Genomic DNA, 72089 nt, shown 5'->3' with positions numbered 1-72089 from the left:
AGCACAAAGCGAGTCTTTGAGACTCAAGTTTTAATGTGGATCTCGAGTTTCAAAAACTCGAGATGTTAGTTTCCTTTATTCTCTCAAACGTTGCCTGACTTACTACATAGATGCCCCTCACACCACTAATCTGCACATTCCCCCATTAGGGATGTTATCCAAAAATGGATGGTTAAGTGCATGGGGACAGAGGAGTCTGTGCAAATTAAGGAGGATAGGTGGCTGCCTAGACGTGCCAATTGTTCAGTCATCTCGCCCCTTCCACTACTGGATCTTGATACGAAAGTTAGCTCCCTAATTGATCAAGACAAAGTGGTGTGGAAAACTGAGGTTGTGCAGCAACTATTTTTGCCACATGAATCTGATATTATTTTGGGTATTCCTTTGAGCATTTGACGCACTGTTGATTGTATTATTTGGGCACACACGCCGTCTGGTATGTTCACTACTAGTAGTGCCTATAAAATGTTAGTTTCCTGTGATTCATCTTCTAATGCAGGTAGCTCAAACCCAGAAGCTTAGAAAAAATTTTGGAAGGGCATTTGGCAGCTTTGGGTACCCAACAAAATAAAACATTTTGTGTGGAGAATATGCAACAACACTCTGCCAACTATGGTGAACCTACATCGGCGTCACATCGTCCCAAACATGAGTTGTGCACTGTGTAATGATCTTCCTGAAGATACTCTTCATGCGGTTTAGTCTTGTCGGGTCATTTCGGGAGGGTGGTCTACTCTGGAATGTTTCCACCAATCGATGCCGTCACAACCTAGTTCTTTCAATGAATTTCTTTCTAGATTTATGTTTTGCCAAGAGGAGTTTAGAGCAAAGATATTGGTTACCATTGTGTGGTTTCTTTGGAATAGGCGTAATGCAATCCTTTTTGGCCTTCCTGCCCTTCTTGTGTCTAGCATCTGCAGTAAAGCAGGGAGTTTTCTGCAAGAGTTTCTTCAAGCTCAAACGGAGGAGCCTGTTCCACCCCGTCCACCTCCAATGCAGCAGTGGCGTCCTCCTGAACCTTATTGCTATAAGGTAAACTTTGATGCAGCGGTGTTTCGTGTTTCAAGTTTGGTAGGCATAGGTGTCATTATCCGTAACGATGGATGGGAGGCTGTGGGCGCTCTATCCTTGTCCATCCTTATGGCCCAATTCGTGGCGGAATTAGAAGCCTTAGCTTGTTTGAAGGTTGTTCAATTTGCTCTAGAGATTGGCCTCACTTGAGTTTTGTTTGAAGGAGACTCTGCAGTCATCATAAATGCTCTTCTTCAAGGTTCAGGTGAGATGGCTAGTTTTGGCAACATCTTAGATGATATTAGGTTGCAATCTGTGGTTTTTCAGATTGTAGAATTCGTTCATATTAGTTGTACCTGTAATTCTATTGCTAATGCTCTCGCTAAGAAATTTAAGTCAGATGTTGGGGGTCCAGGTTTGGCTGAATGACTTGCCAACTAATATTGCCCCTTCAGTGTTGCGAGATGTTCATTAAGTTTGTTTTGAAATAAATTGTCCAGGCATGTGATCTGGCTTCTCAAAAAAAAAAAATCTTGTCTTTAAATATCATTTTATGGTTTATTTTAATTGAGATGATCAATATAACGTTTAGTTTATCTTTATGATGTCATTTGAAGGAGGTGAATATTGAAATGACTTGAGAATAGCCATAGCATCTTAAGCCGTAATGATAATCATATCAAGTTAATTTTTATTATACTTCATTAAGAATAAAGACATCTAAATTGTAATTAATTCGTGAAAAACAAAAACTTGGCGCCATTGGGAGGTTATTATTTTTATGATTTAATTGGAATAAGACGGTGAATTAAGCATTAAGAATATAATTTTCCTAGCCTAAAGGTATGAAAAATTTTATTCTTATTATTTATATTTACTAGTCTTATTAATAAAGTATTTTAGTAAATTCATGTGTGATGCACCTCTATCCATAGGAAGGTTAGAATTTACTACTAAATCGACATTGGTTGATTTAGAATTAAGGTTTATATTTCATAGCATTAAAGTTTATTTTTTCTTGGTTATTGTAGCAATTCCTACTACTTATATACCTCATTCTTCATGAATTCCAATGTTATTGGTAACGACTATAATGACAGGAAAGAAAGTGTCATATTTTCATTAGGATTCATGGATCTTGATTTGGCGCTCTGTGTGGATGAACCACCCGTTCCCATGGAATCAAGTGCACCAAATGATAAACTTGACTATGAACGGTGGGAGTGATCTAATCGCTTAAGTTTAATGTTCATAAAATCCCATATGAATAAAAACATTAGGGGTTCTATCCCTGAGTGTAATAAGGTTAAGGATTTTATGAAAGCCATTGAAGAACAGTTCATAAGATCCGATAAGGCTTTGTCAAGCATCTTGATGAGAAGGTTTTCAAGTTAAACTTTTGACTATTCTAAGAATGTGCGTGAGCACATTATGGAAATGTGGGGCATGGTTGCTCAACTTAAGTCCCTAGACGTTGAGATATTTAAGTCATTTCTTGTCCATTTCATACTGAATTCTCTCCCCTCTAAATTTGGTCCTTTCAAAATATTTTATAACACTTAAAATAAATAAATGGTCAGTAAATGAACTTTTAACTATGTGTGTTCAAGAGGATGAGAGATTAAAACATGAGAAAGTTGAAAGTGCTACTTTGGCCACTAATGTTAAAGGACATGCTACGAAGGGCAAGAATGCCTTGCAAGTGAAGAAAAATAACGTAAAAAATAATGATAATAAAAACAAAACTAAGTGTTTTTTCTACAAGAAAGAAGGGCATATGAAGAAAGACTGCCTAAAGTACAAGAAATGGCTCGAAAAGAAAGGAAATCTCATATCATTAGTGTGCCATGAATCTTTTTTCTTGAAGCTCCAAATAATACATGGTGGGTTGACTTTAGCTCCACAATTCACATTGTCAACTCCATGCAGGGTTTTTTGAATCTAAGGAAGCCGAAAGGAAATGAACAATGCATCTATTCAGGAAATTGGATTTGTTCAAAAGTTGAGGGAGTTGGCACTTTTCATTTGATTTTAAAAACTAGATATGTATTAGATTTGAATAAAATTTTCTATGTACCTTCATTTTCCAAAAACTTAATTTCCATTTCCAAACTTGTTTTTGTTGGTTATGGATTCTTATTTGATAACTCAATTTTAAGTATTTTTAAAAATAAAGTTCATGTTGGTGGTGGAACCTTAGCTGAAAATTTATTTAAAATTGATACTGACACCAATTTTAAATGCAATTATTTAAATATGCATGTTAATATTGGTATAAAGCAGAGCTTGGTTAATAAGAATTTCTCTATGCTATGGCATAGGAGATTGGGACATATCTCCATAGAAAGAATTGAAAGATTGGTGAAAGAGGGAGTTTTAAAAACTCTTGACTTTACTGATTTTGGTACTTGTGTGGACTGCATTAAGGGTAAGCAGACCAATAAAACCACAAAGGGTGCCAAGAGGAGCTCTAAAATTCTTGAAATCATACATACTGATATATGTGGACCATTTGCTACTCCTTGCCTAAATGGTCAGAGATATTTTATCTCATTCATTGTAAACCATACAAGATATATGTATCTCTATCTTCTATATAATAAGGGTGAGGCACTAGATGCTTTCAAAACCTATAAGGTAGAAGTAAAGAAACAAAGAGAAAATAAAATTAAAATAATTAGATCAAATAGAGATGAGGACTATTATGGCAGGTACACGGAAAAGGGACAAATGCCAGGTCCATTTGCTAAGTTCCTTGAGGAAGAGGGCATCATTGCTCAATACACAATGCCAAGTAAACCACAACAAAATGGTATTTCTGAAAGGAGGAATTGTACGCTAATGGATATGGTAAGGAGTATGATCAGTAACTTTGATCTTCATTTATCCTTATGGAGTAAAGCCTTAAAATTGCTGTGTATATCTTAAACAGGGTTCAAAACAACCTTTTGAATTATAGCATGGATGGAAACCTAGTTTAAATCATTTGTACATATGGGGTTGTTTAGTTATAGTAAGGATTTATTATCCACATATAAAGAAACTAGACCTAAGGACAACTAGCGGATATTTTCTTAGCTATGCAGTAAACTTCAAAGGGTTTAGGTTTTATTGTCCTTCTCACAATCCAAGAATAGTTGAGGCTAAAAATGCTAAATTTCTTTCTGACTTCGAGCTTAGTGGGAGTGTTTTTCCTATAATGATAGAATTTGAGGAGGCAAAAGATTCTATTGGACTACCTTTAAATGATATCCTTGAGGAGCAACCAACCCATCAAGAACAAGCTTATATTAAACCAACTATTGGAATTCTAAAAATACAAGATAAGAAGAATGTGTAAGAAGATCCTCAAGAATGAGGAAACCAACAATTTCTAATGATTATATCATATATCTTCAATAATCTGATTTTAATATCAGGCCTAAAGATGATCTAACTTCGTAATCTCAAGCCATGAGTGATGGTAACTGTTGGAAAAACACATGAAAAATACAGTTTTGTATCTCATACAAAAATACACAGTGGAATATAAACAGATCTACTTCATTCATGTGAGACAGCATGCAACACTGATTTTTAGAAACAAAGAACAAGAAGGCGTACCTTGATGTAGCAAAATTCAAAACAAATGAAGATTGAACTTGGGAAGACTTTCAATCTTCACTTCAATTCCACAATTTTCCCAAAATGCGTGGTCTCTCAATCAGTTCTATATGTATTTGTTCAAAAAACTAACCAAGTGACTTGAGAAAAACTTTGAATATTTCTCTTTTTAATCATACGTCTTTTTTCTATACTTGACAGTTACTTTATTTAATAACTCTTATTAAATAAATAACTGATTATCTAATTAAGTTAGCCTTTTGAGCCAGCCTAATTGGGCTTTAGTGTATGGCTTGGAGTGGGACCAAAAGGGACAAATAAAGTTCTAGCTCTAATGGACTTTGGACTCATTTGTCAACTCTTGACAAGCTCAAAGTTACCATTAATTATATTTAATATCATTATATAAATATAATTGCACTCTAAGCCTTATTAATAAATTATATCCCAAGACTTTATTAAATATTTAACCCGTTCATGAAAATATTCATAGTAATACAAAGTCATAATACATGACTGTCACTTTGAAGATTACTATATCTTAATCTTTGAGTATCTGCTTTAATCCTTTAAGTTATTCATATATATTTTATGAAATCTAATTTTATAAAATATAAATTTTAGTAACTCTTTACTAAAGTGGTTAGGCTTAACACTCTGAATAACCAAACTCATTAAACTTATATTAAGGGAATATTTTATATTTCTACAAAGAAACTATGAATTCCATCTTGAAAATATGTGTTTCTTCAACATTACATGTGTTTACCCAACATACTGAGGTTTTGACTGTTTGTCTATATCTCACTCCTGATATATTAAAGTAACCTACATTTTATAATCGGGTTTACTATTCCCTCAGGATTGAGAGTTTATGTAAATGAAAGTCATGAGATTTATTATTCATTTGACAGTTGTTAATAGAATAATAAATCTCACAGTGGTTCAGTTCAATATGTCTTATACACTTAAAATATATTAACATATCAACTAAATGTCTTCACTTCCATGATTAAGACAAATCATCTTAATTGACATGTTATAGTCTTCGCAAATGAAATGCCAAATTTCATCACCGACTACGAACTAAGATTTTGAGTTTACAAAAAACTTGTGATTTATATCTTCAGTGACTAAATCACATACTATGCATCTCAAGGACTATATGATAATATTTAAATATTCATACTACCATTATTTTAAATAATAATAAAACAAGTTTATTACATAGAACATAATGTCATACATAGCATACAAAAGGATTTTAGGGCAGTAATTCTAACAATAACTCCACACTTTGGTATGATGCCATGAAGGAAGAGATGGAGTCTATGGCGAAAAATCAAGTTTGGGATCTCGTTGAGTTGCCAAAGAAAGCAATAGCTATTGGCGACAAATGGGTTTATAAAACCAAAAGAAATGCTTCTGGTAATATTGAACGATCTAAAACTAGACTTGTAGCCAAGGGTTTCACTCAAAAAGAAGGCATTGATTACCATGAAACCTTCTCTTTGGTTTCAAAGAAGGATTCATTTAGAATAACCATGGCTTTAGTACCTCATTTTGATTTAAAGTTACATCAAATGGATGTGAAAATGACATTCTTGAATAGGGATCTAAAGGAGGTAGTATACATGGTCCAACCTTAAGGAGTTTATGATGATAGAGATAGTCATTTGTTTTGCAAGTTAAAGAGGCTAAAGCAGGCCTCACAACAATGGTATATAAAGTTTCACTATGTTATCGCATCATATGGATTTGTTGAGAACATTGTTGATCAAAGTATATACCTTAAGATCAGTGGGAGCAAATACATTTTCCTAGTCCTATATGTGGATGTCACAAAGAGTGTTATGACTGTTAAAAAAGTATTGAAGAGATTCGGAATGAAAGATTGTACACCTACAGTAGCACCATTATGAAAGGAGACAAATTTAGTAAGAATCAATGTCCTCAAAATAAATTAGTGTGAGAGTGAATGAAGAACATACCGTATGCATTTGCGATAAGTAGCTTGATGTATGCACAGGTCTGCACAAGGCCTGATATCGGTTTTATAGTGGGGTTATTAGGTTGATATCAAAGTAACCCTGGTTTGGATCATTGGAAAGCTACAAAAAAGGTTATGAGGTACTTGCAAGGTACCAAAGATTACAAGTTGACTTACAGACATACTGATCAATTGAAGGTGATTGGTTATTTAGATTTAGATTTTGTTAGGTGTGTAGATACAAGAAAGTCTTCTTCAGGATATATTTCCATTCTTTCTGGAGGAGCTATACCTTGGAGAAGTACTAAGCAAACACTAGTTGCTTCGTCTACCATGAAGGCATAATTTGTTGCATGCTATGAAGCTACAACATAGGCATATGGTTAAGAAATTTTATCATAGGTCTCAAGATTGTAGATTCTATATTGAGACCCCTAAAGATTTTTTTGTGACAATTTGGCTACAGTTTTTATTCTCTAAAGAATAATAAAAGTGGAAGCCAAAGTAAGCATATCAATATAAAGTACCTCAAGGTTAGAGAGAATGTTAAGAAACAAAAGGTGTCCATTGAACATGTTAGTATTAAGCTAATGATTGCTGATCCCATGAGTAAAGGTTTGCCAACCAAACCATTTAAAGACCACGTGGAACATATGGGACTTAATAGCTGTTAGAAACTGAAAAGAATATGGAAGGACACCTAAAGTGGGCATGTCCCTCTATATACCTCAGGATAATTGTAACATCCAGGAGTTATGGAGTAATGATTTGAATCATTACTCTATCCCACTAAGTTTACTATCTCACTCAATATTAATGGAGTGGTGTGTATATAAATACCAAGAGTGGTACCCATTGGAAGGTGAACGAATTCTACATTTCTCATAGTGTTTACAAAGAGTAGTAAGGCTCTTAGGTTGTGGGTAATGTTTGCATCACTTTAGTAGTGTGCAATACTGTCGAGAAAAGTTTTTGGTTCGTAGGTTATACAAACTAGAATTTAGAACGTGTTTGAATGGCTGGTTTGCGTGGAGGCTAGCTCTAGACAGCGTATAACAATCTCAAAACTCCTATGTGATCGTCGGTTTAGGCCAAGAGAGGTATGCCGAAAAACCGATTGTTTATATTCTGCTGCAAAGTCTCTACTTCTTACATTGGTATCAGAGCGTTTATAGGTTGTTCTCGATGTCATAGGCATATATGATTAATTCTTAATGCGTTTTATGCTTCCGAGATATGCTATGAAAATCTATGCACCTCACATGGCCTTCAATGGCAAGTTTTGATTCTGAGCATTTCGTGCCTTGAAATTAATATATGTTGTTTATATTACATGTATTAATATCTACCTTAAGTTTCGTAGCAAATATCTAAGTGTGCCATGAGATATAGTTTAACAAAACTTAGAAAACTGAAACTTTAAGGACAAAACTGCTCTTATATGATTTCTATTTGTACAATATGATTTCATATTATGAATCTTCATGTTATAAGCTTTAAATCGGTATATAGTACGTCAAAAATGGATTTGAAATGAAAAAGATATAAGCACTTGAAGTTTTTGTTTTAAACCCGTTTTTGCTAAAGAATTTTTGAAGGCTAGAGGTTGAAGACAACCAATTCCAGCAAATCCCACTCTCTCTAGCACAACGTATAGCGCGTGTCAGCCTACATGAATGTGTGTTTATTACAAAGCATCTAAAAATAAGATGGTGGGGCCATAAATTTTCTTGTGGCTTAAAAGTTTTAGTTATTTGTTTTGGAATTGCCTTTAAACCTGTAGCATGACATGTGAATGGTCTTTCTAATTTAAATATCGTGAAGATTCATTATTTTTAGATTTAAAGTTCTGCTACAATTTACTAATGATGATGCGCCCTTTATTGGTGGTGTACATATATTTTAAGAAATGTTTAATGATATGGAATTGATGTTTTTCTTTTTTAATTATTTAATTCTGTTATTATTTCTTAGTGAAATATGGTATTAAAAATATTTACACAACGTTAAATATTATAACACAACAAAGCAATAATTATTTCATAGTGAAATAATGACATGCTTATATGATTTGTTCTCATGAGTTTAAATTGTGATAGCATGTTTGGCTTAATCATTAATTGATAAAATTGGTGATTTTTTTTTTCAATACATATTTTTGTAAATATGAAATATAGAATAGTGGGAATATGGTTGAGTTGTGTTATCTCCCATACATAATTTTGCACGAATAGATTAAAATCAAGCTTAGTGATAAATACTAGTGGTGCAAGAGATGATTAAGAAGCTTAGCGAATTTTTGATCTTGCGATGTGTGTTGATTATCTAAGTTTATTTTAGATCGAACATCAAATTTTTTTGAAATGTGTATGTAATGTCCCATTTGTAAAATTTTGAAGTGAAATGGCTTCCAAAGGTATAGTTGCTGACCTCAATAATGGAGAGAAACTAGATGGTGAAAGTTACAATATTTGGCATCGCAAAATCTAGTATGTGTTGAACGAACAAGAAGTCCTGGAGACTTTGACTCATTCGTTGAGTAAACCCGATGAGGGAAGCACTGAGCAACACCAACGTGATCTTGCTACCTATGAAAGTTGGGATCCGGATCCTCTCCATTTCCCTTTGAAATGGAGAGTGTCCAGTTCACGGACAGGATTTTTTTGAAAACTATCAAGGGTCAAAATACTGTCATGTCAATTAAAACGTAAACACACACTTAACTGTGGTTAAACACTTAAACTGGAGGGTTGTTTAACTCAACTGGACAAAAGCTACTAGAAAACAAAAAAAACCTTTTAGGGGGGAAAAGTGAAAACTTGTCCGTGCACAAAACAGAGGCTCTGTAACCACATCTCTGTTAACTCAACCGGACAAAAGCAACTGGAAAAAAAAAAAAAAAAAAAAAACCTTTTAGGAGGGAAAAGTGAAAACCAAACGTGCACAAAACAGAGGTTCAGAGAACAACCACATCTTTGTAACCTCATCTCTGTTTTTTGTAGATTGGTTCAAAAAATAAGTTCAGAGCACATCTTGTTTCTATCTTGCCAAAACAGAGGTATATCAGTTAAACTTGTTTATGCTTATCTTATTTGATGTTTGATCATTTTTCTACATTTATATTGTTGTCTTGGTGAGTTTATATTGTTGTTTTGGTGGCTGGATGCAAGTTAGAGTCTATCTGAGTTTTTTTTTTTTTAACTTTTTGAGATAAAGATTGAATCCTTATAATGGCTGGATAATTCTTGGAGTCCATCTCATTTTTCTGCATTTATATTGTTGTCTTGGTGAGTTTATATTGTTGTTTTGATGGCTGGATGCAAGTTAGAGTCTATCTGAACTTTTATTTTTAATTTTTTGAGATAAAGATTGAATCTTTATAATGGCTGGATGATTCTTGGAGTCCATCTCATTTTTCTACATTTATATTGTTGTCTTGGTGAGTTTATATTGTTGTTTTGATGGCTGGATGCAAGTTAGGGTCTATCTAAACTTTTATTTTTAATCTTTTGAGATAAATATTGAATCTTTATAATGGCTGGATGATTCTTGGAGTATCTTTTTTATGTTTTTGAGATAAAGATTGAATCTTTATTAGTATATGGCATATTTGATTGCCTAGTCTATCCACACTAATGATCCCTGTTCTGCCTGGTCTATTTCCCATTTGATTGCTAACATTCAAGACTTGGCTATGTCTTTTGTTTCTTGCAATTTTAGTTGGATTAGTAGATGTCGTAACTCTACTGCTCATTCAGCAGCCAAATTTTCCCTTGCTTCCAATGACTCTTTCATTTTTACTCTGGCTACTCTTTCATTTTTATGGTCAATTTTTTCTAGGGATAATGATGGGACTACATGTTCCTTCTAATGTGCCCATGGAATCTACCCCATTTAAAGGGATGGAGTTTGAAGCAGATGAGATTGCATATGATTTTTATAATGAATATGGCAGAAAGGCTGGTTTTAGTATTAGAAAAGAGTATGTAAAAAATGTAAAAAGACTGGAGAGGTTACTTCAAGGAGACTTGTGTGCGCGAAGGAGGGAGTTTGAGGCAAAGACAAGAGAGATCAGAATATAAAGAATCCACGAGCAGAAACAAGATGTGGTTGTGAAGCACGTTTGGTTATTATACTTAATCGAGATAGTAAAAAATATGTGGTGAATGAATTTATTGCTGAGCATAACCACTATCTCCGTTTCGCATCAACTGTGCACATGATGCCATCACAACGGAAAGTGGTTGTAACTCATGCTATTGAAATTAATTTGGCACATGAATCGAGATTAAGATTAAAGCAATCTTATGAGCTTCTTAGTAAGCAAGTTGGTGGATATGATAATGTTGGTTTTACCAAGCAAGATCATAAAAACTACTTACGCATTAAGCGACAGAGAGACATAGAGCATGGGGAAGCTGCTAGCTTGGGAAGATATTTCAGTCGTCAGCTTAAAGAAAATCCTTCATATTATTTTGCTACTTAATTGGACTATGAAGAGTTGATTACTAATATCTTTTGGGCCGATGCAAGAATGATCATTGACTATAGCCACTTCGGTGATGTAATAACGTTTGATACAACGTATAGTACAAATAGAGATGCAAGGCCACTTGGAGTATTTTTTGGTCTCAATCACCATAGAGAAACTATTGTATTTGGAGGTGCACTTTTATATGATCAAACAATTGAATCTTTTGTATGGTTATTCGAGACATTCTTAGAAGCAATGTCTGAAAAGAAGCCAATCACTATTTTCACAGATCAAGATGCAGCAATGTCAGCTACAATAAAAGTAGTCATGCCTAAGACATATCATGCATTGTGTAGTTGGCATATGTGGTAGAATGCTGAGAAACACTTGGGTCATTTACTCAAAAATGAGTCTCAATTTAACGATGATTTCTTAGCATGTATCTATAAGTATTATGGTAAAGATGAGTCTTACAGCTTGGAATGAAATGCTGGATAAGTACGATGTTCATGAAAATAAATGACCAATTGGTCTATTTAAATTGAAGGAAAAAGGGGCCCAAGCATATGTTAAGAGAACTTTCATTGCAGGAATGAAGACAACCTAGCTTAGTGAGAGTTTCAATGCTGACTTGAAGGATTGCTTGCGTATGGATCTCAATATAGTAGAGTTTTTCACTCATTTTGAAAGAGTTGTCAATCAAAAACGGGATAAGAAGTTAGAAGCAGAATACAACTCTAGACATTAATTTTCAAGATTGAAGCTCAAAAGCTCTCCTATGCTTAACCAAGTAGCAACAGTGTACACGCCTACATTGTTTGATTTATTTCAGACAGAAGTTGAAGAGGTAATGACACTTTCCATCCTAGAACACAATGTGAGTCAAACACATAGTTATGTGGTTGGAGCTTTCAATGAATATGGAAAATATGAAGTCATGTGGAATCCATTAGATGAGACTTTATGTTGTAGTTGCAGAAAGTTTGAGTCATTTGGTATTTTATGTAGGCATGGTTTGAAAGTTCTTGATGTATTGGATATCAAGTTGATTCCTAATAGATATATCATGAAGAGGTGGAGAAAAGATGCAAAAGATGGAAGCGGAAAAAATTGCACAACACATAACATTAAGCCGGATACTTGACTAGAATATGTAGATCGGTATCGAGATTTATGTCCAAAATATATTCAATTGGTGAATGAGGCATGTGAAATGAAAGAAGGCCATAATATTCTAAGCTTAGCAATTGCAGATTTGAAAAAAAAAAAACTTTGTGACCTTAGGAATTGCAAAGCTAATGTAGAAGAAGATATCATTTGGCTTTCCACTGATTTTGCAGACAAAAAAGATCAATTATATGCTTTGATTACGATTGTACCAAAAGGGATAAAGAAAAGGAATATTTATCGTCATAAAAAACGTAGGACAAAATCATAGATAGAAAAGTTGCCGAAACCAAAGGAAGGCACATCAAAGAAGCAAACAAAGAAAGAAAAGTGTAGGAGGTAATTTCTAAATTATCCTTATTTTCACCATTCTATTTTATTTTTACACATTAATATAGTATACTATTGTTGTTGTTAAACTAGTACAATTTTTACAGGAAATATATGCACATGACATCATGGCACAAAAGAAAACTAAGGATATCTCTTCTGGAAATATTACTAGTTTTACACAACTTTTAATGGTAAAGATATTTACAATTATATATTTTACTTTGATATTAATAATAGTTTAGATGCATGATTTGATAATTCTAATGCTAAGCTTGTGATATGTGTAATGTGTAATTGGTTTTTTTGTAGTCAGCTTCTACAAGTTTTGCATCACATCAAGGAGGCTCATCAACAAGTGCTGCATTATCATCACATTTAGAGAGTATATCAAGTGTTGTAGGCTCCAACGACAAAATTAATGGTGCAAGAGGTCTCCTGACTGAAGGAAGTGTTGCAAATGGAGGTCTATTGACTCAAGAAAGTGTTACAAGTGGATGGAATGAGATGGTTCATAAAGTCAATCCATTTTTCTAGTTTAGGATCATGTTTTATAATCTATGACACATGTTGAGATTAAGTGCTCTTGTTTTGTAATTTTCCTAGTTTAGGACTATAGTTTTGATGGTCCTAAACTTAGTTACATTTGGTCACATTCAAATATTCAAACTTAGTCACATTTGTGACCAAGTGTTCTAGTTTTGTAATTTTCTTACTTTAAGATTAAAGTTATGATGATCCATAAATTATTTTTGTTACCAACGGACAGTGATTTGCATGTCTGATGTATCTCTGCATGGTGTTAATTTCTGCATAATTATTTGTTGCTGCAAAATTTTTTATGTTTTTCAGCATAATTACTGTTTTTGCAGATTGTAATTTCTACATAATTACTGTTTCTGCATAATTATTTGTTTCTGCATAGTTGTTTTCTGCAGAAGGTTTCAGATGTATTAGGAGTGGATCAATTTCCCTCTTTGCTATAGATAGTGTTCAGTTTTTGTCTTGGCATGAGTTGTTTTTATATGTAAGTGTTGTTGTTTTTATATAAATAAGCCAAGCTTTTAGCGTATGTTTCTAAGGCAAGTACCCAATGCCATCAATGAATATAATGTATTTTGCAATAAAGCAATCTAGTTGTCATTGCACTATTTAAAATTTGAATTTGTGAATCAAATTTGAAATCCAAGCGATGTTGCTTCTATGGATTTAACATGTGCAAAGCAGTTTAAGGCCAAAATGCAAATCACTTGGTTTTTGGTTAAATGCAAATCACTTGGTTTTTGGTCAAATGCACATTCATGTGAACTCTATGTACTTGCATTGCAAATTGGTAAGGAAACTAGTTAATCACTTTCTTTTACATTGCTCAGCTAATCTATGTACTTGGGTTGCACCCCTATGAGTTACTTGGCATTGCAATCAAAATTCAATCCAACAGAGTAGACAATAAGAGAATTTAATAAAAAAAATGAACAAATTTTATTAAAATGTACACTTTGATCACATAACAAGAATTCCATTGAAATAAACACTTTCATTATAATAACATGAAACTTCTACAATTGGTGTGCTTATTGCTTGACTATACATTCCACCTCTTGCTTCTTGATTATACATTTCATCCAAAGTCTACAATTTTCAACCTTAGCCTGATCACTTCGACTTGCCTCATGTTAAACAACATGCCCCATCTCTTGGTATGAATGTATGATGCTTCTTTGTTATGTAAGTTCTTTTGGTATCAAAGCTTTGGGATGTATCATAACTCCAAAGGCCCTTCCAAATTACTGATAATTAGGATCAATGAAACCTACAAGCAATATTAACAAATCTCAATCCTTCAAAATTATAGAGAAACTGATAACAGTTCTATCCAAAAAATTATGCAGACTTTCCAAATGGATAACCAAAAGGCCAATACAAGAACCAATCTACAAAAAGAGAGGCACAAAAAACGGTCAGAAAATTCAATTATTCTTCCTATAAGAGCTTTAAAGTTCAAATACCAACCACAAAAGGGTTCTCAACAGTTCAGATTTTTGAAAATCGAAAATTCATTTGCCTCACCCTAAAAGCTAGTGTATATCAGCAGCTAGCAACCAGTAAACAAAAATCTAGCCATATGCTGAATCTTTTCTTTTACAGTTCATCATCAAAATACAATTATGTGCATTCTATTCCTACAAAGGACAATTTACACATGCATCAATACATATTAACTAAAAATTCAAAAAATCAATTAAAACCATAACTGCCAACAGAATCATTCAAATTAGAGATAAGTAGCCAAAACTGCATTCATTGAGAATAAAAAAAATTACACAACCTCAAACTAAGTCTACAAAAATTAAGTCTAAAATTGCACAATACAGATCCAATCTACATACAAGTTTAGAAAATTTAGGTTTACAAGCACAATTCAAATCAAAACGCTATCATTTGCCCAGAATTTCCCAAGCAAATGAAAAATGAACCTTCTCATTAACAAATTTTCAATTTCACAATAATGAATGTGAAATAACTAACTTCCCTGCTCTCACGCGTATGAGTTCGAATGTCCAAATTAGGCACTTGTGGAGACCTAAGGAGAAGCGGCATCGGAAGATGCAACGCTGCTGAGGAAGGAGAGGAATCTGGAACTCTAAATACACACAATCAGCGCCGAGATAAGGAGCAATACAGCGGCGAAAAAGGCAGCGTCGCAAAGGAAGGAGAGGAATCTGAAACTCTAAACGCACACGATCAACGTCGAGATAAAGAGTGATGCAGTGGCGGAAGAGGCAACGCCGCCGAGGATGGAGAGGAATCTAGAACCAAACACACACGATCAACGAGATAAGTAGCGATCAAGAGCCGATCTAGGTCTCGCAATCGGAGAACGACGAGAGATAAACGAGGTAAAGAGGAGAAAGAGAGGACTACGAATATGAAACTGAGAGTTTGAACTTTGAAATTTCAGATGGGCTAGTGAGAGAAAAGAATATGGTGGCACCGACGATGGTGAGGACCGTGGGATGGAGAGAGAAAATACTTAGAGATGAGAGTTTGAACTTTGAAATTTCAAATGGGCTGGCGAGAGAAAAGAATATGCTGAGTTAACCTTGGCTTATCCAGAGTTTGAATTTGTTGAGTTAAGTTTTTAACATTTTAATTGACGTGGCAGTATTTTGATCCTTGATAGTTTTCAAAAAAATCCTGTCCGTGAACTGGACACTCTCCATTTCAAAGGGAAATGGAGAGGATCCAGATCCGGATCCTGAAAATTGGTGCAAGAAAGATTTGTGTGCGTGCTTTACAATGTTAAGCAGCATGCACAATGACTTGATTGGTGAATTTTAGCAATATACAACTGCGCAGGACATGTGGAAAGCTCTAAAGCTAAGATATGGAGCGACATCAGCCACTAGACTACGTGGCTTAACAATGAAATTTGATTCATATAAGATGTGCTTTGAACATACGATGAAGTAGCATCTTAGGGCGATGACTTCCATGATTCGAGAGCTTAAATCAGCTGGAAACAATCTTACTGACAAACAACAAGTCCAAGTAGTGATTTGTTCACTACCAAGTTTCATGGGAGACGATGTGTCAAAACTTAACATGTAATGAGAACATCAAAACATTTGATAATGTGGCTCATCACTTGGAACTTGAAGCTAAGCGCCTTGAAGCAGCCAAGTCAATTAGTTCTATACACATGGCTGAGACTAGCTCGCGTAAGGCATCTAGGCCTAAAAGCAAGCAACCTGATTATGCTTTTAGACAAGAGAGACCTAATGGGCCACCACCTAAGAAGGCTAAGTTTGTCAAGCACAATACTAGAGGAAAGCGTGCAAAGAAGGACAAGTCTAAGTTGACTTGTTATAGTTGCAAAATGAAAGGACATTTTGCTACATCTCACCATGTTTTTGTAACTAGTCATGTCCTTGTCGCTAATTCTGCTCCTATGTGGACTGTAGACTCAGCAACAATAGAACATGTAGTGAGAGATAGAGTGGGATTTATGGAGTACCACCTGATTCCTGTTGGGAGTAGAGACATCAAGGTGGGAAATGGAGCTAGCGTGGACGTACTTGGAATTGGTATCTACAAGCTAGAGTTGCGAGGTGGTCGCACTTTGTTACTCCATGACATATTGTATGCTCCTGAAGTCTGGAGGAACTTACTTTCTGTAGTTACTCTGTTACTCCATGACATATTGCATTTGGGAACAATTTATTATGGCAATGGTTTTATTTCAAATGGGTTTTTAATTTTGGATATTGAATAATATAATAATGATAGTTCAGTTTTTTTGACTTCATCTGATAATGCTTCTAATACTTCAATTATATGGCATGCTAGGCTTGGCCATATAGGGCAAGTAAGGATGACAAGGTTAGCTAGAGAAGGTCTTATGGGCAATCTCGCTAAGGTCACTTTGTCCACATGTGAACATTTTCTAGTGGGAAAGTAAAAAAGAAAACCGTTTGGAAAAACCACAAGGGCATCTTTTCCATTGCAACTAATCTCCTCTAATATATGTGGTCCAATGAATGTAAGGGCAAGGCATGGAGGTTTCTACTTCAATACATTTATAGATGACTATACACGTTACGGTCATGTCTATTTGATTTCTCATAAGTCTGAGGCATTAGATTGCTTTAGATGATACATGAGATTGGTTGAGAATCAATTAGACAAGAGCATTAAGGCTCCCAGAACTGATCTTGGGCGTGAGTATCTATCTGAGCAATTTAAGGAGCTTTGTGATGAAAAGGGAATTGCAAGGCATTTAACAATGCCTAATACACCGCAACAAAATGGTGCAGCGGAAAGGAGAAATCGGACACTGCTAGAGATAGTTAGGTCAATGGTGGCGCAAGAAAACCTACCGATTTCGTATTGGGGGGATGCACTTTTGACTGTAGCCTATATATTTAACTGAGTGCCCTCTAAATCAGTATCTTCCACACCTTATGAACTATGGACCGACAAGAAACCTGATTTGAATAACTTGTGGCCATGTGGTTCAATAGGTTATGTTTATAACACTTCTCATAAATATGGGAAGTTAAGGCCTAGAGGAAAGAAATGTATCTTTATAAGATATTCTGAGCATTCCAAAGGCTATGTGTTGATAGGTGAACAACTAGATGGAAGTGTGACTGAATTGGAGTCACATGATGTTGATTTCATTGAAAGTGAATTCCCTAACAAATGTGATGTTGAAAAGAACTTGACTCTTTATGAAGTGATGGATCAAGAGGGAGGCGCCCCAAGTAGACTAGTAAAGGATAAGGAAGAAATTCCTGAAACTCCTACAGACAGTAGGAGCAACTCACAACTTAATGGGAGCACACCACTAGAAGTTGAGAACCTCAGCCACATAGAAGCAACCGTGGTAATGTTCCTCGTTGTCGTTTTGAGATTGAGGGGGAAGCTTTCATGATTGCTTCACAGAATGATGATGAGCCAAAAACTGTGAAGAGGCTCTTTCATCTTTTGTTAGTGATGAGTGGATGAAAGCAATGAATGATGAAATGGAGTCCATGAGGACTAATCAGGTTTGGGATCTAGTAAACCTACCATTAAGGCGAAAAGCAATTGGGAACAAACGGGTTCTTAAAATCAAACGTAAGGCGGATGGGTTAATAGAAATGTATAAAACTCGATTAGTGGCAAAATGATACACTTAAAAGGAGGGTGTTGACTACGAGGATACATTTTCTCCGGTTGTGAGGTTTGCCTCTGTTCGACTCATTCTGGCCATTGTTGCAAACTTGAATTTGGAATTATACCAAATGGGCGTTAAGACAACTTTTCTCAATGGAGAACTAGATGAAGAAATCTATATGGATCAAACTATTGGCTTTGTGACCAAAGGTCAAGAGCACAAAGTGTGCAAACTTAAGCGATCCATATATGGTTTAAAGTAATCATCTAGACAGTGGTATCTAAGATTTCATCGAGCCGTTCTATTGAATGAGTTAACGATGATTAAAGAAGATCATTATGTCTTCGTAAAACGATCCAAGGGTAGTTTCATTGTTTTGTCATTATATGTTGATGACATATTATTGGCCAGTAATGGCATGGAGATGATTATCGCCATAAAAGGGTGATTGTCCTCTAACTTTGAGATGAAGGACATGGGTGAGACAGATTATATTCTGGGGGTAAAAATCCTCAGGGATCGCTCAAAGAAACTTTTAGGCTTATCATAACAAACCTACATTAAGAAAGTTCTTGAGCATTTCCAAATGCATAATTGCAAACTCATAGATACTCCAGTTGCAAAAAATGATAGCTTAAGTCTGGATATATGTCCTAAGACTGAAGATGAAAAAGAAAAGATGGCTCATGTTCCTTATGCTAATGCACTTGGAAGCTTGATGTATGCAATGATGTGTACTCGGCCTGATATATTTTAAAGCTGCCAAGAGGATATTAAGGTATTTTAAAGGGACAACAGACTATGTCCTTTGTTATCAGGGTTCAAATTTACGTATGATTAACTATAGTGATGCTGATTGGGGTAGTGACCAAGATGAAATCAAATCTACATCTAGATATGCTTTCTTGCTAAATAATGGCGCCATCACTTGGAGTAGCAAGAAACAACCTTGTATAGCATTATCAACTATGGAAGCTATGTACGTAGCATGTTCAACAGTTGTTCAGGAAGCAGTTTAGTTGAGGAGCTTCTTTCAAAATCTTAAGGTTGTCAAGGATGCCTCAGATCCCATTACAGTACATTGTGATAACATGGCAGCACTTGCCTATGCTAAAGACTCTAAGTATCATAGTAAAACCAAACACATCGATATACGATATCACTACATTTGAGACATGGTTGCTCACAATGAAGTGGTTCTAAAACACATTTCTACAAGCCTTATGATTGCTTATCCTCTTACAAAGCCTATAGGAAGGGATGCCTTTCAAGCTCATGTTAGGAGTTTAGGGCTACGTAGAATATGATAATATGTTGTTTTTAGTTACCATTTATTGTATTCTTTTGGGATATTTTTTAATGCATATAATGTTATTCAATTAATAATATATATTTTTACATACACATATACCATATGATAAGTTCTATATGTCGGCAGGCTTAGGTCAGGTTACTCACACGAGCGATCGCCTCTGGCGCTTAAGTAGCTAGTAGAGATGAGACATTGTGTCATTTAATGCTTACGTAGCATATATAGATGGTTGGCACAAATAAATGTAGCCTTAGTTGGAACTAAGATGAGGTCTATAATATATTTATCTTAATTAGACCGTACATGGATAGCCCCTGATCCATGTAGCCTGTGATTAGTTAGATGCGAGACCTTAATTTGATGCCTGAGGTGGCAAGCGAATAAAGGGCTCGAGTTAGGTGCTTGAGTAGCGACTAGACTAAGATTTGTACCGTGTATTGAGTTAAGACATACACTCTTACTTAAGAGAACTCCGACGTAGCATGTATTTCATACTACATGTGCTTGCTTGACCAAAAGTGGAGGTGAAAGAATAAATCCCTGCTTCTTCACCGTGTGAGTCTCATGGATCTTTCATTAAGATCCTACTTATGCCCTTGTTATTTTTTACTATGTCATGAAGCTGAGGTTTTAATGTTTGCTACTTTGGCATGTTACCTATGGCCATGTTGGATTCGGTCTAAAGGGACATTGCTGGGAAAATGATTGGACCAAAGTTAAAGGACATTAGTGCAAAGGGAAAACTATTTTTGTAACAAATCCTTATATTTGTACTCACTGTTGACAGGTTATAGTGCTTATGGTAGTGAAATAATCATGAGTACATCTAGATAGTTATGATGAATCAAGCAGAAGTCTGAGTATTAAACTCAAGAGGGATTAGAAATGCTTGATTTGATGTGTTAATATATGTCTAGGGCATAACGAGACACTTTCGAGATGTTGCTATACTGGTCTTGATATAAGATTTAGTATAGTGCTCCCAAACATGTTTTTCAAGTGTGCTCGGCGGTCGCACAACCTATTTGCCAGTATGAACGCACTAAGAAACACATTGAGAGATGGATAATAAGGCTATACCCACAGTGGATGAGTGAGAGATGTTAGAAACTAAAAAGAATATGGAAGGACATCCAAAGTTGGCATGTCCCTCTGTATACCTTAGGATAACTGTAACATCCAGGAGTTACGGAGTAATGGTTTGAACCGTTACTCTATCCCACTAAGTCCACTATTCCACTCAATATTAATGGAGTGGTGTGTATATAAACACCAATAGTGGTACCCATTGGACGGCGAACAAATTCTGCATTTCTCATAGTGTTTATAGAGTGTAGTGAGGCTCTTAGGTTGTGGATTATGTTTGCATTACTCTAGTAGTGTGCAACACCATCGAGAAACGTTTTTGGTTCGTGGGTTATACAAACTGGAATTCAAAACATGTTTGAATAGCCAGTCTACAGAGAGGCTGGCTCTAGACAGCGTAGAACAATCTCAAAGCTCTTGTGTGATCATTGGTTTAGGCCAAGAGAGGTATGTCAAAAAACCGATTGTTTATATTCCGCTGCAAAGTCTCTATTTCTTACAATAGCTTATTTGATGTTTAATTTTTTTTTTTAGTTATTTTGTATTTAGGACGCATATTTGCTTGTTCTTGGAGAATAAAAGACAATATATATTTTGTGCACATAAAGTATTTATATAAAGTTTATCTAGTCCAAAGGGATAAATAAAGGACAATATATTCGTGGGATGTTTATAGGAGGACCCGAATGGCTAATAGGTAGTTCATCCATAAGGAATTAATGGCCTATAAAGTACTCATGTAAGGATTATATTACATTGTAATACATTGAGGGAAATACTCACTATAATTGAGGGGATTACTGCCATGATTCATGTATCGGATTCTTTATTTGAGTGGGAGCATTTCATAACTAGTGACATGGATAATATCGTGGCTATAGCATAGTGATAATCATTTATTGAGTTATTTAAATTTTATGTGGGCAAAGTGCAAGAATGTAGGATTATATCTCCCTAAAAAGAATTTTATGTGGCCCACATTTGAGTGAAGATGAAACTCATGTCGTAAGTTTCCTATTGTGTGAAAGTTACATGTTAGGTGTAACGTCCTTTAGTAACTCTTAATTGGTATAACTTCTTTGGTTAATAAAACACCATCAAGTTACAATTTTTAAGCTCTTTGATGGATGGAGAGTTATGAAAATCTTCATCTAAAAGGGTTCTTAGTCTAGCCTATAAATATAGCTTGTGTTTCCATCAAAAGTATATGTGTGAGGTAAATGTCATAGACTAGAAGACCTTTTTTTATACACTATCATCATATAGTGAGTCTTATTTTCTCCAAAGACTTAAATAACTACGACTGGAGGTATGTTTATTTTATTCCGCAACTCTAAATTTATTAGGAATGACAACGGGTCGGGTTCGGACTGGGTTTTTGCATACCTAGACCCAATCCGCGGGCTCGAACCCGGCCTGATTATTAATCGGATTTTTTTTGGGGCCCAGACCCGCCCCGTAGGGCCCCATGGGCCACGTTTATCTTCTTGGGCCCAAATTTGGCCCAACCAAATTTTTTTTAAAACCCATTAAGATTTTTTGTCTAGATTCAAGCCATATAATGTGGCCTAAATGCCAAAATTTGGCATTTAGGCCATGTTATATGGCAGTCAAATCAATCCTAATCATAGGTTAATCATAAATCAATAAATCACCTGTTAATTATACATCTATACATCAATAAATCATAACTAAGATTTTAAATCAATAAATCACCTAACTAAGATAACCATTTAATCATTAATCAACAAAATCAAAGCTAAAATCACCAGCTAAACATAAAAATAAAATAAATACAACAAGTCTAAGAAATTAAAAAGGCTAAGAAATTACAAAATGTTTTATCCACCACAAACCAACAAATTAAAAAGGCTAAGAAATTACAAAAGGCTAAAATGGCTTAGAATAATTACAGACCAACAAAATAATCCAACAAGTCTAAGAAATTAAAAATGCTACTAAATTATTACAAAATGTCTAATCCTCCACAACTATGACACAGTTGAAATGTACAAGCTCCAGACATAGTTGAAGAACCTACAACAATGAATTTAAAAATGGAATAAACTTCATCAAATTGTAACTAGCAAATATAAAAATACAATTTTGATTTTATAAATAGAAATTAGACAATTGCTAATCATTGATTTCACTCCATAACTAATTTTGAGCACACATCATTGCCTCTATAGTCTTGGGATGTAGCCTACTACGGTGTGGAATTAAAAGTCTCCTACACTAAAATATTTCTTGCAATCCTTTGTAAAGTAGGATACTTGAGACCATTACTTTTCCACCATCTCGAAATATCAAAATCTTCACTTCTCTTCAACACTCCCTCATCAATGAAATGATCAAATTCCATTCTAGCACTCCTATGTTTCTTTGAACTACTTGAACTATTGTTCACAAACAAATCAAAAGATGACATTGCCCTACTCAACCTAAACTTCATTTGTGCCGTAGGGCTTAAAGTAATTGCAGGAATATGAGAACTTCCTTCATTATCTACAGGGAACTCGTCTAGATCTCCATACTCATCAAGCAAATCATAACAAAGATTCTTAATTTTTTCAATCTCCAAATTAGAATTATCACCATAAATGTTAGGATAATAAAACTCCAATAACTTCATCTTATATCTTGGATCTAAGATAGCAACAATAGCCATAACAACACTAACATTAGCCCAATAAGAATTAAATTTAGCAAGCATGCTTTCTGCCATCGTACTTATCATCTCATTTGAAGACAAACTCATTCATTGAATGCGATTTTCAACTCACACACCAAAGTAAGATACATATTAGTTGTGGGGTACTAACGACTAGAGAAAAACTCACACTATGAAACAACTCCAACCTCTCACAAATATCTTTGGCTGACTCCCAATCATAATCATGTGGCAAAGGAGTATAAGATGCTCCACGTTTAGCCAAACGCGAGAAAACATCTTTATAAATCAATGCAGTAGAAAACATTAATTAAGTTGAATTCCAATGAGTTTTACAATCTAAGACTAACTCTTTGGTGCATTGAACACGCAATTGATGTGTATTTTCTTTAAATTTTTGCCTCATTTTTGGTGATCCAGTCTAATAAATTATACTATTGTGAATCCTTTCAATACCATCACCAATAAGAGACAACTCATCTTGAACAATCAAATTCAAAATATGTGCAGCACACCTTATATGCAACATAGACCCACCCAACATAATAGAACTAGTATAAAGCTTATTCAAGAGAAGTCTTATCATGGCATCATTAGTACTACAATTATCAACAGTTATTGTAGACAACTTCCTATCAATGTTCCATTCTAAAAAACAATCAACAAGGACTTCAGCAATGATATCTTTCGTGTGTGGAGAAGGAACATAAACAAACCTAGAAAAATAATAGGAATAATTATAACATAACTCAATAAACATTCAATTTAACATAAAGTCTAAGCATTCAATTTAACATAACTCAATAAACATTCTAAATGTAAAGTCTTTAACATTCAATTTATAAATAAAAAAATTACCTTAAAACTCTGCTTTGCAACGTCCAAGAATGATTAATAAAATGAGCGGTAATGACTATAAACCCTCACTTTTTGTTACTTGAAGTCCACATATCAGTTGTAATTGCCATCTTACGTCCATTCTTGTCTGTCATCTTCAAAGCTTTCTCCCTCTCATTATCATAGATTTTAAGAATGTTACTATTCAAAGTATTTCTTGAGACAAATTTAAACAAAGGTTGAAGAGAAGCCACAAATTCTCTAAACCCAATGTGGTCAACTATTGAAAGGAGGTATTCATGTAGGATGACCATAAGAGCAAGATTATTCCTCACTTTGACTTGATCAAATTGATAAGCATTTAAACTCATAGTTCCATCCACCTTATTTTGTTGTTTAATTAAGACTTGTTGTCGTATATCCCTTATATCTTTAAACTTCAACCGTGGATATCTTGCTAAATGATTACACAAATGGGTTGTACCTTGCCTAGAATCACCCAAGTAAAGCTTGCTACAATGATGGCATTGGATTTTAAATTTTCCATCAACTTTCTTCCTTGTAAAATGATCCCAAATATCTCAGGTAGTCTTTCTTTTTCTACTTATATCCAACTCCAAGTCCTCATTTGTAGGCTCTTGCTCTCCTTCTTCCTCTGTCCCTTCTTATTCCTCTACCTCTAAGTCTTTTCCCTCTAAGTCCACCATCGGGGATTTTAGACTCCTAATTGGTTCAGAAGTTTGGGAGTTAGAATCACAACAAATATTCACAAATTTATTATTACACATACTCATTAATTAATAGGCACAAATTCTTAATAACACAGATTCACAAATTCTATCAACCTAAACACAATTAAATATGATTAATTACAAATTCCAAACACTTACTCGTTGTTTAATGGGCATAAATGTGATGGTGATCCTGAGGGCGAGCTGCCAGGCAACAATGGCGAGGGTGATCGTGAAAATGGCAAAGGAGACCGTATAACAGGCAAGGGACAATGTCCGATTCTCAAGGGAGAACTGCTTGGCGAGGAAGAACCAGATTTGTTTCTTAAGGGAGAGCTGCTTGGTGAGGAAGAACTAGATTTGTTTGTGTCTTCCATCTCTGTTTTAGGCTCTGCATTCCCAACAAACATAAAAAACAATAAACAATTTCTTCCATTAGCACAAAATGGTTGAATTTTTAGTTTTTCAATTTAAAGAAAATACGAAATATCCTGGTTAAATCAATGCAACAATAATAAGGATCTAAGCACACACATGTCTCAATATAAATTGAAAATACATGTCTCAACATTATTATTGCAATTAACCTCCACACCCCTTTTTTAAAAAGAAAGACTCTACATATGGTTTCTCTCGTGAAACCATTATTTAACAAAACATAAAGATAAATTAATTTTTCTTACAGTTTTTTCATATAGGACTCTTTATATGCTTATATCATCTTAGCTAAAGTATTGGTATCTATTACTTGGCAATTTCTACCATAACATATTGTCAATGTTAATCATTCCATCTAAAAACTACGGTTAACCATAAACATTATACATACCGATTCTTTATTAATACTATGGCTCTCTCTTCCCATATGGTGATTAAAAAAAATTCTCAATCTCATATAGCTTTGATCTAATAAATTAATCTTACATTTTTTTTTTCAGAAGTTGTATGCATGGATCTTATGTTCAAAGGAATTTTATTATAAAAAAGTTACTTTTTATTTCAACCTTGGAATATAAATTTTTTTTTTTTAAAAGTTGATTTTTTTTGAGAGGAATGAGTACCTATGTATTGCATGATATTCTAATTCATAAAAGGGCAGATGAAAGATTTACTATTACTCATTTCTAATAAGTCTACAGCCATAATATAATTCACAATCACAACTATTGAAATGATAAGTCGTTAACGATAAATAATAAAGTAGTGTCAATAATAAACTTATACGAGAATAAATAATAACTCATCAACTCAGCCATTGTGAAATTTATGGTGAAAAATGTTGTTGCCGTAGAATTACCCCTCTCATCTTTTTTTGTTTTTTGAGAAACAATTACCCCTCTCATCTTGTAAAAAGTCACTCTAGCAAATTAAAATTTTTTTTTTTTTTTTTTTGGGTTTTAAATGAAGGTTCGTAGCTAGCTGGACGAAGAAGAGATTTTCTGAATGCTCAAAAATGAAATTAGCACGAAGCCTGGCTTGTTTATCTAGCAACAGCAACAAATCCCCAAATGGCCCAAACTCTCAATTATAGGCCGAAAAGTTATTCTGGACTTCTACGTTTAACGTTTTATCCAAAAACACGGCCCAACTGGAGTGGACATTTTGTCCTTATAAAAAAACAAAAACCAATTGGGCCATACTCTACTATGCCTATCCAAAGATCTAAAAAGGGCCCACATAATAAGACCGAGGAAAAAAATGACGTGGCAGTTCGTCGAGCTCAACCTCAAACTCAAACCCGTTTTGCGCAGCGGTGAATGAAAAAGTCAGCAAATCAAATCAAATCCAAACAAGACTCAAGACTGTTAGTTGCTGAAATTCTTCATCTTCTTCTTTCACTGTCGCTTTTGTTTGCTTTTGCTCTCTCCGTACACACTGCGATCCCTCCGATGGTCAATTCATCAGGTATTTCTCAAAATCGTACTTTGAAAATTCATTTCTCATTGCCGATTACGCGTGCGTGCGTGTAGATTTTGCTCAGGAATGAATTAGGGTTTAATTAGGGTTTTTGAATATTTTCATTTCGATATTCCATGAGATTCCACTTCAGATTTCTTTTGTTAATTCCCAAATCATCAAATTCTTGCTTATTACATTCTTTTCAAATCTTATTTGAGGGTTTTTAGTTTCCTAGTAAAAGAGTTTGTGAAAATTCTAGCATCGCAGAACTGAACCAATCACAATCATAGCCTTGGTTCATAACCCTATCATCCTTAAAAGCCTCCACATTATGTCTATGAGGACCATACCATTTGCTTTTCTGGAAAACCTTTGCTTGTAATACAAGCATGGGATCTAAGAAGCATGGACACGAACACAGACATTACATGTCTCCCACATGGGGAAACTATGATTCTTGAAAAATCAGGACCCGTTACGATGGGAATATGTCCAAATACACCATATCTAATAGTGAGGAACAGCCAACCAAATATGACCATTCTGATGATGGCGAAATTTCCCTTGTCAACAAGCCAGTAACTCAACTACAGTCTTCAGTATCACCCAACAAACTCCAAACAATCCGAACATCATAGATCATAAATCAGTAGCAGTAGGACAATGAAAGCAACTCTGGACGGGATCTTCGACTTCCATGTACCTCTCCAAGGGAATGACTGTACATTAGCATTAAGAAAGACCTGATAGTAGCCACTAACCTTGAAACCCTTTTTCTTAACTAGAATCCAACACATCTTATCCTCCCCACTTCCCATAGATGGAATCCATAAAATTTGATAAGGCCTCTAATTCTCAATCCTGCTCAGCTCTCATGAAATTCACATCCTAATGAAGAACCCCATTGGTGAATTTCATAAGGTCAGCCACACTAGCCTCCTTATCACAACTAATCCTGAATATCCCAGGGAAACACATAACCAGAGAGCTCCCTCCATGCCATAGATCCTGCCAAAATCTCTCTCTGGACCCATCCCCTACTTCAAACTGGATAAAACGCAGCAACATGGGCCAGCCCCTTCTAATTATCATCCACAATTAGCCCTCATTAATTTCAAGTGGCTATTGAATTATTGATACTTATGTAGCATAATCTACACATATGGTAGTCTCAAAGATATGATGGATCTGGGGGTGCAATCTTGCTTATGATTGTCGTGAAATAAGGGAAAATACCTTCTTACCAATAGAAAAGACACTTAGCATTAGAATTTTAATGCATGTATCCTCATAATTATCAGCTGGGTTATGAAATTTTCATGTTGCATTGTGCTAGTAATAACTGTGTTTATTTATTAAACATTTCTTTGATAGCACTCTGGACATGAAAGAAAGGAACTCCACTTCCACCCTCAAGCGCATTTTAGTGAATTGTTCAGCCCAGGTTTGTTGATTAGCTTTAAATCTTTATCCAGAAATATTTTTCTTTATTTGGTATAGATAATGTTCATGTCGGAAAAGAATGAAAACATGAAAAATGAATATCGCTAAAGTGTTTGTAAAGCTAACTTATAAAAGTGTACAGTATGTAATAAATGAACTAATTAGTGTCTGTGCTTATTTCTCTATTCTGAATTTTATAAAATTCAATTTACTAGGAGTTTCTCTATATAAGTGTTTCAAATCTTTTTGATTTACTATTGCAAGATATTTCTTTTTGATAGGCGAAAGAATATGGGGGTTGTGTTGCGGCCAAGGTTCCAGAAGTTGAGCGTGATATGTGTTTTAAAGAATTTCTTGCCCTAAAGACATGCATGCTGAAAACGGTATTGTATTCTATAACTGATGAAGAAATATGTTCTAGTGTGACAAGAGGAAAAAAGGCTTTTGGAAAGTATATTCAAGAAATTTTTTTACTTTAACCTTTTTCTTTTTGCTCCTTGAGTAGCTGCGAGGAAAGGTTTAACTTTGTAGTCTGCGGGTTTAATACTGTGTTGAGGCATATGTTGAATACTGCAAGCATCAAGTGTGAAGTTTGGAGGCAGTGGTTGAAAACAGCAGAAAAGAGGTTTTTAATTTATATATTGCAAAATAGATTGCATTATTGTTTTATTTTTCTAGGGTTTTAATGCTCCTTCAGATCTCATATTCGCCGTTCCACTGATGTGATATTTTCTACTTTTTGCAGTGTACTTTGAGTGTGTAAGCTTTCTTTTAGGATTGTTCGCAGCAGTATTTGCCATACATTGCCTTCTCAAAGTTAAAAGGTGACTAGGGGAGATGTCTGGGAAAGCATCAAGTTCACAGTCTAGTATTGGTTTGAGCAGATCTAGTGCCTTGTCACATGTTTATATTCAGTATCCACCCTTACGATGCAACGTTCCTGGATCAAGGGGTTTATTCTATGATGATGGAAATAAGTTAATACTCTCCCCAACATCTGATCAGGTAATAAGAAAAAATTTGAATGAAGTAATCGTGTACTTGCATTTTTAATTTTTTTTTATTACATTAAATATTTAAATTAAGTATAGTAGATTTCAATCTTTTTTTCATAGAAAAAAAATCTATGTGAACTAAATGGTGTCATATTTTATTTTTCTCTTCCTTTCTCTTTTGCTTAGGTCTTCTCATGGAAAACTGTACCCTTTTCTCCTCTTGTTGCTCCTACCTCTGATTCAATAAGTGAGGGGCCCATCTTATCTATTCGGTGTTCTTTAGATGAAAAGTTTATAGCGATCCAACGATCTAATCATGAGGTGCAGTTTAGGCATAGAGAAACTGGGGAGACTTTTAGTCAGAGGTGCAGGCCAGAGTCAGAGAGTATTCTGGGGTTCTTTTGGACAGATTGTCCATTATGTGATATTGTATTTGTAAAGACCAGGTAAGGGAACTTTCCCGTACGCTTTATATGAAAATCAATGGATAAATTTCATTTCTTTGAATTGTTTAGCTATGATTGTTATTTTTAGTGTGAGGGGTTTTGAGCTAAACCATGCAGGGATGTCAATTAATGTAAAATTCAATTTTTTTTAAGTGAATTTAAAAAAAATGAATTTGACATTAATTGACATCCCTGCATGGTTTAGCTCCCCACCCCCTGCACTTGCCTGTTGGCTGGCCCCTGTTTATATACTGGATTTTTGTTTCTGTTCTTTGTTCCTATTTTTTTTTTTGGGTGGGGGCAGGGGATAGATTTTGTTTCAACAGATATGGGATCTTTTGTGTTCTCTTCTTTCTTCCATTTTACTAAATGGAGTGATATCACAGTGGGCTGGACTTATTTGTGTACAATTCTGAGTTGAAATCACTCCAATTGGTAGAGACAAGGAAATTGATTGTCAGTTGGTATGTTTACACACATGAAAGCCGCTTGGTTCTTCTTGCTTCTGGAATGCAGTGCAAGACCTTCAATGGATTTCAGGTATGATACCATTGCTGCTTTTGTTTTACTTGTCATTTATCCCTTGCTAGAGTAGGCTGTGTTTGTTATGCCGGACTTGGTATTTTGGGGACAAAAAATGGATTGGGGAATTGGTTCTAAGAAACTACTATTGCTCTAATGTAGGTTGTGTAGAAATTGGTTGCGTAGCCAACTTATGGTTATGTGCTTGGAAGCAGAATTTTCTTTTGGGACAGAATCTTTCTTCAAACCTGTTTGGTGTAAAGTTCCTTCGACCTACTAAGTGGAGACTCAAATAAATTTAAGAGTCATGCGACTTGTTATTACTTAATGAGTCATGATTAAAATAATTTTGATGGTCATCTGAACCACCACATAATTGGTTGGAAGAGAGTTCTTCGAACCAGTTTTGAGAAAATTTTCTATCTCTTTTTTATTTTTATAAATTAGTAACTACACTACACGTCTGGATTTTTTTTTTCAAAATAACATCTGTTCTCAAACAATTTTGTTAGTTAGCAAAGTTTTCAGACTGTTTAAAAAACTAGCATCTCGAGTTTAATAAAATCAATTTTACGGTAGCAAATCGATTCTCTAATACTCGATTTTGGAATAAAATCTTTGTGGAACTCGACTTTTTTAGACTCTAGTTCTAGCCGTTCCCATTCTTCCCTCTTTTTTCGTTCTCCAGACCAAATTAGTATACCCAAATTCAAAGGCTTGGCCATGGAAGTTCAGAGAACAGAGTTTGAGATCGGACCACCGCCATTGTTGGAGCCTTCGCCACCGCTGCCTGGGGCCTTCATCGCAGTCCGAACCGAGGGATTGGATTAGGGAGATCTGGGTTAGTGGGGTTGCAGATCTAGGTTTGTTGTTGCTTCATTGTTTCTGGGTTGGTTGTTGGTTTGTTGTTTTTCTTGCATCGCCGTTTTTGTTTTTCTGGGTAGCTGTCTTTTGTGTTTGCTACGAAGCTTTCTGGGTTGCTGTCTTTTGTGTTTGCTTCTTGCTTCGTAGCTTCACTCTGGTGTCGTGTTTGCTTTGTTCTGGTTTGCTTTAAGGAAATCAAGTTTGTTAGGCTCGATTTCTAAGAGCAAAATTGAGTTTCTTAAACTCGAGATGTTAGTTTCCTAAATAGTTTGAAAATATTGCTAACTAACGAAATTGTTTAGAAATTGGTGTTAATTTGCAATTTTTTCCCTACACGTCCACCCGGGTAGGTCTCTTAACTTCTCCCTTTACTTTGCTTTTATAGGGGGAGGGGGTGCCTTTTGAGCTAGAGCTCATTGGCATAAATTTCCTTTTTTATCAAGCAGCAAGTTAAAGAAAAACATAAGTATTTTTATAGGTAAGAAATATATTAAAATGGTGTAAACGGGTGCAACCTTACACGGGAAGTAAAACATGAGATACACCAAACCCAAAAAATTAATAAAAGAAAAATAAGAAAACATATAAAAGATACATAATTTCAGGTAAATTAGAAAAAGTAAAAGACCTTGTAGTTGTCATCTAATCATATAGGGTCTTCAACTCCACCATCTTCAACTCCAAAACCGAGTTCTAACAACCATTGAAGCTTTGAGTAATTTCTTTCTCTCCAAACACCACATAATTCATGAGGGGATTGCCTCCCAAAGGCCTCTATTTCTGTGTCAACCAAACTGTCCTTTCCAACGTGCTACATGATACCATATCCCACATTTCTCTAGCCACCTTGTAGAAGAGTAGTAAATGATAAATGGTCTCCCCTCTCTTCTAACACATATCCACCACTGTGAGTCGATGTTTTCTCAAGTCATCCATAGTTAGGATTTTACCTAAGATGGCTTTCCATACAAAGAAAGTTACCCTTTTTGGGGCCTTCATCTTCCAAACACTCTTCCAAGGGATAGGAGAATCTGCCCTAGAGCTCAAAACCTTGTAGAAAGTTTTGGCTTAAAAACCATGACCTGTGTAAGGGACCCTATATAATTTGTCTTCACCACTCTACCTAGTTTTGGCAGAATAAATAGTATGAAAGAAAGAAATAATGTTTGGTTTAACTACAGGTCTAGAACAGAAAGTTCCTTTCCTCCTTGAGACATATATCAATGCAGCTTTTGTGGTGTTCCTTGATGCAAATAAGACTAAGAGCTGCGTGGAAATTTTGAGCATCTCCCATGGTCTGACATAGATACTATTTCTTCTTCTTAGCTTTCATCTGCAGGGGTTATTCGCTTGCCAAGGTTTGACATGGCAATGGCTAAATCTGAGGCTAACAGTAAGCCTGTCCTCGCTGCCGAAGATATCAATATTGTCACTGTGTAGGTTCTTTTGAACACACTGTGTAGGTTCTTATTGTTTAATTTCTCCTGCTAATATATTCAAATTGTTATCTAAAGTCAAATATTTAATAATTGTCACTGTTCACAGCTATGGTAGAATATACTGCTTGCAAGTTGATAGAGTTGCAATGCTCCTCCACTCATATAGGTTTTACCGTGATGCTGTCATACAACAGGTAAGTTCTTGCCCAGTTATTTTCCAGTCCTTTGATTCACTCAAGTTGGATTTTCAATCCATTAGTGGCAGACTAGCTGGATTTGTTTAAATAATTATCATGTCTTTAGAGCACATTTGAAAACCAATTTAGGATGTTGGTTATGGAGTATACAAACAGGCTTTATTACAGTTTCGAAATGATAGAGTTGAACATGCATGAGTGTATTTTGTGATTTGTTCATCACTTTCGTAAATTTATATGACATTGTTCAACTAATGTACGGTTTTATTTTTTTTTTAACGAATCATATCCTTCAAATGCTACTAGTCACATCATCAGAAAAAGCTCAACTTATGTATCTATTACATGCCGCATTTTTTGTCTAAATATACAAAACTCATTGCAAAGAAGAGTAGAATACCCAAAATTTTGTTGCTAGACTCTGTATGGTTTGATGCTATATAAACCTAGACAAGAAGTGCTTGGTAGAGTGTCTATATCATGATAAACTATCACTAGCCCCAAAAGCTTGAACTAATAAGAAATGGTGAATTTAATTAATCTCTTAGCCATTTTTTTAACATCCCCCTCACATGTGAGCCCATAATCCGCCTCAATAAGTGCAGCTAACACGTGGAATGTTTAACTTTTAAATGGGTGGTTGGGTGGAGATAGAGTTCAAACTTAAGACGCCTATACTCTGATGCCATGATAAATGACAGGTTGTTCCAAAAACTTAAGCTGATATGAAAGGACGAACATAAGAAGATTCAATCAAAATTTATTAGGGAAATGGTTGTGGGTATACGGGACCAAGAGGGAGCATCTTTTGAGGAGAGTTATTAAGGCTAAGTATGGGAACAAATTTTTGGGGGGGGGGGGGGGGAGTTCTCTTTTTGTGGAGGATCCCTATGGCGTAAGCCTTTGGAAATTTATACGATGGGGATGGTCGACCTTTTCCTGGTTTCTTCAATTTGATGTGGGGAATGGGCCTAGAGTAAAGTTCTGGCATGATGTGTGGTGTGGTGATTGCCCACTTAGGGCGGGTTTCCCAAAGTTATTTAATATTAGTCCATAAAGAAGCTGCAAGAAATGATGTTTTACGTCATTCTAATGAGGAGTCCCATTGGGACGTTCACTTTTCTAGGTAGTCCAAGATTGGGAGCTGGAGCCTTTGTTTGCTTTTTTGGATCTTATTTATTCTAAGCCTGTTAGGGGGGGAAGGGGGGAATGGATAGACCCTGTTGGAGACTTGACAAGTGCAGGGGTTTTGTGGCTTGTAGTTATTATCACTCCTTATCTGCTTCTAACAGCATGTTTTTCCCTTGGAAATTGGTCTGGCGATCGAAAGTCCCGCCTAGGGTGGCCTCCTTTTCTTGGGCTGCTTCTCTAGGGAAGATTTTATCCTTTGAAAATCTCAGGAAGAGGGATTATTGTATTGGATTGGTGTTGCATGTTAGGGGTGTGCAAAAAACGGAGGAACCGAACAAACCGATTGAACCCGACCGAACCGTTGCCAAAATTTTGGTTCGGTTTCGGTGCGGTTCGGTTTCGGTTTCAGTGCTGGATTTTTTCACCCCGAAACCAACCGAACCGAGCCGATATATATATATATATATATATATATATATATTTACGTAACTTTAAAACATAACTCATCAGTGGCTTAGTGGTATGCTCCTTATGTTTTGGCTAGCATATCCAGAGCTCGAGCCTTCGCATGGGGCGTGAGTGATTTTTTTGCTATTTAATTTTTTAAAACCCTAGTACTATAGCATGATATAAATATCCCTAATTTCTTCTTCTCTTTCCTTTCTTTCTAGCCACCCCTATCCCTAATTTCTTTTTCTCTTTTCTTTTTTTCCAGCCGCCCCTATCCTCCCTAATTTCTTCTTCTCTTTTCTTTTTTTCCAACCGCGCCCTTCCCCAATTTTTTCTCTGTCTCACTATTTTCTTCTTCTCTTTTCTTTTCTTCAGCCCTTCTCACGTCTCTGCCGTTCTCGCTTCAGTTCAGCCGCTCCTTCCCCATCTACCTCAGCCGCCCCATTCTTTTCTTTTCTTTTTGTTCTCTATGAATCCCATGGACCATGGCCATGCCTTTCTCTTCTCTCTGAGTCACATATCTCTGTACAGAGAACGAAAAATCACTGGTAGGCTCAAGCATGGTGGTAGGCTCCTGCTATGGTGTGGTAAAGTTCAATTTTTTGTTCGAATTTGTGTGTAAATTGTTGAACAAATATTGTTGGAAGTTTTTCTTTTTCTGTCATTCTGATTTGTTCAATAGCTCCCTCTCTGTTGCTCTATTACTTTGTTTTATATATGTGATTAAAGTTAGGGTTTTGAAAACCTCAATAACCCTCTCTTTGAAAAACTGAAAACCGACCGAAACCGAAATACACCGAACCGTTCGGTTTCCAGCCATTTTGGTTGGCCATACCCATAAAAACCAACCGAAACCGAACTGAAACACCCCTATTGCATGTAAAAGGTGTGGGGAGTTTATGGATCACCTTCTTCATCATTGTCCAATAGCTTACGAGCTATGGAGAATGGTGTTTTGGTTATTTGGGCCTTAATGGGTTATGCCAAAGAAGTTTATTGATTTGTTCGCAGCTTGGCAGGGATCTTTTTGAAGGCATAGAGATATTGCTATTGGAAGGCTGTGCCATATTGGATCATGTGGTGCCTTTGGCGAGAATGGAATGCTAGAAGTTTTGAGGGTTGTAAACTATCTATCCTTGATGGTAAAGCCTTCTTCCTTCATACCTTGTTAGATTGAAAAAGGAAGGAGACAATGTTTGGCCAAAAATAAAGCTACTAATGGGATGCTTAGTAACACAGGAACATAAAACTAGAAAAGGAAGGAGATGTTGTTTGGCAAGAAATAAAGCTATTAATGGGATGCTTTGTAACATAGGAACATATACCTGTCTAGAGAGAAATGGGAAGTGAGTTTGGAGTGCATGGGGGATCAGTTGACTAGGGGCAATAGAGTTGTTGACTGTAGACATCTAGTATATACTTACAATGGAGTTGGGAGCCTTTGGAAGCAATGACTCAGGGTAAGGTACATGAATGGGTGAGGAAGGTAGTAAATTCAGAGTTGGAAAAAGGACACACATCTCAAACCGATATTCCCTTGGAGAACTAGGTACAAAGCAATATGATTGGAACTCAAATTAAGTAATATCAGAAATGGTAAAGTAGTGTTGTAATACTAGAGAATAGCATCGATATATGTTTTGAGTTCGTGAATAGCTAAGAGAGACACTTGATGGAGCAAGGATCAAGTTTGTCAAACGGGGTCCAAGATTATGAACATAACACCCAAAACCTTGAGGAGACAAATGGAAGGCTGGAGAAGAAGGGGATAAGATGGAGTGAAGAGATGCTCCATCAAGAATAGTGGAAGGCATCCAATTAATGAGGTACATCCATTTGAAACAAAAGAGCTTGAGCAACATCAAGGAGGTGTCTTTTGTCCCTCTTTTTTTTTTTTTGTTGATAGGTAAGAAAAAAATATTATTGAAAATGGAATGGCAGGAAAAATACACAGGGTTTACGGTAGTGAACAAAGAGTAAAAAGAAGCAAAAAGTAAAAAACAACCACGACAAAAGAAAATCCATTAATGTAGAACAATCCTAGAGACCCCAATATTGAGACCAATCAAAGAGGGTCTGTTGGCATAAATCTAACAATTGAGCCAAAGATTTCCTAGTATCCTCAATGGAATGCCAATTTCGTTCAGTCTAAATAGTCCACATTAAACAGCTTAGAACCAAATTCCAAATATCAAAATTATGCTTCCTAAGCCAATGATACCAACAAAATAATAAGTCTGCAACTGAATTTGGCATGACCGAATCGATCTCAAACAATTGAAGCATAAACATCCACAAAGAATGAGCTACCAGACAAAAAATCAGCAGGTGATCCACAAATTCTTCATTACAACATCACATACAACAACAATTCGCCAAAGGGCGACCACAAAACATAAGATTATCCAAAGTTAGAATCTGACCATGAGCTGCTGTCCACATAAAGAATGCCACCCTTTTAGGAACCTTTACTTTTCAAGTGCCCTTCCAAGGGAAAGCAGAAAGAGTTGCATTTCAAATTTTATGATAAAAAGACCGAATGTCAAACTTCTCACTTCCATTAAAACGCCAACAACGACTGTCACAACCTCCACCCCTAGGAACCCGAGGTTGGATGAAATGAAAAAGGGAGTAGGAAGCTGCCAACTTTCAATCATTGAATTCCTATAAAATCTTAAACTCCGCACTTTATCATTATCACCAACTGGAGGACATAACACTTTAGAAATACAAGCTTCCTTATTGGTTGAACACACAAATAATTGAGGATAAAGAGTTTTAAGAGAATTATCCCCAGTCCACTTATCATGCCAAAAAAGTATACGAGAACCATCCCCTACCACAAAAGACAAATACTTAGAAAAATTTCCCACCCTTCACTAATACTTTGCCATAAACCACAATCATGCGCCCTTCTACAAACTCTAGTGCTCCAACCCCTTTTCCCCTCCCCATATTTCACGTCTATGACCCTCCGCCATAGATGAGTAATTTCGTGGCCATACCTCCAAAGCCATTTCCCTAATAAAGCCTAATTAAAAGACACAAAATTCTGAATTCCCAAACCACCCAACTCACGCGGTAAGCAAACCTTTTCCCAAGTCACCAGGGGGTATTTGAAGCACTCAACTGAGGAACCCCACAAAAAATTCTTTTGACTACGTTCTAATCTAATTGCCACAGCTTTAGGAACAGTGAAAAGGAAAAGATAATAAGTTGGAAGGCTTGAAAGGGTACTTTTCAACAAAGTGAGTTGGCCACCCTTTGACAAATAAAACCGCTTCTAGCTCGAAAACTTCTTCTCCATCCGCTCTAGAATTGGATTCCAGATAGAGGTTGTCTTATACAAAGTTCCCAAAGGCATTCCCAAATAAATCATAGGAAAACTGCCCACCCTACACTGAAGAATATTAGCCAAAGTTTGAATGTTGGTTACCTCCCCAATAGGGACAATTTCACTTTTTCCCACATTAACCTTCAAACCAGTAAAAGCTTGAAAACAAGTCAAAGCCAGCCTAATGGAAAGCAACCGCTCCCTAGAAGCATTGCAGAAAATAATGGTGTTATTAGCAAATAATAGATGAGAAATATGAATACCAGTAGAATTAATAGGTCCCACATGAAAACCCTAAATGAGACCACCTTCCATAATTTTCTTCAGAATCCTACTTAAAACCTCCATGATCAAAAGAAAGAGAAGGGGAGACAACGAATCACTTTGTCTTAGACCTCTAGAGCTACCAAAGAAATCAATAGAAGATCCATTAACCAAAATTGAGAAGTGGACAGTAGCGACACAAGTCTTTAACCATCTCTTCCATTGACCCCCAAAGCCCATCCTCTCCAACAAAAAGAACAAAGTGTCTTAATTCACATGATCATAGGCTTTTTCGATGTCTAACTTACACACCACTTCCGGATTACAACACTTCAGTCTACTATCTAGACATTCATTAGCTATAAGAACTGAATCTAAAATCTGTCTACCACCAACAAAAGAATTTTGTGACTCCGAAATGAGTTTATCCAACACTGTCCTCAATCTGTTAGTCAACACCTTATAGTAGCTTATACACATTGCCCACTAAGCTGATAGGTCGAAAATCTTTGATATTTAGTGCATTATTTTTCTTGGGAATCAAAGATAGAATATAGAAAAGAAGCATTCAGATACCATTCAAACTCTGATCTCCTATGAAAATGATCAAAGAAGACCATAACATCCTTTTCTACTACACTCCAGCATTTATGAAAAAAGGCCATAGTGAAGCCGTCGGGACCTAGGGCTTTATAACCCTCCATCTCTTGAAGGACTTGTACCACCTCCTCCTTAGAAAAATCCCTCTCAAGAGCAAGCTGCTCATCCTCCTCTATTCTAGCAAACTCCAAATTGTCCATAGAAGGATGCCAAGTATTTGACTCCGTGTACAAACCCTGATAAAAATGAATCACGTCAGACCGCACCTCTTCCTCTTCCTCATCCTCATAAGGGACACCATCCACCTCTATACCTCGAATATGATTAGTTCTTCTATGGGAGTTTGCTACCTGGTGAAAAAGTGAGTATTATTGTGACTCTCCTTCACAAACAATATCTGAGACTTTTGTCTCCAAGAAATCTCCTTCAAATAGGCTAAATGTGCAATATCACCTTTAATCTGAATACGATGAGTTTGTTCCTCCTGTGAAAGACCCAACAAATCCTCCCTAGCATCCAAACCCAACAATTCAGATAAAAAGCATTTCTTCCTAAAGGCCAAATCCCCAAATTCCTCCTTATTCCACTTTTTCAAGTCATCTTTAAGAGCTTTAAATTTATGAGCCAGAAGCTCAGAGAACCCAGAAAGCAATACCCATTGCACCATTGCCGAACTCTCTCTACAAAACCCTCTTCTTTCAACTACATATTCTCAAACTTGAAGGTATTTTGACCTTTATTGACACGACCAGCTACCATCAAAAGTGGGCAGTGATCGAAAACTGCTCAAGGGAGTACCCTTTGAGACACATTCCCAAAATGATCTACCCAATCCACCGGTGCCAAGGTCCTATCAATTCTTGACATACAATCTGTCCCCGAATCTCTAAGCCAGGTGAACAAAGCCCCTTCAAGAGGTAAGTCCACAAAATAGTTAGCCTCAATGGAATCCGAAAAAACAAACATAGCCAGAATGAAAGCCTCACAACCAAATCTCTCACTCGGATATCGAGTGATATTAAAATCCCCAAACACGCACCATTCTGTATTCCATCTAGAGTGCATCCTTGTGAGCTCCTCCCACAAAGCATCCCGTTGGCTATCATCATTAGGACCATACACTCCTGAACATGCCCATACAAAATCATCCGCAACCCCCTTCAATAAAACATTAATAGAAAACTGACCTATAGCATTGTCAATTCTTTCATAAACTCTCTTGTCCCAAACTGATAACACCCCCCCTGCAGTGTTGACTGCATCTAGAGCAACCCAGTCGAGGAACGGACTACCCTAAACGCTTCGAACAACAGAAGAGTTTAAAGAAGACAACTTGGTTTCTTGAAAGCAAACGATATCATACTTCCACTCCTTGAGAAGATTTACATACCTCTCGCTTTTAAGGATTGTTTAGCCAGTAACATTCCAAGATAAAAGTTGTAAACTCATTTAAAACTAGTAATCACCTCATACCTTTTGAAGAACCTTTGTTCCTCCCTTTAGAAGATACCCCATCATAATTAATTGAAGAAATCAAACCTTTAAGTTCCCTGAGCCCTTTCTGCCTTGAGTTTACTATTCCTTTAGAAGTACCAACGTTAACCACATCAATGTAGTCTTGTTCTAGAAGACGAAACAAAGCCAGACATTGATCTTTATGTTTTACAATAGGTTAACCCACAATTTTATAGAAACTTTTCATCAAGCTCACCATTCAATTCGAATTTTTTACCTCTGACCCTAGAGCCTCTCCCTCATCAACTTCCTGAGTCACCTCCAACTCTTTTGTTCATTAGGATCCCACTTAGATAGAGGTGAACACTCCAATAAGCCATTCTTTTCCTCCCCGTGAAAAAAAAACCACTAGGATTAACTCCACTGATCTTCCACCATAGTAGAAAAGGCTTAGAACCACCTTGTAACAACTCAACCCCATCCAAGTAGCTTGACGACACTAACTCAGCATGAGGATTGCACCATTGTTCTCCATTATCACTGGATACTTCGTGAAATTATCTCTCTCCCCAAAACAGAAGCCCATCTCATTACCTAGATTCGACAGAGGAGAAAATTGATTCTGGTTAACCCACTAAGTCTGATGGTGAGAAGAATCGTCAGTCCCAGGCCCCATCGACCTCACCGTTGCCCCTGAACTCAAGTCACCAGACATTAAAATCGAGATATCAGCCCTTATACCAAGATTGGTCACCGTCTCGCCGATGGACCCAGTCTTGCAAGCCTCTGTCGCCCTTGTCACATCTTCGGGATGATCTCCCTCTATCCTGGCAGAAGGTGAGACTGCCAGGGTGATAGGAAGAGGGTTTGCGACGAGGGTAGAGACACATCGTTCCGGTTTCGGCACTACTGCTATCACTGGCGTCTCGGAAACTCCACTCGATCGAAGTTCACTTCCTCTTGAGCTGTTGCCCATTACTGTGTACAGCAGCAGAACTCAAGTGTATCGGGTTGGGCTTGACCAAATTACCCTTACCTTTTGGAGTCACTTGTGCCAGGGGTTGAATTTAACAAGCCCACCTGTTTGTTTTATAACCTCTGGCCCACCACTTAACTCCTTGGGCCAACTAAAATCCCTAACACCCATACAAGTCACCACGTGTCGCCCACCCTTAGGCTTGCACACTTTTAAAGCCAAATTAGCAGATATCAACTTAAAATTAAATACCCGCGTGGGTTTGCCATTTATAACTGAAACATTTACTACAAGATCTCCATGAATCATGTTATGCCCTAAATTGGTTCCAATATTTTCAAAATTCGTGAACTTCTGCTGATTACCATAAACAGATAGATTTTTCCCATTCCGGTCACTTCTGGCAGATTGACCACCCCTACCACTATTATTGGAGGATACTCCGGCCATAGATACAAGTTTTGCATTGGATATAAAATTCCCTAGCTCTTTCTGGAACAAAGACCAACTAGCACGATTAGAGCTTGCTGGTATCATAACACAACCTCTACTAGCCCCTCCAAAATATACCGCTATAACCATAAAAAGACCAGCTTTATTGATCTACCACAAACTCTATCAACTTCCCATTGTCCCTGAGTCTCTTACAAAGTACATCTTGACTGGGCTCCTAGTCTTGTATATCGGTAAGATAGGTAAGGATCCACCCCATGCCCCTACATCCAACCCAAATAGAGCTCTTAACATCCTGGCGTGTCTCATGTATGGCATATGAATCAGACTGCCCCCCATCAAAAGAGAAAAAAAAAGAGTTTTGCATCAATACTTAGAGACCTCTTACTGCCCCCATGGTTAGAGGATCGAGATGTAGGAGGGATATTTTGTGAGGTTTCTATGGTGGGAATATTTGGTATGGCTAGAGGTGCAGGTATAAGGTTAGATGGTTTAGTCAAAGCATGGTTAGGCCCCTGAAGAGGTGGGGATGGGGTAGGCAATGATGGAGGGGGGGGGGGGGGGATAAGGATATGGGAAAAACCCAAACTGTGGAGGAAAGCACAAAGGAAGAGGAGAGGGAGGAGGAATATGTGAAGGTGGTAAGAAAGGGAAAAAATGGTGGCGGTTGAGGGAGAGGGTGAGGGTGTGGTGGAGGGGGGTTGGGGAGGAGGAGGAGGCATCAGAGGGATTAAGGTAACACACAATTATACATCCAGCCCAGATGTGTGATGACAAGTGATCTGGTGTACAATGCCTTTGTCATATAGATAAGCAGCAAAGGATGTCTCTGAGACATTCTTTGGCATTGTCAGATTGCAGTATTTGAATGTTTTTGGCCAAACTCGGTTTTGATATCTTTTCTAAAAAGATGAAATTTAACATTAACTCAGATGGATTTCTCATTAAAAATAGTTAAGTCATTTGGGGGTAGTCATCAACAAAAGTAACAAAATGATGTAGGATCTTTAGGAACTCGGAACTATTAGATGTGTTGTTGAGATCATAAATGGTTTTTGAGTAAGGTTAATGTTTAAGGTTTTGGGTAATGAAAATATTGGATCTTGAATATGTTTGATGCCTGTTTGGTGTTAAAACAAAGAATAGAGGGTGAAATAACATTAGGCAATCACACCAGGTTTTCCTAAGCTATCACTCTTAGGTGGGAGAAGGAAATCACACCCATACCACCACAAAGAAACTCCCTGTACATATCTCTAATCTTTTAGCTACATTGACCAGCATAGTCAAGTCTCAAGCAACATAAAATTAATAGGCAAGTTTCACAAAGTACTTCTAAGAAGAGTGATTCTACACCCTTTTGAGAGGTTTTTTTTTTTGGTCTTGCCAATCGCCTCTCCAATCTCTCTATAATGCTATTCCACACAATGGTAGCCTTAAAGGAACATCAAGGTTCAGCCCAAATAAGTCATACCTTGGTAGCCTTCTCTTTTATACTACTTGTGTTGGCATCATATGTGATGTAGAACAGACCACCATGGCCTTTCTGGACTCCAAAGTGCGCCTAAAATCGCGCAAGGCAAAAGGCACTAGCAGAAATCATTTGGGCAATGGAGTTATAATCGCATGAAATTTGGCAGGCTGAAGCGAAACAGCATTTTGAGCAATAGTTGTTGCTTCGCCATGCGGTACCCTTGAAAATGGTGAATTCCTCCATTTAGGCTTTGAAGACTGCGATTTTGCCATATATAGTAATTTTTGTTTCCTTAATAACTTTTTACTCAAAAGTTTGAATAAGGTCTTGCTTGTTTTGGGACGACCCTTAAGATCAATAGTTTATAATTATGCATTTAACTCAATTTTGCCATTTTTGGTAAATTTCTGTATTTTGTCACTTAATTGCGTAATTAGTGTGAATTAGGGTTTTAGATGTTTTTATCAATATTTATATGTTTTGTAGCCATTAGAGGCAAATTAGACTATTATCAATATAATACGGACTTTTTGTCAAAAATTTTTTTTGGGTGGATTCCAATTTTAACACCTTTTTGGATTCAAGGTTTACTACCTAGAAACTAACAGTTTAGCTATTGTCCATCAAAGAGAGCATCTTGTGTGCTTTGTCCTAGCTTCTGCGACATCAATATGTAATAATTTTTCTTATAAAAAAAATCTCAGCACATAAAACAGTTAATCTGGTGATTTTGAGTCTCTTGATTGTTGCATTTTTATTTTTTTATCTCGTTGTTGTGAGATCAAGTGTGGGTGGTGGGAGAAATTACTTTGGTGCTTGTATTTCAAATTTCACAATCATGTGTTTTCTGGACCACAAATGATTGCAGTAATTTGACATTACTCTTATTGTTGACTTCATTTTCAAATTGATGTTGATTATGTGCAGGGTTCTTTGCCGATTTATTCGAGCAGGATAGCTGTGAGTGTGGTTGATAATGTAGTGCTTGTTCACCAAAATGATGCGAAGGTTGTTATCCTGTATGACATATATGCAGATTCTCGGGCACCCATATCTGCCCCACTCCCCCTGCTGTTGAGGGGTTTCCCCAGATTTAATACCTCTGTTTCTCAATCTAGTAGGGAAGATAGTGGAAGTTCAGGGGCTAATGTTGTACCCGACAATGAAGCAGTCATATATGGAGATGACTGGACTTTTCTTGTTCCCGAATTCATATGCGATGTTGCCAACAAGTTGCTGTGGAAGATTCATTTAGATTTGGAGGCAAGTTATCTTCTTTCCTTTTTTTTTTTTGGTGTCTGTAATTAAATTAAGATATTATTCTGTCAATAAATGTTTATCCTTTTTTCTGGCAGGCAATTTCTGCGAGTAGCTCAGAAGTGCCATCAGTACTAGAGTTTTTGCAGCGCCGGAAGTTGGAAGCCAATAAGGTAGTACTCTTTATGTAGTTTAGGTTTGCTCAGTATTTACCTGATTGTTTATGGGGCATACATAAACCACACCACATTGCAAATAAGGGCCTATTCGGTAGGTGGATTTTTGTTTGTGTTCAAAAAATTGAATTTGAAAATTTTGCATTATACTTGTTTGGCTACGTACACCACATTGCAAATAAGAGTCTGTTTGGTAGGTGGATTTTTGTTTTTGTTTTTGTTTTCAAAATTATGAATTTGAAACCACTTTTTAGAGAAATTTTTTGCATTATAACTGTTTGGCTCCCACTTTTAAGAACAATTTTTAAAATATTGAAAAAAAAAGAGAGTTTGCAAGAACATTTTATATTTTTGAGAAAAAATTTATTTTTGTGACAAAAATTAGCTGGTAACATATAAAAACACCAATGTTTAAAAAAAAAAACCAATGGATTACATACAAAATGTCAAAAACTCCAATGGTAAAAGCTAAAGGGAAGAAAAAAGACACCAATAGTACATCACACCTATTCGTTCCCTTTCTCTTTCATCCCGTGCAAATTTGTTGTTTTCAATTTTTTGTGATAATGATAAGCTCCTAAATTGTAGAGAGAAAACAACTTGTGCAAAATCTATGGGGTCTATGGTTTTCAATTTATTTATAACTATACCATTAAAAACATTTTCTCTAGGAAGCATGGACATGGATATGGGTACGGGTACAACAAGGTGACTCAAGCAATTTGTAAAAAATTATAACTTACAACCCAAGTGAAGTATCAATGCTTTTTAGCCGGTGTTTTCAAAATCCTGTTTTCAACAATGAAATTTGGAAATAATTTTCTATAAACTGTATTTAGAAAAACACCAACAAAACAATGGATTCAAATGTGGCACCCACCATTTTTGGTTTTGAAAACAAAAAAAATTGTATTTAAATATAGCTACCAAATAGGCCATTATTAATTCCTTCTACCAATCCTATAAACACATCTATCATCACAAAATAAAGCTAATTGCCCAACTAAGATTTAGAGACAATTATGAAATACCAAAAGATGACCTTATGTTGTCTGGAATTATTAAAAATATTGTAATGGTTTTCAAAATCACTTGGAATGGTCTTGTTTCCTTGCCCTTCTCTAATTTAAATTATGTGACGAATAATGAATTTTAATTCTAGTTCTCTGTTGTTTCAGGCTAAACAATTGTGCTTGGCAATAGCACGCACTGTTATTCTAGAACGCAGTCCTGTGCCCATGGTTGCCAGAGCAATGGATGTTTTAGTTACCTCTTACTCCCACTCTGTCAAAACAGGCAGCTATCTTAAGGGAATAAAATCTGAGAAGACATCCCCTTCTAGTGTGCCGCATGTTAGTAGTCCTAGATCTGGAGCTGATGTATCTGCCAGTAGAGTAGATGCACTTGAAAAGTCTGTTAAACATGCATCCGCTGCTGGAGTGGACAATGAGTATGCTTCAGACTCCGAGGAGAATCCCAGCTCTGAACCACCAAAGACCAATTTGAGTGATCTTCAAATTTTTGATGGTAAAGTGGACAATGAAAAGTTAATGGGTGCTGAAACTTCTAGTACTGAAGTTCAGCCAACATCCTTACAACATCATCTTCTTGAACCAGGTAACAACCCATTGAATGCTAATGGTTCTGAGCAGCAGGAGGCTCAACTTACTTCGCCAGCAGTTTCACCTGAAGAGATGTACAGCTTTGTGTTTGCTCCTGTTGAGGAGGAGATAGTGGGAGACCCTTCGTACTTGGTTGCCATCATTGTTGAGTTCCTTCACAGGTATGCTGTATTCAATGAACTTAAAAGTGATTCGGGGTACTAAAAGCAAAATGGTCTAGTAAAAAGAAAAATTGCAGTTTGAGTTCTCCATCAGTACTTGAAATTATTATTATTACGTTTCTCTTCCCATTAATGTGGTCATTATAAGTTTGAGGAACTCAGCTTTTACCTGGGGATAGTTGATCCTTGCTACGTAAGGACTGATGCTGTGTTAAGATGGCCCATCCATGCTCACATTGTTCAAATGTGTATAATAAGTTTTACAAGTATTCTCATGATTAATTACTTAGAGCATTCGCATCCTGAATCTTTAAATATTCTATTTTACCATCTCAAAACCTATTTTATCATTTATACAATATCATTTTACAATACACCCAGCATCCCAACTTTTATTTTTCTATTCTATCCATAAAAATAATATATTTACACAATAAAATATATTTTTTCCTTTTTTGTTTTTTCCCAATTTTCTCCTCCACATGCGTATGTACCTTCCCTCAACCTCTAGCACCGCACCTCCACTGCCCAGTCACCACCACTGCCCACTAATCCCACTGGAACAAAAACCCATATTAAAAAAAAAAAACCCAGTGTCACAATAGAAAAGAAAAAAAAAAAAAAAAACCGCAGAACCCATAACCCAGAAAAAGCAAAACCAGAACCCAGAACCCAGAACCCAAAAAATGCAGAACGCTGAACGCAGAACCCAAATACCAATTCTCCATTCTTCAAAAGATTTAGAATTTCTCTACTTTTTTTTTTTTGATAGGTAGAATTTCTCTACTTTTCTCAATTTCACATTCAAATTATCAAAATTCTTAAATGTGCAAAACAAAAATGGCAACACAAGCCACCGATCCCACTCCCAAATCAAACACTTGATCTTCTCGTACCCCACGAACCCCAAGAACTCAAACCCAATCTCCTCGAACCCAAGGTATGATCTCACCATGCCGTGACTTTGTAGAAAAAAACACCACCACTGTGACCTTGCCACGCCGAGATCCCCCACAAACAGGCCACCACTGCTCACCGAGAGAAACAGGGAGTGGGAGACAGAGAGACAGAGTGGGAGTGAGAGAGAGGACTGAAGGAGGAGAGAGGACTGAAAAACACAGAATAAAGAGAGAAAAAGGCAGATGGAATAAAAAACTATTATTTTGTTTTAGAATTGAGCTACAGTGCGATTCTACATTTAGAATTGCACTATAGCACAATCCCAAATTTTTTTGGGATAGTAGCTTTTTACAAGTCCGGATGCAGAGGTTGTTTTAGGCTTTTCTGCTAAATTCAACCAACATATGGCATATACCATTCTCAATGTGAATGCTCTTAGTTTGCTAATTTCATTGGAATAACTGATAACAATCTAATTTTATGAAAATATTAAAAAAGTACAATATTTATTTCAAAAGGCAGTGATTCTTTTCTGGACAAGGTTGAAAATGAAATCAAGCTATTATTTGGCTTTGTTGCAACCTGATGGGCTAGGAAATGTAGTCCTAGAACTGGATTCAGATTGGTCTCTGAATTAATAGGCCACTTTGGCTGGGTGAGCACTTAAATGATAAAATGAAGATATCACGAAATATTTTTCTTTTTTAAAATGCGTGTTTATTTGTGTGTGTGTGTGTGTGTATCCCATAAACAATACCTATTCTTTTTCTGTTTTTGTCCCAACTTATCTGTTTTTACTTTTGCAGTGCTAATTCTGAAAAGGTTAAAGTACATCCAAATCTCTATGTTTTGACCATACAATTGCTAGTGCGCAATGAGCGATATGCAGAACTTGGACTGTTTGTCATAAACAAGGTTTCTAATTGTCTTTTATGAGTTTTTCTGATTAGAAAGTAATGAAAGGCTGTCTCTGGTTCTAGGCTTTGTTTATGTGTGATTTGATGTTAACAGAGGAATTCTGTTTTTATCACAGATTGTTGAACCCTCCAAAGAAGTTGCATTGCAACTCCTGGAATCTGGCCGTCAGAATTTCCAAACAAGGAAGCTGGGTCTGGATATGCTAAGGCAGCTTTCTTTACATCATGACTATGTATTGTTTTTAGTGCAAGACGGTTATTATCTTGAAGCTTTACGTTATGCACGGAAGTACAAGGTAATTCCTACTTAGCTAATTTCATTAAAAAGTGAAACAAAAGAGAGCTATACAAAGAGTACTATTTCATGTTTTAAAATTCGTATAAAATTTAGTAGTTTTTCCTAGTTTGGGGCACTGAAAAAGCTGAAGAGTGAATTTCTGTCTTTATTGTCTAATCCCTTCTCCAACTGTGTTTTGGTGGGTAGAAATTGCATCTTGCTGTGGCCTCCCACAATCCTTGGGATGTGCACTCTATATAGTTTATGGTTTTGGTTTTCTATTTGACTTTTAAAGACCAATGAGATACCTCGTCCAAGGAGGATGATTTACAATTTTGGCCAAATGCTTTTCCATTTATTTTGTGTAAAAAAGGAGTTCATTTTACTTTACGAAAATGCTTGATATTTTCTTTTTGTTATAGTCTGTGTTAATAATTAGTGTTTTGGGTTACTCAGAAAAAAATAAAATAAAATGGTGATTTGGGTTCATGAAGTTGTGGACTTACTAAAGGGCTAAAATTTTCAGGTCAATAATGTCCGGCCTTCATTATTTCTTGAAGCGGCATTTGCTTCCAACGACTCGCAACATCTTGCTGCAATTCTGAGGTTCTTTTCAGATTTTATTCCTGGCTTCCAAAACACTTCTGATCACAATACATATTACCACATTCTCAATGAGATGAACTCATCCATTGCTGCTTGAAGTTTCTGAGTAGTGGTTTATTGTTGGAATTGCTGCTCGTGGTTACCGAAAATGCATATTTGCTGGTTAAAAAAAACTCCCTCAGCAAGAACATGTCAGATATGCAAACTTTAAAACTGCAAAAAGTGTGAAAAGTTACAATTGACAAGTATGGTTTTGCTCTCCATCAACCTGAAAGAGAAACATGGAGTATGTCCTAGGTTGTTTGTCATAAGCCACTGTACTGTTGGGAAGGACTTTCTGTTAGAACAAGTTTTCTACTAGAATAAGTGGAATGATCTCAAATTTACGAGCTATCTCCCTTTTATCTTGGATCTCAATTCCAATTAGCCATGTCCAAATTGATAGACTTAACCCATCGTAACCTCAATGACACTCTTGCTTAGTTCATTTTGTACATGACATTCGGTATAAATGACATCCTGCTCACATTGAATTTAACTTATTACTCTCACATAGTATAATTTTGGGGTGATCTTGAGAGCTTGCTGATAATTCCATAGTTAAAGACTAATGTTGATTATAAGCACCACATGCATCACAAAGATGAGGCATGCATAAATATAGTTGTCAAAATCGCGATCTGAATCGTAAGATTGCATGATTTTATGATCCCACCTCACCAAAACGTGTAGGATCGCACTAGGATCGTAAAAATAGTAGGATCGTAGGATCGTATGAGATTCTACCGATCCTACTAAAAACTTAAATTTTTGGTTTTGTTTTATGGGATAAATTTTTTGTTTTGATGAAGTTTTAAGGATTTTTATTTTTTCATCTTGTGATGATGTGACTTTTTATTTTATAAAATTATGTTAACCTAAACAAATGTTTTCTAGTTTCTAATTCATTTGTAATCAAAATGAAGGAATGTCTCATCATTTCTAAATGAAGAATTTGATGTTGGCTTTGCTGCCTTTTAAGTTTTAATGTTGTTAAATTGGTTTGTCAATATATTAATTTGTGTTCTAATATTACTAGAATATATATATATATATATATAATTTTATCAGTTATGTTTGTATTTGTATATTGATTGATTGATTTTTTTGAGCATGCTCTTTAATTATTGCTGAGTGTTATAACTTGAATAGTTGAGTGTGAAATTATATCTTGATGTTTTTTTTAACTCTAATATACAAATATATAATGTCTACATAGATGATAAAATATATGGTGATGATTAGGAATTTAAGATGGTGGTTATAAGAACCTTAAAATGAGAATAATTAAATGTTCACTTCACCCTTATATTCATCTTGCTTTTGGATTTCATATTGTAGTTAGTTTCCATTTGCTAATTTATTTTGGATTTCAAATTTGGAACTTAGAACTTGGAAAATATTTCCATATGTTTTGATAAATATTTTGGTTTTTGATTGCTAATTAAACATTTATTGAACTTTTTAGATATATGGGTCAAAACTTAAATATATTTGTTTCGTTAGTATAGACTTAGTGATGTATGACATGCAAATTATATCATTAGATGCAAATCTAAGTATTTTTATGGATGAATTTATAATGTACTTGATTATTCAACATACAAAACTATTATCAATGTGTTTTTTACTTTAAATCTGAAAATATGTAGGATTTTATGATTCACAATCCGATCTTACTATCTATGATCTCACTTACTTTCAACGATCTTACGTAGGATTCTGATTTTGACAACCTTATGCATAAAAAATGGCTTGGCCAATAGATGCACCCTCTCTCAATAAAGGAAGGTTGAGCAGTCATTAATCTAAAGACATTAGAGATCACTTCACCTCTTGGATGACATAGTTGAAAAATGTATGATTCTTTCGGTAGGCTTTTGGTTAAAAAATTCTACTTAAATAAGAAATCCTAAAAAGTACCCACAATTTTCAAATTATTTTAGTGTTCCATTTTACACTCCAACAACTACAGCTGACATGTGTCTAGTTTGTTTCTATATTAAACTTTGATGATAAAAAAAATTTGTGATTGACGGAGTAGAAAATAAAACACTTAGAAATTAAAATAGAATATAAGAATTTTATCCCTAAATTTGAGCCCACGTTGTCATCACAAATTATTTCATTCACACTGAGTTCGGATATGGTCCAAACTTTATATTCAGGCAATATTAAGCTTGAGCCAGCTTCTATAGGTTCAGGCTTAAATTCAATGGTGGGTCCAATTTCTTAATTAAATTGTCCGACTTGGTGACAGGCCCATTGCATGCCTAGAATTGGGCCTTTTTGAAGGGATAAAAAAAACATGTGAGATTCTCGGAACTTGTTTGACATGCATTGGTTAGAATGTCTGTTTATGACATACATGTATGTCATTCGGTTCTATTTATAAAAGAAAAAAAAAATGATTTCGTAGAGATTTAGGGACCTACTTTGTCTGCCATTGCCAACGAAAAAAAAAAAAAAAAACCCTAAACTCAACAGAATCCTTAGCAATTCAGGCCAATAACTCAAAATTTAACAATTGGATTCCTCTCACAATCTTCAGCAATTAAAAAAAAAAAAAAAAAAAAAAAACCTTTTGTCAATTTAGGACCACATGTATGACTTTGATATTACTTGACCGCTAAATTTGGTGGTCCTGATGATCGATGAAGGACGAAGATACCAATTCAATGAAATTCATTTGTTTGAAAAGATTAAAAAAAGAGAGGCAAGAATGAAAGAAAACAATGGAACATCAACCAGCGCAAATAAACACATGCATCATGCATGATGCAACTATGTAAGAATCATTATAGTTTTGCATCTTATTTTTCATTTTTTTTTTCCAACTCTGTCTCATGATTTTTCTCTAAATTGGGTCTCACTAGCTGACTTGGATAGAGGCCCGCCAAAAGGGAAGCTTGTAGGAGCAGTAAATGGCCTCCTAAATTGAGGCCTATCAAAAAGAGAGCTTGAGGTGGTCTCAACCCAAACTTTTGTTCTTTGGAAGCGTGCACATCCACAAAGAATGGCAAGAAATATTTTATTAGTAGAGAATATGATTTCCTCATTTTCTGTTGGAAATGATAGATTAATTTGAACACCTTTTATTTCTTCTTTATCCTTGAGATAATGTGTCATATATTTATAATTTCTTAATTTGAGTGAACTCTTGGCCTGTTTTATAATTATTATTGTCCAAGATAGTCTTCTCCTATCCCTAAAACTAGGGGTGTTAATTCATGTTAGTATGTTATGTTCGTGTTGTGTCAAGGTAGTGGTATTTCAATTAATAGCTCAACCCGAACACGACCTATTTAATAATTGTGTCATGACCCTTCAACCTTAACATGACTTGTTAATGAAGTAGGTTAACATGATACGACTTACTTGATATACTTAATAAGCGGGTCATGTGTTGACATGACTCATTTCAATCCAATTAATATTAAATAGGTTGGGTTGACATAAATACAACCCATTAACCTGCTGCCTATAGAATGTAACCATTTTCAACACATTTGATATGATTAATATTGTTTTGAATTTAATAAACATAAAATTTAATACAAACTCATAACATCAATATACCTATTAAGCATACAATTTGAATGTTAATTATAACATAAAAATACTTAAAGCATATTTTCCAGAAGTTCATAGTGAAGGGTTATGGTTTCAATTATATCCCTTTATAATTTTGAATTCATACCCATCCAAACCCCTTAAAAAAAAATACCAAACCTTTACTATTAGGGTGAAGTCAGGTTGTTAACCTCAAGTTTAGGAAATAAAATAAGGTCGAAAACCTCTAATCATCCCCCCCCCCCCCCCCTCCCCCAATAAAAGAGGGTGAACACTTCATCCCAGTTAGTTGACTGCACAAAAATTTGTTATAATATTTTTTAATAGAAATATAATAAGATTTAAAATTTATGGTGTTGGTTCCATATAATAATTATCTTTTTACCATGGAACTAAGACCAAATCTGTTCATTGCTGTTTACAGTCACTCGCATCTTAATAACTTGATTGGAACTATAAATCCGTGACCTAGCTAACAGGCCAATGATTTACGATTTTTAAAAAAATTCACTGGATTTTCTATCTGAAGATGACAAAATTGGTCACTGTAAGATTATCTGTTATCTAACCAATCATACTTAGCAAAACAAATGATCGTTCACCATTTTTGTTAAAACATCCAAAGCAATCCAGCGCAATAATTGAGTTATGCACATCGTACTTTGCTTTTTTTTTTTTTTTTTCCTTCATCAATTATTTAACCAGAACTAGTTGAATTCCAGCTGTGAAAGCTTGCAAGAATTGAGTCTTAGTACTAGTTTGCCTCTTCACCTCAAAATGGAAATTATTTCCAAAATTAATTTCTAGTAAATATATGTATTTTTTCCTTGGGACCCATTACGGATATTCGTTGTGCGATTGTGAAAGAAAGAAAATCATTATTCATGTAGCGGTTAGAATTTCCAATCAAGAAAGGGCTTGATATAGGTTATCTTACAAATCTTGGAGATGTTTATAAAAGCTAATAATGATGGAATTGGCCAACTAAATCGTATCAATATCAAGGACCCCATTAGCTAGCCTCCTTGGACTACTTCTTGTTGGGATTGAAGTGGTTTCTTTGGTAATGATCAGAATGGCATGACATGATGGACAGTTGAGGTTATGCAACTTGACACCTAAAACCACAAATGTACCTACCTTTTTGAAGACAACAAGGATATCTATGAAACTGTTTCTGAAACATGAAACTGCTATTATGAGAAACAATATAATTATGATAGGTTTCTATAGCTAGCTAGTTATGATACTGTACAAGATTAGGTTCACAAAAATGATTATATATGTATTTTGGGGTTTTGCAAAGCTTTTTCTCATCCCCACAAAGTGGCCCTACAGTACAGAACTACTAAACATTGTAGGAAAAGTCAAGAAAGTTTTTATGTGTGGAGGCTAGGAACCAGTACGAAAGATGATAAAAACACAAGACATAAGAAAAAGAGTACTTGTTTAGGACCACTTGAGGATGCCAGAGCATTGGTTATCAATTTTAAGCCCAAGTACTATGGCCTACCAAGTGCATAGATCTAAGCTCTCTGTCTCTGTCTCTTTCTCCATCTCTCATCTACATGTGCGGTTGTTCGACAAGTACCATAGAACAGCTGCAAACATAAAAGAAATGACTAGCTGCCGATGTTGCATTACCCAGCAAAGAAGAAAATAAATTCTGTACCTGATGAAATGCTTCTTCATACAAGGTAAAATGGCTCAGTATAGGGGGGGAAAAGTCTTGCTGGTTGTACTTTAATAAAGGGAGATGATATCCGCAAGCTTCATCTTTAGTCAATCAAGTTCAACAATAAATATATATATATATTTTTTTTTTGTTTTTTTGTTTTGGGGCACATAGAAAAGAATCTTATACGGCTTTTATTAATGAGAGTCATCCTGTTGTTGAGGAGAAATTTATTAGGTTTCATTGTATTGAAAAGTAACAAAAATGATTATACAGATATTTCCTTAAAAAATTGGTCTATTATAATAAAAAATTTAACCTTAACCGCTATCTCAGACATTAGATCATCATACGCTTAAAATATTTTGATTAAATGATGCTACCCAGCTTTCAAGAGTATAAGTGTATAACCCAAATTCTGACCCCACACCCCACTAGAAAACAAATAAAAATAAAAATTTTAGTCACTTTTGATGCTCATATAAATGTTTATAGGGTTTATAATTATAAGATTTTGCTAATATGTGTCATAACGGCACACAATAATTATTTATTTTTGAAATTTTCTTTTCGAGAATTAAAAAAGTATTAATAATTTTTTTAATTTTCAAAATTTTTTTACTATAAATGAATAACTTAATATGTGCCCTTAGGGCACACATTAACCGAATTCATTATTATATAATAAAAAGATGTCCAAATAATTTCCTTTCATATGGGTGACATTTGTACACGCAAATATATGCTTGGATAACCTTTTAGCTAGCATAATTTTCAAAAGCTCTTATTCATAGCATTTCAACTAGAAGCCACTCTTCAATTACTTTATTCTTGTAAATACTTAATTAAGTTGATGTGTAAATCCATAAGAGATAATTCGAAATGGTCCTCTCATGTCAACGTCTGATTTAAAGATGTGGACCTATTACCAGTGATCGGAGTAAATGGAGGGAACATTATTCATGTGAACGTCGTCAACTTACAACTACCAAATTCAGATACCATCGTCGTGGGCCCATGGCACTTTAATGTCAAACTCAAAGAACAAAGAAATGTGCATAACTTCTCTCTCTCTCATTATTATTTGTCATAGCGACAACCAAACACATGGGTCAATAATATTGTACGAAAGTTGAATTGAAATATTCTGAGAACTTAATTTAAGTAACTTGTCAAATTAAATGATTAAGTTCGACCCCTTTTTTTTATTAGCTTAACTTTTTGGGATCGAGATAAGTGGTAATTTATTAATGTTATCTTTCAACTATCATATATTAACAAAATTTAAGGCTTGTAACATTTGTGAATTTACTAACACAGTCCTTTTGAATTTACTCATGATCTAGGCCACTTCAATTTTAAACCAGTTTTTAACTTCTGCAACAAATCTATTGCAAATGGTGAAAGCATTTGCATGTATTTTTTTGCCACTAATACTATTAGCTAGAGATGGTCGCTCATATTATGTTCTAGAAGTAACATCGGTCTTTAATTAGAGGTCTCATGGGTGGAGTGCAATGAATGTAGTAATTTTTATTGGGTTAGGGTTTCTTTAGAGAGACTAAATTCATTGTAAACCCTGTATTTTCTCATAGAGAAGATTTTTGTTACTCGTTCTCATAGGCATAGACATACTTTCGAATTACATAAATCTTTGTGTTGATTTTCTCTTCTTACTCTTTAGTTTCACAAATATTGCTAGCAACCAAAATTCATTCTTCTGCAATGTTTCATAACTAGCATGATCGCTTTTGATTTGATAATGCACTTAAAATCTTCTTAATACATAATTTTCTTTCGTAATCTCATATTTTTCACGATTAATAGGTTTAGGAAGAATGATATATATGGACAACTTATTATGCTAGTTTTGTTTTCTGGTATGTTATTATGCTAGTTCATATTATCTCTCACATATTTTTCCATGATATATATAGACAATATTGACATGTGATTCGTACATAAAAGACAGGAAAGAAAAGAGAAAAATGAAAAAAAGGCAACCCTTCATCATTCAATCATTGAAAATCCATCTTTCTTGAATAATAGCGCCAGTTGTTCATAAAAAAAAAAAAAAAAAAAAAAAAAAAAAAAAAAAAAAAAAAAAAAATCATTGAAAATCCATCTAAGATATGAGGAAAGCGATAGACACGTGCAAATGTATTGATATCTTTCATCATTTGAAATGAAAATTCTTAGATATGTTACAAGCTAGGAGTGGGAAATCTTGGTTCACAAGTTTTTTAATGGCCCTTACAGCAATCCCAAAATTTTCAATCTGTATATTATATTTTTGTCAATAATCAATTTAAGCAAGATTATAAAGAGAAAAATCAATATAGAAATTTTACGTGGTTCAATAGTGTCCTTACGTTCACAGGAGCTAATGGCTATTAATCACTATATGATAAATTATAGTTACGACAATGTTTATATATAGCATAACTCTATATGTAGTAACAATTTTTAAATTATCCTTTATTTTAAGGCCTTGGATTAGTTGAACCAGAACCAGATATGAGCCAATTTCAACAGATATTCGTAATAAATACTCATTCAATCTCCAACATATCAATTACTACATTTTCTACCATTAATATATGGTCTAACTAGTTATTCCTCATTCTCTTTTTGATATATTATCACTTGTTTCAAAAGTTTCCTTGAACTACATGAGAATTAAAATTTTTTAATAGTTACTTTAAGACTCTTTGATTGAGAGTCAACATGTGTTACTGAAGTTAAATGAGAAATAGAGATGGACCAGATTTTGAACGAATAATCTCATGATCAATTATCACTCAATTTCAAAAAATTTTATTATTAAACATTGAGAAACTTTATAATTTAAATATTATAAAATTCTTGGAAATTTATTTTTATTATATTTTATTTAAAAAAAATATTATTCCCATCTTGCTACTCAACCACAAAAATGTAAATATTAATTTTTTCCATCATAGTAGGGAAGCAATAACATATAAGTGGTTGGTTTTGATTCAAAAGGACAAATTCTTGGGCGCTCAATGTCCAACATATGATAAATATAAGTTTGGAAGACTTACTTACCCCCCCCCCCCCCCCCAAAAAAAAGGTTTGGAGATTTTCTAGTTGATTTTTGAATCCCACACTGACTAGAAGAATAACAAGGAGATAAGTTAATTCCTATTATGAGTGTTAATTCTACATTAACAAAAAAATAAGTAAGGAAGTGCAATTGTCCCTATAAATAGAGTTGTGTTGTAACCTTTGTGGTGTGTGAGAGTTAGAAGACAAAGTATTGTCTAGAGAGAGGATTTGAAGACTAAATTTTGTCTTATGTGTTAGTGTGACTACACATTGAGTGTATTGAAGATTTGGGTTAGCTTATGTTGGGTTAAGATAGCTTGACCACGGTTAATTATTCAATTACCCAAGTTGATTAATTATGTTCAATTTGCATGTAAAATATGAAGGATCCAACAAATCACCAAAAAAGTGGAGCGGGAAATAAATTTGACACGGTAATTTGTTAACAAATGGGAAAAATCTCACAAGGTAAAAAGCCTACCAGGTGATTTTAAGATCACTACTTCCAAAATTCACTAAGTAACAATCAAGCGGTTATAAGTATAAAGAATTTTACCAACTACCCTTGGATACCAACCTACAGTTGAACCTTTATTTCAATACTCAATTGGACTTGATCTTGTAGTAGTCTTCTTTCCTTTGATGTACAAACCTCCAATTTGTGACTAACTCTTTGTATGGATTCTAGTACGTAACTAACTCATTTACACAAATCCCAGCATGTGACTAACTCCACAGCAACCCTTTGATTGTTGTAGTTGATTTGCAACAGCTTTACATAGAAACACTAATAAGATCTTCAAAGTTTGTACTAGAGAATTTGCTTGGTTACAAAACTCAAAAGTGTACAAGAAACGCAGCAAGAACTCTTTCTTTTGTAAGAAGAGGCTAGGGTTTCAAAAAGAAAATCTTATGAAGCTTTCTAGGGTTGAGGATTTTTTTTTCTCTCTCTACCTCCTTATTTAAATAGGAGCTTAATGGGCCTTTTAAATAGGCTCTCATATTCCAATTAAGTTTACACAAATTTTGGGCTTTCCTAATCCTATAAAGGTTATACAAACCCATAAACAAATAACCTTTTTGAATTAAAAACGTTGTAGGCTACATTAGAGATCCCGTAAACTCGATAGATTGAGACAGGTATCGAGCTTTAGTAAACCTCGATGGATCGACAGGTATTGAGATCTGCAGATTCAAATTTTCTTAAGCAGTTCTTGAGTAATCTTCATGTCTTCAATGTAACCACTTGTAATGATCATCTTAAACTTACTTGAATTTATCTAAATATAAGTAAAGTGCGTTTTGTCATAGGATATGTCAATTTTATAAAAATATGAATCTAACAGCTTATATTTGTGAAGTTTGAGAGTATTTGTAAGTGTGGTTGTAATTTTTATCATTTATACTGGATTTTTGTTGTTGGTGTCACCCATGAATATAGGCACAAAATTTGTTGAACTATATAAAATTTTGTATCTTACCTTGCTCGTTTTTTATTTATTTATTATTTTACATGTTTTTCATAACAAATTGGTATTAGAGCTATTGGTTTGGGATATGAATATGCCTAGCTCATAGGTGGAGTCCTTAGATGAGAAAAATAAAATTATTTTTTTAGAGAAGTAATGTCAAGGGCATTTGGGTGCAATAAGAAATGATAAAAGTGTTGCATGAGAAGTCAAAGAATGTTAGGATCAAATCCTAGAGTGCTGAGCGACAGTCATTTAGCCTGAAACGACACTTAGGTTTTGACTAATTAAAGCGCCAATGAACCCATGGTGTTCAATTAAATTCCAAGCTCGATAGACATTTGATCTATCGATTTATGCTTTAACAAACTCTCGGTAGATTCTCAATAGATTGAGAATTGGGAAGTCAATTTTTTTCTTGACACGTTTATTTTTAAGTTGGTTGATGAGGTGGGTTATTTTAACTCTAATTAATTAAAGAGAATATATAAATGCCCATTATGCACGACTTTTACAAGAGTTATAGAGACATAAAAGCTAGTGTTATTCAGGGAGAAAACCCTAGCCTTTACCTATCAAACCCAAGAGTTTAGGAGTAAACAGAGAAGATATTTTTTTGGTTTTGATGCTACCACAGCAGTGGCAGAGCCAGGAATTTAGGTCAAGGGGGGCAAGATTAAAAGACAAGGTTGGAAGTAAAAAATTAATCTAAGAAAATTAATCAATATTAATAACAAAATAAGTAAACAACTATATGGTAATGTAATTGTCATACAGAATCTAACATAAAATGTAAACTTTAATTTATTTTTTCACACCTAGCTTATTTACTAAATTGCCCTAAAAGATTTTTCATATTTTGAAACCGCTGTATAATTTCTTCACAATCAATAGTCTTGAATATATCTTTCTCAATATATGTGACTAAGTAATCATTCATCTACTGATGTCCTATTCGATTGCGTAATCAATTTTTAATTATGTTCATTGTTGAAAAAGCTCTTTCAACAGTAGTTGTTGCAAGTAGTAAGATCAATGTCAAAGTCACTAATGAGTAAACCAATGGATATGAAACATTCTTTTTCATTTCTACCATCTTTTCAGCAAACTGTCCAATTCCTTTAAGTGCTAAAAACGCTTTAGTGGACCGTATGTCTTGAATGTATGTCTCAAGTTGGTTATTCAAGAAACTTGAAGAGTTGAAAAATCACTTGGATAAAATTGAGCAAGCCGAATAAATTTCATTGAATAGTACACTTCTACAAGCGGCTTGGTATAAAGCATAAAAAAATTCTACAGGTGGCTTTGTACAAAGTCCATCAAGTTTACTAAGTGAGACCCATTGATTTTATATATAGAATTGTACTACTACTAGGAGTAGAAGTCTACTGCTACTAGGAAAGCTGAAAAGATAACGTGAATTCACTTAATTGTGATTTTTTTTTTTGTCTTTTGTGCAGGGGAAAATATGGTATTTCAGGTCATTAATTGTCAAAAGATTTGAAAGTTCGGGGGGGCACTTGCCCCCCTCCCTCCGCCCCTGTACCACAGTGTAGATCAAGGCTAAAGCCATAGAACCATCCTAGGGTTTGCTGTGGAGATCAAATCTTAACTAGGTTTTTGAAGTTTTGATTGTGGTTTGTGCGGGAGATTCCAGATTACATGAGTCCAATAGTGCTTGGAGCAGTCTGGGCCATACCTGTATATTACTATTGAAGATTACAATTAAGAACATGGGTATGTTTCAATTATTAAAACTTCAATTCTAATAGTTGAATTTTCATTGGGATTGGTGGTTAATCCCCATAGTAGTTTTTTGTGTGAATACGTTTATAGGCTTTTTACTTTATAACCAATAGGGGTGTGCATGGGTCAAGACTTTTTTGGTTTGTTTTAGAATCATACATTGGCTAAAAGAAGTAAGAAGGTATAATAGTTCCTATAAATAGAGTGGTGGTGTAGCTTTTGTGATGTGTGAGATTTAATTAGAAGACACAACTTACTGTAGTGAAGAGTTAAAAGACTAAATTTTGTCTTGTGTGTTAGTGTAGGAGCACCTTTGGATGTGTTGGAGATTTGGATGTGATTGTAACATTTATAGAGTCATGTTAACGGGTACCTTGAGAGTGTAACAAATAATTTTAAAAAAGTTTTTGCATCACTTTTATGAAAATCGAAAAAGTTATCAAAATATCAATTGTTTTTATTTTTTATGCTTTTCACAGTACATTGATATAAGAGTTATTGGTTTGGGACACCAAATGTATTTTTTTTGGATGAACAAAAGGGTGTGCCGGGGGGGGGGGGAGGGGGCGACCATTGTGACTCACCTCCTGGGCGTGACCATAGGGGCACCTTGCTCGTTAGAGAATGCTAGACTGAACCATAGTTACTGTAGTCGGGGTGACTATAGACCTTACCCTAGTCCCACGAGAGAGTTAGAAGCTTGGGCTAGTTGCAGGCAAAATCCCACAATTCGCCCATTGGGACTCGAACATGGGACTTGGTGCTCCCATGTTCACACCAAGACCGCTAGACCACCTCTCTCAAGACACCAAATGTATTGGGGAAAGAAATTAGTTTATATTTATAAGAGCTTGTAATTGTGGTTATATAGGATCTTTTTTTGGGTTGGTGTTATCCATAGATCTAGGTATAGAATTCATTGAACCCTGTTAGATCTATTATTTTATTTTGGGATTTCATAACATTTAATATGTTTTCAAATCATGTCAAGAGCTTTGTAGTTTAATTGACATTTCATGATGTTTTCTACCAAGACATTTAGAATTTTTAAATCTCTCATCTTCTGTTATAACTACAGAAATTATTATATTCATAGATATTAAAAAAAAAAAAGTTTACCTAATAATGGCTGATCGATACATTGAGAGATGTCTATTTATAACATAAAAAGGCAAAGGACGAAGGAAATCAAATAGTTAAAGCTAACCTCACAGCCTTAATGCAACATTCGAAAAGATGCCCTTTTGTGGTCCACAGGTCTCCAATTTGAGACAACAATGATATCATACGCGTCAGACTTTTAATTAAAAGGAGTTCAAAGAACTATCCTTACATTTGACAGTTCAGATCTTACATGTAGAAAAAAAGCCCACCATCCATCATGGTCACAAACATTAGCCCATGCATAATATATTGTTGTGTGTGATTGATAGTGCTAGACTGCTTTTTTATCCTTCAAACAAATGGTGGGCTCTCATGTTCTCATTGCCACTTGCATTCATCGTCTTCTTGCATCCACATTTTTCCATTCTGTTTGTTTCTGCACAAATATCTATTCCAAACATTAAGTTTTTGCTTTGTAGCTTCGAATGTGATACTACATGTGATGAAAGGGCCGAAAAAGAAGGTCTGAAAACCCTTTTTCCATTGCTACTTCAACATCTCTCTGCAGGTCAAATCATCTTGGAGTACAACTGCAGGAGGATTCTAGATACTGGATAGAATTACATATGGGTATGGGATACATCATACATCTGGGGAAACAAGTAGAATGTGAAAGTTACTAATCTCCAACAGCATTTGACATGTTCTAAACTATGCGTGATATTTATTAGAATTACCAAAGGATGTTTCTCATAATCTATTCACAAAATTTGGAGTAATTTTAATTTTTGGAGCTTCAAATTTTAAAAAGGCTCATGTTCGATTTTAGTCACTTAAATATGTGGTTGCCTCGATTTGATCCCTAAAAAATGGGGTACCTTAGTCTATGTCAGTCACCTAAGTAGAAAAATAGAAGGGGACCAAATTGTTCAATATTTTTTTAATAAAGTTTTTGGAACCAAAATCGAATGTTTCAGAATTAGGAGACTAAAATCAAACAGACCCTTTTTGAGAGACAAAAGATGAAATTAGCCTAAAATAAAACATGAACATTCATTTCTAACAGCATTTGTTGAATTTGTAAGTTGGAAAGTGGTTTTCAATTTTATAAAGTTTGAAGTGTATTTTTTTGATGGAATCAAATAAATAAATATTAGTCACTAAAAAGGAAAAAAAAAAACTTATTTGCAAACTGGTATTGAAAATTGGCAACCCTTTTGTCCAAAGTTTTAAATTTATTTGATTTTAGTGTCCTTTTAAACCAATGAATATTTTAACTGCGTTATACCTATAAATATTAGTCTAATAATAACATACCTACCTTCAGGAATTTTCCATTGGCAGCAAAGATTTATAAAACTGCACCTAAGTTCTGTTCGTCTTAAATGAACTTCAATTCAACATGGGCACCTAGTTTTAAATTGATTTTTGGCTGACAAGAACTTGAATTTTAAAATCTGAATAAATGAATACAGCTGACACACACTGAAAAAAAATATTATTAAATGGAAGCACCAAAATTTTAAAAAAGTGATGTTAGAGATATTGCAAAATGTTTACAAACTAATGTATTATCAATCACAAAAAATTAGTTTAGACATTCATGCAAAGGGTAGTCAAAATTCATCAATCACATTCATTATCATATCTGTAAAGGTTATGAAATAAAATTTATTATATTTTTAGCATTTCCCATATTTATATATAAAAAAAAAAGCAGTGAGAAAAAGATGAATGTCTGCATCTAAACAAGCTTTGGTTAGAGGGACATGATCACTCTATTTCTATCCATTTGGTCCACACATGAGTATCCATATGTTGTAGGGAGAGGAAGGATGGTGTTTGTATGAAAGGGCAAAGTGGGAGGCCCAAGACAGGAGTTCTCTCAGAGGCAATGTCGCATTCAAGCCACCTAATGGGAAAGAGAGATGAGGAACAAGGAGATAGTGACCCTTCGTTTCTGCCACAACAGACAATTAACCAACGCTGCTAGAGAGAGAGAAAGAGAGAAAGAGAGAGAGAGAGAGAGATTAGAAGGAAATAAGACACCATGATGAGCCATGCCACATTATACCAATTGCTTCTTGGAAGAGAATTAGGGTTTTTTTCAAGATAGTGACATTTTTGTTGGTGGGCGAGAATTAGACTTGGACTATTATGCATAAGCCAAAAGTGGCCATTAGATGCAGCCAACGACATTTACAAGTGCATCTCACCTTAACTCAGAAAGCTATGACAGGTTTTAGTCTACACATATTATATCAATCTATCACTCACCCATTCATGTCACGATTATCAGATGTGAGACTTACTGTTTAAATAATTACATCACTTCACTCATATTTGAAACTTCCATATCTCAGGTTTTAAATAACATCATGCTCACAGGACATGAAGACAAGAATCATGATCCAACATTTAATCCGTCTCCCTTGCATATTCTTTTGAATTCAATGGGCTGTGGAGTTTGTGGATTAATATCTTTAGAAAATTAACATGATACATAGGTCAAGGAAAAAAAAACCCTCAAAAATGTATTTAATTTTACATCATTTAAATAACGAAAAAATCATATACAGTGAATAAGATCTCTTTATATATTTTACTTAAAATGGAGAGAATAATAGACAAAGGTGAAACTTAAGGTCTTTTTCCCTTCAGTTTTTGTATTTGACGGATTAAAATGTATATACTTAAAGCATAGTCACTATTCTTGATTGAGCAAAACTTTGCTTATGTACGGTTCCTTAAATATTGTACATTAGGTTTCTCAATTAAATTTGAACACATAGTTGCATTAAATTTAATTTTTAAAAAAAGAATTTAGCATATCATGTATATCACATTTAGCACAAGTTGACTCGTGATTGACTAAAATCAAGGAACATTGATTGTCATTAATTTTAGTCCCATCAAGGGATTCTCCTAGATCAACTTTTAGTTTCTTTATAGACTCTACTTAGGGAGAAATTATAAGGTCCACATGGAGGACAAGTGACGTGGTCCACCATTCCACTAAAAGATTCTCACTTGTTTAAATTGCTGAGTTAAATTTTTTTTTTTTAAACAGAAACTAATTATTGACTCAAGAATTTTAAACAAGTGGGAATTTTTTAGTGGAATGGTAGACAAGTGACGTGGTTCACCAGAGGACTGTATAATTTCTCCTAATTAGAGTTCATTGTTAAACTAACTTTGAATAGTAAAAATAATAGAATATAGAACTACGGGCATTTCAATATGGATGCAAGTCATCAAGCCTAATCATGTAACTCTTCTTACTTCTATTCTCTCCTGATATTTTCTTTTAACATTGTATCAGAGTCAATTTTATGTAGCATTCACTTGATTTCAAGCAACCAATTGCCAATAATCATTTGGGCTAAGTCATTGATTTATTTTTGTTAGGGTCATATTTTCTATGTATGGACTTATCATTTGACAAAATACACTTTATTTGTAATTTGGTAAATCTAAGTGGGGTTTAACGTATAAACAAGTATGTGAAATTTACTTTACAAGTGGTATCATTAAACACTTAAAGATTAAACCAAGAAACAAGTGAAGAAAAGTTGATTTAGTGAAGCTTGACACTAGTCTCAACACTAGCATCTATTGAGACTTAATGAAGGCTTCTCGATACAAGCTTGATACCTCTTGATCTATTGAGATCTGCAATTTCAAAATTCTCAGATCTGAATTTTGACCCATGATGACTTGGATTGCTAGACTTTTGTTCACTAAACCTATAGACCATATAAAAGCTTTATTTTAAAGTTATCAAACACACAAAGACTCAATTAGAGAACTTATACATTCTGTGAGAAGCTACTGTATTTTTGTGCGCCTTAGGGTTTTGTAACAAAGTGCTTTAAGATCTTTAACGTGCTATAAAGTGAAGAACTTTGAATCCAACAACAATTAATCGGTTGCTAGGAGTTAGTTGCATACTGAGATCCATGCAAAGGAAGAAATCTCTACAAGATCAAGTCCAATTGAGGATTGGAGTAAAGGTTCAACTGTAAGTTAGTTTTTTGGGATAGTCCAGCGTAGTGGTAAGATTCATTATTCTTGTAACCGCTTATTCTTGATTAATGGATTTTTGAGAGTGTTGGCCTAAAAATCACTTAGTGAGATTTTTGTCTTACAAGAGGTTTTTCCTATTCGTCAACAAATCACCGTGTCATTTAAGTTTTATTGTACTCATTTAGTTTATTTGGTGATTTGTTGGTGCCTCCACGATTTTCATGTAATTTGACCTAGTTAATCAACTGGGTAATTGAATTAATTAATTGGGGTCAATCTATAACCCAACAATTTTGATCATCGTCGACCGCTGTTTTCCATCCATTGTTTTACTCTGAGCATGCCCTCTCTGTTTTATGCATAGATTTCAATTTTGGGGATTTATTTCACATTTGAGGCTCTTAAGTCACATAATCTATGTGAAATTTACCAACTCACTAAAGTGCTCCATCATGATGTAAAACCTTTGCCAATATTCCTCATGCCATTTATGTGGTTGTCGGTCGGCCATATCAACCATTTTTTATTACACTGGTGTAGTTGTTCTGAGGCCTTTATAGCTGTCTTCCGACATTCATATGTGGCTGTTTACTACATTTGTCAATATTTTGCATGATCTATTCCACGTTATGCATGTCATTATACATCTCATTCATATGTAATTCTCTCTCCATAAGGGAATGGAGTAATCCTATTCCAGCGCTTTTGAAAGCGCTGAAATAGGTGGACCATATTCCTATGCTTCCAAAAGCGTCGGGATAGGTCTTTCTCATAAGAGAAATCAGTAACCCTATTCCAGCGTTTTTAGAGTGCTGGGATAAGACAACCATATTCTAGCGCTTTTCAAGTGCCGGGACAGGATAGTTTCAAAAATTAAATTAGATAAAAAAAAAACAATAAACCTAACCTATAGCGGCGGTTATAAAATGCTGCAATAGGGCTTCCTATATCAGCATTTTTGGAAACCGCCGCTATAGGCCTCTTATTGCAATGATTTATAAAGCGCCGGTTTTGAGCTGCCATAATAGGGTTTCCTATACTAGCGGTTTCAAAAATCACTAGTACAAGCTTCTCTATTACGGCAATTTTTAAAAGCGCCTGGAAAAAAACGCTATAATAGGATGATTTTTTTGTAGTGCTAATGGTCATCTTCAAGGTATCTTCACAAGTTTACATTTTAAACTAAAGGTATCATCAGGCTTCCACCTTGGATTTGAGGGGGGATGTTAGTGTATTTGTGCAAATCACATTTATCACACGTTGATATCCTTTACTGACTAAATTTAAGGAACAATAATTGTCACTGATTTTACACCAATCAAAGGATTTTCTTGGTTCAAATTTAGTTCCCATATTTGGAATTAGGGTCACTTCAAAACAACATTTCTGAATGGTAAAAATGTAGTCACTAAGGGTTTCTAATGTGGATGTAGATCATTAGGTCAAATTACATTATTTTAATTTCTTTCACTCTCTCCTTCTCTCTATACATCTTTTATTTTTTTTCCTTTTTATTTTAAAACAAAGATAACAGTATTTGTGTTTACATTGATTAATGCAGTTATGTGTTTGAACTTAATTGGAGAACTTTAGATACAAACCTAAGAAAGTGTAACTAGTTTTTGCACTTCTTCATTTATATCTCATTCTTCAAACATTTTCATAGGTAATTAAACTATACATAACCATATATATTACATAAATTATTAATTCCGTTTATATAATTTTATGATATGTAGCTAAATACGTGACATTTGAACCACATAAATGTGACACCACAAAAGATAATATTATCATTGAGCTATTGCTTGAACCCCTATCTATTGCATATCTAATCAAAAGGCATTGAAGCTTTAAGAGATATTATTCCATAAACTTGGTGTAGCACCTTTCCTTCCCACATAATTGTAGATCTTACATATATGATCCACATGTATGGTCCATCTTTATGTGAGAAAAATATGTAGTATAACAGATACATAGAATTATTTCACTAATTTTTTTGTTTGTTTTGACACACACTAAATTTTAAGTTATAAAACAAGAGCTTTGTAGCTCAATTGTCACCTCTTATTTACTATTTTCAACAAAAACTTCTAAGATTCAAATTCTCTTAAATGTCAAATTATTAAAAAATTAACCCCCCCCCCAAAACATTTTTTTTTGAAGAAAAATAAAACTTAATAGGTGTTGGTGCAAACACAATGATAATGGAAATAACACGAAGAGAAACTCAATAATACTTATAAATTTTTATTAGTTTAAAGAAAGAGATTACACAACACTATTTGGACTGAGGTGCGACACTCGCTCTCTTTAAAGAGATTCAAGCTCTTGATTGGCTAAACTTTGTAACCGGTGCAGACCGTCTCTGACTTGTCTCTCCCAGGATACAACAGCCTAACAAGTGTCGTATGGCTAGAACAACCTCTGCATAAAGTGTTCAAGCCCAAAACTCCATCAGAAAGAATACCCTTTCTTGCCAAGAATCTCTCTATTTTTTTTAGTGTATATTGCAGCCAAGGTGCTGATTCATTTTCAAAATTGACACCTCCACACTTCACTTCCCCCTTGCGCACGTATCTGACCCAATATTTGAGACAATTCATGTTAGCCCATTAATCACCACAATTAAAAAGAACAAAATAGTCTCTCTCTTTTTCAATGTGGAATTAAACATTTTCACTAACTCCTCATCTTCCATATTCACTCCCACATCTTTACATTTATATTATAAAATTTATTCATTTTAATTATTTAATATTAAAATGCTCCAACAATAGGTCTTGCATGTGAAGACCAATTTTTTGAGCCATTAAGGTACCGACACACCTTAATTAATAATAAGAATTTTCAAGTCCAATCAGGCAACTTAATGCAACCTGATTGAAATTAAGTCTAAGCCGCTTTCATGACTTTCCACTGGCAAGTTTTGTCTGCATTTGCATTGAGGTTTATTAAACAGTTTTCCATTAACTTCGTCTCATTATCCAATTACACCACTAGAAAAGCAACTGCAAGAATTAAACAACTCATAATTAATGAAGAAAGGCATGTGTAGGTTGGTGACAAATAAAAAATTGGTATAATTAAATTAAGAGATCTTTTAAACCTCCAAATGTGGAATATAAGAATATATATATATATATATATATATAGAGAGAGAGAGAGAGAGAGAGAGAGAGAGAGAGAGAGAGCATTATTGTAAACGCAAGTGAAATACACAAGACATGAAGTTGGCTCTGAATTTCTTAGCCATGTGTCGTGTATATTTGACTTGCAGAAACTTGAGTTGCATCCCAAGGAAATCGAAAGAGATAATGATTATCTTTGAGAAACATAGGCTATAATTACGGTGAATTAATGCTTGTGTGTGAACACAACTTTTTGGGATTTTTCTTATCAGTCACAGAAAATGTAATTTGGATTAAACTCAATGAGCTGCTCATGTACATATATATGTTATATATACACCAACTGAAGCATGATCAAAATAAAGGTTGGGGGGGCAGGGGTGCTATACCTATCTTTAGAATCATGATACGTCGCATATGATGTTGCCACATGATGAGGCAAAGCAAAGGGTAAGTGCTTGAGTTCACATCAGATAATTTTCTACTTTATGAAAGGGCACATATATAAGTGGTGCAGTTGCATTGAACCCAATACGGTCCCCTCCCAATGTAAGTCACAACACAACACAACCCTCTCTGCGACTGAGACTTTAATGGCAAATGACAAAGAAAGGGTGTTTTAGTTTTGCAATTGCATAGAATGGAAGGAAGGGTGTGGGGTGGTGGTTGTTATTGTTGTTGTTGTCGTTAGGGTTAAGGAGATGTGGGTTTTTAATAGGGCATGTTGGTTTTAATGGGGCCCACTTTGAGATGGGTGCATCTATCATAAATGATAAACTCTATATACACCAATTTTTTTTTTTTCATAAATATTGATGTAGTCTATTGTTAATAATAAGTAAAAAAAATAATGTTAGTGTACGCGCATATAAAGGCCTGCAAAAACTTCCTAATTCAATTTTTATAAAAAAAATGTTATTAAAGTTTGTGTGTATATAGCCTTGTTTGTTACGAAAGGGTCTATTGCTTTTATTCCATTTTATTTTATATATACATATCAGAAAACTAAATCTTTATATGAAGAAAAAGAAAATGTGGAAATGGGTCTCTGCTGAAGTGGTCTAAGAAAAGCTCATAATCTTAATGACAAAGTCCAATAAATTATGTGAGAGAGAGAGAGAGAGAGAGGTCTGATAGTGACTTGTCTGGGATGGCAAAGAAAGGTAGAATTATGAACAAGTGAGAGGCAGTTGGGGCTGATCGAGAATAATTGCAAAACGAGTGAAGCATGCACGAATAAAGCAGACTGTTTTGGTGCAGACACCAAAAATATCATTAAATTACTATTTTAGATAATAATCACGCAATACAAAATTCACAGGCACTCAAATACCCCCCCATGGAAAACATTAACAACAAAGAAAAAGTACCTCAAATGGGTAGAATAAAACTTTTTATGCCAACAAACAGTAGCAAAAAAGTTGGCCCGTGTAATTCTTGAAAGAAGTGAAATAAGGAAAGACTAGGATGTTACACAATACACATAAATCTCCCCCCCACCCTTTTGTACATGACAAAAGTACATGTATTTGTTTTCAAAAAATAGATAACTGAGCTTTGCAAGTTTTTTACTTTAAAAAAAAAAAAAAATCTACAATTCGATAAGAATAAGAAGCTCTTGGTGGTGGGTCTTACATTACACATGCATTAAAAAAAAGAAAAGGTAAATTCTAAGCATTCACCGTGCATGGATTGAGTTTTTGTCTGTGCCGTAAAAGTCACTATTGGAAATTTTAAACTACATGGAAAATGTAATGTAATTACAATGAAACAAACAAAGCAGAGGGATGAAAGAGAAAAAGAGTTGTATATAGTACTTTGTTACTCAGAGGACTAAAGGGGGGGGGGGGGGGGGAAGATGATTACCATCTCTTTCCCATTTGTGTTATCCTATTCCCGTTTAACATTTTTTGAGGACCACATTGCAGAATCCCTGCAACTGATATAAAACAGCCAACAAAGCTATAAAGAACCAACACCAACTATTAGTACTCTGGTCCCCGAGAGAGAGAGAGAGAGAGAGAGAGTTACCACCGAGGTTGGGGTCTTTTTTTTCTTTTTTTTTTTTTTTTTTTTTTTTTTTTTTTTTTTTTTTTTTTTTTTTTTTCAGTTTGTAGAACTTACAAACCTAGTGGTGACTGATGCATACACGTACATGCTATTAGAGATTCACAGTAAGAGACAGATGTGTAGAGGAAAAAAGAGTGATGAAACTATACTATCCTTAGCACTTTCGACCGAATAATGATCCTACTATAAGGGGTCTTCAATTTTGGGACAATGTTATTTGTATTATTAATTTTGAAATAGCGGATTTTAATTCAAGCCAATTGTGAATAAATCTTCTAATCTAGAATTAGACCAAAGAAAGAACTTTAATTTAATTAGTTTATTTAATTTATCTTTATAAAGATCTTTTCTTTTATTTAAAGCTTGATCACAATCGTAATTTTTAAACCTATTTATATTGCAAAATACTATATTTCTATGTATACCGTTTTCATTCCTCGAATTGAAACAAATTATAATTCTCAATTATCTACGACGTCTTGCGATAAACAATTTTTAGGAAAAAGAAAATCATAATGATTTTTGTTTCTATTTATAGTCATTTTTTTATGTAGTGCAATGGATTCATCTCCTTACTCCCATGGATCTATTTCAAATCCATGATTCATTCCAGGAATTTTTCTACTTGATTTGATTATAGTTTATACTCACTAGCTCAATTAGTAATTTTTTTATAGTCTAATAAGAAATATGAGGTTCAAATTGGTGTCCTAACTTAATAACAAAGAGCAATCATCAAGAAGCGGATATTAAAGTTAAAATTCTATCAAATCAATAAAAAAATAATTTTGATATAAATTTAAATGTGACATTAATTTTTAATGATATAGATAAGACTTAAGAGGCACGGATAGATATATAAGAGATTTCATAAACACTACACAACATAATATCATTTTCTTCTCAAAAAATAAGAAATTATTTATACTGTAATTAAACACACAAGCTTATCTTTAAATGTTTTAAGAACAATAATATGAATGACAAGACAACAAATTTTTCGATTTTTTTTTTCATAACAATAAGTGGCTCTTAAGGCCTCATGAGATCCTATGTTCGAAACCTATTGTTAGTATCTTTGGACCACCTTATGAGATTTTTCCCTGTAATAACTTGGTGTGTATGGAATGAGAAAACAGCATACACCCAAGAAAATAGTTAAATACTCGAAGAGGCCTGAATACCCTTGTTTGTTAAAAAAAAGTTTGGATTAATGTATAACAAAAGTCATGTTAGTTGTTAGCACTATGTAGTAAAAATGATGTTATAAGCAACAATTATAATTTGCCACATCAACAAATTGTGAAATTTTTTTATGTTTGTAACATGGCCGGAATGGAATGGAATTCAAAAACTTTATGGTGTGCCTGTGGTACTGAGTGATATATATTCTTAGTTTTTCTCCACGGAATTTATTACTTCTTTAATTTTCTCTTGGGTCGGGGAAAA

The 72089-nt window shown here is 34.9% G+C and overlaps 1 protein-coding gene across 2 annotated transcripts; it reads left to right on the top strand.

Annotated features, from left to right (window-relative positions):
- The first annotated feature begins 26599 nt into the window (after window positions 1-26599).
- Window positions 26600-49273, top strand: LOC142610542 (uncharacterized). 2 transcript variants are annotated; one of them, XM_075782374.1, is made up of 16 exons: window positions 26600-26782; window positions 28151-28220; window positions 28501-28602; window positions 28725-28844; window positions 28965-29224; window positions 29401-29660; window positions 30047-30200; window positions 32373-32482; window positions 32592-32679; window positions 43747-44082; window positions 44175-44249; window positions 45431-45779; window positions 45870-46035; window positions 47742-47850; window positions 47969-48148; window positions 48656-49273. In XM_075782374.1, exons 5-16 carry the CDS (start codon window positions 29057-29059, stop codon window positions 48830-48832), a joined length of 2172 nt encoding a protein of 723 aa, XP_075638489.1. In that variant the 5' UTR covers window positions 26600-26782; window positions 28151-28220; window positions 28501-28602; window positions 28725-28844; window positions 28965-29056; the 3' UTR covers window positions 48833-49273. The 2 variants fall into 2 exon arrangements, with proteins under 2 accessions (XP_075638489.1, XP_075638488.1); XM_075782373.1 differs by having other exon boundaries at window positions 26637-26782; window positions 45431-46035.
- Window positions 49274-72089: the final 22816 nt, after the last annotated feature.

The sequence above is a fragment of the Castanea sativa genome, chromosome 9 (assembly GCF_040712315.1).
Source record: "Castanea sativa cultivar Marrone di Chiusa Pesio chromosome 9, ASM4071231v1".
Classification (NCBI taxonomy): Eukaryota; Viridiplantae; Streptophyta; class Magnoliopsida; order Fagales; family Fagaceae; genus Castanea; species Castanea sativa.
The sequence above is the reverse complement of the archived record's forward strand: the minus strand, read 5'-3'. Positions and strand labels throughout refer to the sequence as shown.

Excerpts from the sequence above, each read along its gene's own strand:
- LOC142610542 (XM_075782373.1), top strand. The coding sequence starts at position 29,057 with ATGTCTGGGAAAGCATCAAGTTCACAGTCTAGTATTGGTTTGAGCAGA. Across the intron at positions 44,083-44,174 it reads AGATTCATTTAGATTTGGAG|GCAATTTCTGCGAGTAGCTC; the intron begins GCAAGTTATCTT and ends TTTTTCTGGCAG. Across the intron at positions 47,851-47,968 it reads GACTGTTTGTCATAAACAAG|ATTGTTGAACCCTCCAAAGA; the intron begins GTTTCTAATTGT and ends TTTTTATCACAG.